This window comes from Aplidium turbinatum, chromosome 12 (assembly GCF_918807975.1).
Source record: "Aplidium turbinatum chromosome 12, kaAplTurb1.1, whole genome shotgun sequence".
Classification (NCBI taxonomy): Eukaryota; Metazoa; Chordata; class Ascidiacea; order Aplousobranchia; family Polyclinidae; genus Aplidium; species Aplidium turbinatum.
The window spans coordinates 5508027-5580115 of NC_137483.1; the positions used below are offsets into that span (position 1 = coordinate 5508027).

General features: G+C 35.8%; 1 protein-coding gene and 1 long non-coding RNA gene across 2 annotated transcripts; both read right to left on the reverse strand.

Annotated features, from left to right (window-relative positions):
- Positions 1-9874: 9874 nt before the first annotated feature.
- On the reverse strand, positions 9875-23626 carry LOC145781332 (uncharacterized). Its single transcript, XM_082593109.1, has 12 exons — positions 23476-23626; positions 23221-23369; positions 19536-19665; positions 18266-18565; positions 17498-17764; positions 16721-16843; positions 15055-15125; positions 14700-14855; positions 14447-14542; positions 12224-12275; positions 11906-11979; positions 9875-9988 (listed from the first exon to the last, which is right to left on the reverse strand). Exons 1-12 carry the CDS (start codon positions 23624-23626, stop codon positions 9875-9877), a joined length of 1683 nt encoding a protein of 560 aa, XP_082449235.1.
- A 16111-nt stretch (positions 23627-39737) lies between these two features.
- Positions 39738-46424, reverse strand: LOC145780864 (uncharacterized). The gene is made up of 4 exons (XR_014290677.1): positions 46380-46424; positions 45459-45510; positions 40417-40457; positions 39738-39996 (listed from the first exon to the last, which is right to left on the reverse strand). It is a non-coding gene; the product is annotated as an uncharacterized LOC145780864 (long non-coding RNA).
- Positions 46425-72089: the final 25665 nt, after the last annotated feature.

Genomic DNA, 72089 nt, shown 5'->3' on the forward strand with positions numbered 1-72089 from the left:
CATGTAAATTTTTTTTTTTTTAAAGTCACAATCAGGGTCTCATTTTATAAGTTATTTTGATAATTATGAATCCATTTATCGAATGTGGGCAACAATTTCTAACATCTTTTATGCCTTTAACTTTCTAAAGATTTAGACAACTACGCTATACTTTAGAAAATAGACTGTATACATAGGTGACGTCAGCCGAGTGGCTTTTAGAGCGAAGCATAACTTCCAGTTGTGGGCACTGGTTACTTTCAAAGTGATTGAGTTACAGTTACTTCGCTCAAAAAGTAACTTGTTTCAGTTACAGTTACCGTTTTGTTAAAAGTAACTTGTTACAGTTACTTTTCAAAGAAATGGATGTGTACTGACGTACAACTACTCTTCTTTGCATGAAGTACAAGTTGAAAAATACATGATAAAGGGCAAGACGATACTTTGTTCGTAGCTGTTGCCTAACTACAAAACAGCGACCACTCTGCTAGCTCTCCACATATTATAATGCTTCTAAAAATCCATAATCCAAGCCCAAAACGTACGCCTACCAAAAATAAAAAAATAAAAAATTGAAAAAACGACATGCCAAGGACACTCCGTACTTATAAGCAGAAGGCCGTGTCAATACTTTTATACCGGTATCTAAAATGAGCGAAGAAGCACAACATCAATTTCCTTTCAGAAACAACAGCATTTCAAAATGTTGATCGCTTAGCCCAGCTCGCTTTGGCTTCAAAATGTATTTTCCTTCCAAAGTCGCTATGTTCAATCTGCCGCGAGTCTCAAGCAGGATTTTATTTAGTCGTCATTGGGCAATTTCTTGCAATGCAAAATAAAACAGGCATACAATAGAAAATTTTAAATGCACAATATTATAAACTGCTTGTGCTGCATTGCAACACAAAATTTAATAATTCTCTGATCTTATTTTTGATTGAATAAATAATTGTGGCTGGACTATGAAATCGATGTAGTTGCAGTGACGTTGCCGTTTTTATGAGGATTTACCCAGCTACTAAAACGATGTATTTTTAGTACTGAGAAAAAAGTCTACAGACATTGAATCAATGCAAAATGCACAAATTTTTCTTGCCGGGTAGTGCTAGGCAAGTCGGCATGGACTTCAAAACTTATTTGAGGTTTATTCGTGCATTTTTTTAACTTCTGTGATGCTGCAAAAAATTCAACTGTTTTTTGCTATTACAATCTACTTTGTGACAAACGGTCCTACTCAATACAGTTTCTTTTACTAAGTTAAACAAAACTTGACAACACCATAGAATAAATCAAAAACAAATATTTTCATTCTGGTGAGTGGAACAAACTGCAAGACGTTTTTATAAAAAAAAAGTGTCCAGAGTGTCGTGAAGATTCGTTTGACTCGCACAGAACAAGATACTTCTCAACAATACAAAATTGTGTGAACCATAGGCTATAGACGAAACAGCTTGAATTGTTTCTGACTATCCTGAAAGACAACAGTGAAACCTTTTCAAGAAAAGCAATTCTACTATTGCGTTATTCAAAATCAGACTAACGTCTTCGGACGTTAAAATCCTTTAAAATGAACAGCTACATTGAGCGCTGACAAATACGTCGGCAAGAAAAACCGCAGACAGAAAAAATCTTAAAATCATTGTCAGCCTTCAGTCTCTCGAGAGAATGGAAACCGCAAACCGTGATGACGTCAAAGAGTGGGAAAAAACGAACATTTTTTCTTGATTGCAGTGTTTCTTTATTTTAAATGTGGTAAAAAAAGTACTGCTTGTGTATTGCTTTGAATCAAGAGTATTTTAAGCAATTGAATGACAATTTTACAATTTTCATAACCCCAGATAAATTTTCTATCTGTTGTCAAAAGATGGTAATGATGAGACTCGTAATAAAAGAGTTATAAGCGCTTAAACTGGGTGCTGAATCAGCACCACCTGGGGATTCGGTGGAACTCAGAACCTAGGGATAATAGGGTTAAGTTTAGCTATAGTTGGTTTTTAAAAAGTCTTTCTCAAGTTGTAAACCTATTGAATAAAACCATGTTATTTCTTCACTGAATATCTTTTACAAAAGTTTAAAAAATTAATCTGAAAATCAGCAACACAGACTGCAGTGGCTTTACACCAATAGTTTCCAACATGTTTGACAACATGTTTGGGCTAGATAAACAGCACTATAAATGAAAAAGTCTTTAAGAATGGGCCACATACATGCTTACGAGCAGTTTTCTTCCTTTAACAGCGGAAATTGTATAACTGATTTTATCACGATAAAGTGTGGGAAGCACATTTTAAGCCTTAAATGGACATTGTACATTGATTTGTGTTGCTTGTTCTATGGTGAATAGTCAGTCTTATGCTGACACCAAGAAGATCACTCCTTCTAAAACAGGTTTTTGTCGACCCACAACACTAAAATCGACCGCCATCACATTGCACCTGCAAACTAAGTCGTCTAATGTTGATCAAATTTTATTAAGTGGCAAAACAACAATAGCATAAAAACGTGGCGGCTAAATATACAGTTCAAAATAAAATTAATCCTGGCCTAACAACCACTTTGTCAATTTAAAAGCAAAAGGATGGCATTAAATGCCCAAAGCAAGGCAAATTTGATAGATTTAAACGCATAACAAAACAAAAAAGATACAGTAGCTACACACTGATTTGATACGGTCGATATATGGTTTTATGCTTCTGCACTCTGCAGGTCTTCATCAAAGTTAGTGTGAGCATGTCAGAACGTAAGTTAGGTGATTCGTTGTACTGTTTACTTCAACATTTTATAATGAGTATGTTAAGGTTGTTATATGCCACTGTTATTGGCTATCTATTCATCTTGTCTGGAACAAGACCGATATACAAACTAATGCTAGAAAAAGTAATACTACTGATAAGCATTCAAACTTTTCAGTACGGTATTCAAACAATACACAATAACGACATTAGTTCTTGTCCATTCTAATGACCTTTTGTTTATTGAAACTACACTATTTATGTGTGACTGAAAGAAATGAACTTTGCACAAAATCATTGTAAATGAGTACATCTTGTTTATAATGATACCTTTAGGAGTCCTAAAAGCAACGGAGATTGCAGTGTAGCAACCAAGCCAAATTTCAAACTTATAATTTTATATCGGATTCAACCACGTTTTCACGTTTTGTTGCTTTTACCTTTTTCTGTACTTTAAGCTATGTTTTAACATGGGTTGTTTTTCGACATGATGTTCAGAAGTAAAACCAAACTGAACAGTGTTTCCTTTCAAAAAAGGTAAACATTGTTGGCTAACCTACACCGATTACTTATACATACTTTGTCTATAACAACACAGCTAAGTGTTAGAGCCCCCCCCAAAAAAATTTTAGGAATGCACCCCTGTTTAGGACTACTTTATATTTTGCTTTTTTGTCTATCTTTATTCAATTATTTCGCTTTGGTCATCATTATGTCACAATCTGAAAATTTATTTACATCTGTTTTACAATGACAAACTTGTAGATACAAAAGTTACAAAAAACATTAGCTGCTTCATCTATTGCGGTACAGTACAATGGCTGAGAACGTATATTTACGAAAGAATGCCTCCAGTAATCTGATCGTCATGGTTGACTGAACAACCCGAGCATCGGGTGCAACACTCGCTAAAGAAATTTGGTTTTAAAATATAGTAATGGCCCAAAGCTATAATTTTTCCTGCATTTTTTAAATGGGTTTCTGCAATGCTAAGTCAAAAAAAACAAAAAACAATGCGGTTGCAGAAACACATAGGCGATAAAAATGTTACATTGGTTTGCGTACAAAGAACAAAGATTGTTGCGTTTCACCAAGATCATCTTATTTCATAACATCATTTCTTTTTAACTATAAAAAACATAACTTCGCAACATCACAACATAACAAACAAAATCAAAGAGAAAACGATTTCGCCTATACATATAGCCTTTACCAAGCCTAAAAAGAAGTTTTGTATTGTTTAGGAAACTGTTTGTAAGTATGAAATCTGTTGCAATACAGTATTTGAAGAAAACATTATTTCGTCGTTATCATGCTACAGCATGCTGTCGTATGCGCCATAATGTTTCAAGTTTTATCTTTGTTAACATGTGATCTAAATCGATTAATCAAAAGCCTCGATAGCTCAGTTGGTTAGCGCGTGACTTCGTGAAGCTTCAAGATCAAGCGACGCTGGTTCGACACTCTGGGTGTAGGCTTGAGAAACGCATTCTAAGGACTGCTCCCTATTCAGCGGCACCTAATGGATGGAATAATACTCCGGCAACAAGACTTCAACAATCGGAAAATTCACACTGTCAATCTCGGTAACCGGCCCTTTGTCAAAAGTCTCTACAAGTACGCGAAACTACCATGAATAACCTATCAAGGCTTTTTCAGTCCGAGGATAAAGATTCAAAACCAACCAATACATTACAACAACGAGTAAAAAATTATTAAACAGCTGTTTGATTTCAAGTTTTTTTGGAAACAAGCGGTAAAAGGCTTCATAGTCAGTGTGATAAAATAGTCACAATAATTAAAACAAACTTGTAGCAAAAACATTTTTTTGCTAATTGGTGGTTAAAATATCATCTTTACAAACACTTCAATCACACGTAAAAGAATTCTGCAGTCAGCACAAACATTCTGAATGACATTGAACTGTCATGATGACTTGCGATTCGGCTTTCAATCTTCGACTTCACGAAAGAATTCTATTGGTTTCTGCAACGAAACGCAATATATAAAAGACCATAACTAAACCTAAGAACTCAATTTTTTTACCGGATTAAAGTAGCTTATATTAAACTTCATAAATTACACAATGATAATTACATGGAAGCATGAGGCTAAAAAACTAAAATAACGAGGTAGGCAATATGACGTAAGAGAACAACTGCACGCCGAGCAAGATGGTGCTAGAGAAAAGTCCAAATATGAATCCACAGGATCCAAATTACACCAAACTATCGTGTTGCAGATCGTGGTTTCGAATATCAGGTTCTGGTGTATTTATCCTGGTTTTATTTCGAATTATTATTTTTTTATGCAAAAGTTATGAGGTATGCAATGTAACATATTAGAGAACAACTTCACGTCCAGCAAGCTGGTGCTAGAGAGAAGTCCAATCAGGAATTCACAGGATGCCATGCCTAGTAATTCAATATTCAAGGAAACTATTCGACAAGTCCCAATTACACCAAACTATCGTAATGCAGATCGCGATTTCGAATATCAGATTCTGGCATCTTTATCCTGTTTTTTCTTTCGAATTATTTTTTTTGTTTATGCAAAAGTTATGAGGTATATGCAATATAACATATTAGAGAACAACTGCACGTCCAGCAAGCTAGTGCTAGAGAGAAGTTTAATTATGAATCTACAGGATGCAATGCTTGGTAATTTTACCTGTATATTCAAGGAAAATGTACAAGTCCAATTTACACCAAATTATCGTGTTGCAAAAAAGTTACATGGCAGCATTGGGGCAAAAAAAACACTTTATTATTTTTTAACAAGGCTTTCAGTTTTGGATTACTTTAATCAACAATTTCAAATAAGTTTTATTAAACAATATTACTGCAATCTGAGTAAACATAAAAGGTGTCCAGACGTAGACATGATTTTTCTTTTGATTAATCAGCAATTTCTTGACGTATTGTATTTATTTAACTATTAAAATAAGCATTGAACAATTTGCAAATGTTTTAGATTTGTAAACGTATCTCAAGGGCAGACAATTTTACATTTTTGATATCCAGCTTGAGGCTTCATTGTCATGTACTCTCCCTCACTTTTTGCAGGGGTATCACTCTGTGAAGACAACAACACGCAGAAATAGATTAACACGGAAGTATGATTACAATCTACAATCAGATTTGTATGATGAAGATAAAAGCTGAGCTACAAACAAGGTAAATACTATTCTAACCTTACTTCTGGAATACCCGTTCACTCATTGACATAACTAGAGAGAACACATTGTAAGGAGGAAAAACAAAGTTATGCGGGGGCAAGTATTTGTAATGGCTAAAGCTAAGTTTATATGAAAACATGCGGAAACTACTGTATGGAAAATGGAGGCTGCTGTGTTTTTATTTTGGAAATTTTCATGACACAGTGTTTATACAGTGTAATTTCATATGATACAGTATAAATATAAACCTAGACGTAGGCGCTGCTTAATCAACATGATTAAGCTATGCAATCATATGCCGGATGCAACAAATCCATTCTTGGTAAAGAGCAAGCATTACAAAAGCACTACGTAACTAAACTAAACTAAGTCAGTGGTTTAAACGCTATAACTTTGTTTTTTCAGTTCAGCTTCCACTGTGCGCGAACGGGCTACTTGTTCACTTTTCTTTCTTCGGTCTCAGTTTTCAACGACTTGCAAAATGAAGAGAAACAATAATTGTGCACTTTTGTTTTATTAATTCAGTTTCTTCTCTCTCGTGATAAGCAAAAAATGAATAACCGTCCTGTAACTCAACCAACTTAAAACTCTGCATTTTTCTCAACCTAGTCAAAAAATGAAACGTGTAACTTACAAAAAATGTGAGATCATCTGAAGGCAAGCGCGAGACTAATTTAGTTTCTCGCGCGGGCTTGCGGTGATCGAAGCCAAACGTCACACCAGCCCTCCCCCAGATGAACCATGTGATATTCCAAACAAAAATGGTGAATCGACAAAACATATGTGATGTGCACAAATGAAATCACTGGATGAACAGAAGAGATGACCATGGTACTTTTGCACGAAAGAACAAAGTACTTCCATTACATATCACTTTTTTTTGCTACGGACAAATTGGTTTCTTGGGCGAATTACATAAATCACTTTTGAGAACGTTTTTTGTCCTGCGAATCAGCAAGAAATTGATGTTTAATTAACACATGCTAAAAGATACAGTATTTCTATCAAAACCCATGACTTTAAATAATCACTAAAAAGTAACAATCTCATATTACAAAAATAATGATGAACTACATGAGCTTTTGCCAAAAAACGCAAAAACCTTCAGACAACATAAGATTACACTAAGTCAACATGAAATCTAACTACACAATTCTTACTTTAGCTAACATGCTATGCGAAGGACGCAGAACACAATGTAAAACAAAAACCAACGCAATATATATAACTACTGTGACACAAAATAGCACTGACATCAAAAAGCATCTTCAATCATTGAAGTAAATCCTTTTTCAAAAAAAAAAACTATTTTCTCTGAACTTTACTTTGTTAAAATGTGTTTGTGTCAGTGCGTACATATAACAATGAATTTTTCAACAAAATCTAATCACAAAGCATCAGTTTTGATCAGCAACATGCAAGTTGGATGACATTGCTTTATGTAGAAGATTTCCATTTGAAACTAGCATAAATATTGCCATAACATCTCCAATTACAGTACAGTATGGTAAACATTTTAAAGCATAAATCTAAAATAAATCACATGCATATCCATCAAAACCATCAGGAATGGTTATAAAAGACATTTGAGGCCTGAACTCTTGAATTTTAAAGAAAAAACTAAACAAATTTATCAACTCTTGATTACCAATAGAATGAATAAAGATAGAATGTTTCGTTGTTATCGGGGTTTACCAGACAAATTGATCCACCAACTAAGAACGGCCATGCAACTTTCCTGCAGAAAGAGAAAACGAAATCAAAGAGACTGTCGAAGACAACCCTCGAATGTTTTTATTTGTCAGCTCAGATCTCATCGGCCACAAATCCATTCTTTCTGGATGTGCCACAGCGATCTGGAATTATAAATCTGACTGGTGTGATGCCGCCAGGATTGCTATTCCTTACTTCCTGCCAGTATATCGCAATCGATCGCAATTCTGTTATAAACTGAAATCACGTCGGGGTCACCAATGTGCGCGAGCTGGTCTACTGGTTCACCTTTCTTTCTTCGGTCTCAGTTTTCAACGACTTGCAAAATGAAGAGAAACAATAATTGTGCACTTTTGTTTTATTAATTCAGTTTCTTCTCTCTCGTGATAAGCAAAAAATGAATAACCGTCCTGTAACTCAACCAACTTAAAACTCTGCATTTTTCTCAACCTAGTCAAAAAATGAAACGTGTAACTTACAAAAAATGTGAGATCATCTGAAGGCAAGCGCGAGACTAATTTAGTTTCTCGCGCGGGCTTGCGGTGATCGAAGCCAAACGTCACACCACATCCTAAAAAGTTTTTTTCTTCAATCATGCCCTAAATAGTATGACTGATCCTTTTCATTGCAAGTTTAACGTGAAAGAATCATGCAATTAATAAAGGAATCACATTCGTTCTTACCTTAGGTATTTGACCAGTCATCGACGTGTAACATTGTTCATCTAAATCAAAATAATAATTGTTTGTGAAAATTTTGAAGTTTGAAACAATTATACTCCATACATATTGCGCAAGAGCAAAGAAAAAAGTTGCAAAAATTATTTTTGAATGCATTGTGGTCTTTCAAAAAAAAAATGCAATAAAACTTACCGTATGTTGTTTGTTTGGTTTACACTAGAATTCATGTTTGTAATCAACGACTCCCTTAACGTTGGACAGTTGCGCTACCTTTGCAGTCATTGAAGCTATAGACATTCGTCAAATAAAAACCTCTGTCTGGCGTTTGATCTATGGGCTTTGGATTCAAGCCACATTGTCACAATCACTGTGCGTAGTCCTGTGGTAGGCTACATGTTTGTTCTAGAATGTGTGAGCTATTTTATTGCGCAATTTTGTAGTAGTGTTTTGACGATTACGCAATCTTTTATTGTGAAATCTGCTTCTAGAATGTTTCTGTGTACATAACATTCTGGAAACTTCTTTGACTTGTTGACCAAAAGAATGAATTTTTGTGATGTAATATTACCCTTGCCCCTTGAAGCGTCTAGTCCAAGCAACTTGTGATAAATAGCGGCGTAGTTTGATTTTCATTATGATTAGAGTTGTGTTGAGAGTTGTATATTATGGTGATTAGAAGTTGTAATGATAGGTATATTGAAAAAGGTTGTGGAGTTGTATCCGCTAGTGAAGTAATTGTAGAAGTGGAAGTTATTGCCAATTGTAAAGTATATGTTGCAAGTAATAGTGTATAACTGTATATTGATTTTAAAACCAACGAAGATCTTTTGATGTTCAGAATTTGATTTCGTTATGTGCTGGAAGTGGTGAACTATTCGCAAGTACAAGCATTTTTGTTTATCATATTACAAATAGAACTATTTGATCATTTATTTGACTGTTTAACGTTTGATATCCCAATTAACTACGTCATCAATCTTTCCAAAGTCTCTTCAGGTAAAAAAAAACTAGAAAGAATTGTGACATCCATTATTCACTCCAAAGGTCGTGCCTTCCCACATGAATATTTCAGTCAAATTTAATAAAGACAGTAAAGCTGATCAAGGAATCCCTCTAGCTAGTGGGAAGAACCAATGTCGTAAACAAAATAGAGACGTATTAATACATCAAGATTCCACTGTTCACTGACGTTAACGAGTGCCTCAATATGCTGAGAACATCATTATTTCGTTGTAAACGTTCTTGAAATCTTGAAAAGAATTTAAGATTTTTGTTTTAACGAAGCATCAACGAAGAGTGACAATGGCAATATCCTTCTCGTACAGGAACGAGGAACGAATTGTAGACCATATCAATCAACGACTGCATTTATTTTATTCTTCAAACAAAGCAAAAAGTCTACATGACTAAATATGAGTAAGCTGCTCTCCAATAATATGTCTGTGTACTTCTGGCGACACCTGATAACCTGTGTTGTAAATAGATAAATTTTCCGGTTTCAAAGACGCAAAAAAAAAGAGACTAGAACGGTTTGTGTCTATCCACAAATTAATTCCGAACAAAATAACAGAAAGAGCAACTTGAAAAGAATATTAAAATGCTTTTCTTAAACGGGGGAGATATATCTTGCAAATTGAAAGCAGCAAATTCTTACTTTCAGGGTTTAGTTCAACATTGACGTAGTTGTTGCTGTTGCTTGGTTCAATCTAAAATAAGTAGCAAAATGTTTAGTGGCGATTTAGTAGTAACAGGTGGTTGGTAACGCATTGAACCAAGGAGACTAATCGCCGTGTTTTCACAGACGAAACAAAAAAAGCATATCGAAATTTAATGAATTTTGTCTTGCAAAAATGTTAATAAAAGCGTTTGTCAAGCACAAGCAGTAACCAACTGGTTGATAGCATAAAATTACGAACCAGTTCTATACCCACTATGGTTTACGTATTGGTAGTCTGTAGGGCGCTATAGCAGTTGAAGTGTTTTGACTTGGTAGAGTAGCTAATTTTAGCATAGTTTAAACATAGGACAATTTTTCGTATGAAAATTTTTCATCTTGTTTTGAACTTCGTTTAATAATAAAAGAAAAAAAAAGTATTGGCAAGGGTGGGAACCGAACACACGTGATCGAAGTTACTACCTCCATAACCCTAACTCTCAAACCGCTAGTATACGCTGCCGTTGGCAAAACTTTAACTTAATTTAGTTTTTATCAGAAATGTTTCGAGAATAACGCTCTCAACATCACGTGCATGAAACGGTAGCCACTTTAACAAGTCGAAATTCTGCCACTGAAATTGACTACAATGCAACCGCCAACCAATCAGAACGTGTTATAAGAGGCTACCGTCCAATTGTGATCCTTCTAGCACTCATCCAGAGAGTTAATGCTTGTTTTGAACTTTATTTGGTAATTACAGAAGAAAAAGAGCAATAGCAGTGGTGAGAATCGAACATGCGTCAATGAAATGACTACTTTCTAGCCCTAACCCCTAAGCCAACCAGCTGACAAAAAATCCATCACCTAATTTGCTTTCTATGATCTTCTTTTCGCCATTTTTACGTCACTTAAACCGTAGCTTATGATTGGTTGGCGGTTGCATTCTAGTCAATTTCAGTGGCAGAATTTCGACTTGTTAAAGTGTCTACCGCATGAAACACTCCATCTGCTGCAGCCACCTTACATACAGATTACAAATACGTCTACGCTATCTCTGCTCTGAACACGTTCACATGAACAAATATACAAGCTGATAAGACAAACGTATTGAAAAGGAACTAAACACATTTAATATACATTCAATTTCAAGACACTAATTCAAGACCGTTTCTCCAAATATCCTGGTAAAACTTAAGTTTATATTTGTGTTGACAATCGTTGTGTACGGGATTACGCCCGATAGTTGAAAATTTGCATTAAGTACGTGGGAAGACAAAGAGGCCAATCTTCATGACCACTTTCAGGCTCCTGTAAGTGTCTTGCCAAAGACACAATCGCTTGCTTTGCATTGAACCTACAAACTTTCGAGTGCCATACCAGGCTTCTCACAACTCGGCTATGTAGTTGGCAACAAGTTTATGCTAAACTGTGTTTATAGTGACTGATTAATACCGAATGTAGTAATTGGCACCTTTAGCTAACAACCTCCCAAGACTATCCATTGTCTTGGTTTATCGTGGAAGCATAAATCTACATTGAATGATGTAAGATCAGTGCATCCGTCGCAGAATCGGTATCTATGGGTTCGATGCCCTGTTAGGTCATACCAAAAGCTTTTGAAAGTTGTGCTAAATCTTCTGTTTGGTTGGAAAAAGTAATGATCTTCAGGATAATTCAGCTGCGCCTCTATACGGCATTACTAAGATTATTTGTTTGTAAAGCGCTGAGGAGCAATATGGGCATATCTGGAGTGGATATAGCGTAATATAAAAACACACATTATTAGTATTATTATACAGTATACTGTAGAAAATTATAAAAATGTTGAATGAATGGAATGAATATAAAGCCTTATGCATTCAAGCTGCGGCGAACTTGGATTGTTTTGCTGTACGTGGTTGAGTAAATTAGTTTTCTAAATTGAAAACCTACATAATTATGGAGGTGTTTACAAATTACGACTCACATCTGAAGCCATCAAATTTTGATGAGAGTTCTTTATTTTTTCTTGTAATTCGGTTTCCTCATAGTTTTCTTTATCTAAAAGTTGTATTTCTATCAATACAATGACGCCAGCTTAGGAAAAATTGGTTAAGATGAACAGTAAAGTTGTTTGCCGCCAACAAAAAGTTTGTTTATATGAAGCACTAAATTATTTTTTTAATAATATATGTTTAAGGCATTGAAGTAACATAGCTAAAGTCAAATTATAAATTAACTTATTAATTGTTTCGTGAACAAATCGCCTTATAACAATAGCACTATTTATAGTTATCAGCATCACCTGTTCCTTGTACTGGTGTTACATAACGAGAAGATGGAGCTTCTGTTGGAGGCTGCTAAAATTGATACAAACACAAGTTGTTAAAATTTCTTAATTTTTCTATTTTCGTATCGGTTGGAGGCGACGAGTATATCTACAAATTTTGTTACAGTAAGTTCGTCGTCATCGTCATGTGAGCCTCTGGGGCCTAGGTTTATGGTTTTACCACCCCAGATTCACGATGTTCTCGGAATAAGCTGGAAGGTTAATAGAGAGCAGCCAGGTTTTGTTTCATCATCCAAGACACGCAAACCTTCCACTCCATGAGGTAGTTTGAAGATGGTGCAATCGCTGATGATGGGATTTGCGATCTGTTCCTCAGTTTACAGTAGTTCACAAGTAGAGAAACAAACCATTCCCCATTGGTGCACAATTGATTAGAAAAGCCTGAAGCCTATGGAGACGGTTGAGGCGCACCCACGCCTGTTTTTGTAATGTCAGGCGTCGTTATCGGGAATGAACGAATAGAGGTTGGTGGTGTTTAACTTCTATAGGAGTTCCATTTGTGGTCGGCTCAATTAGCTGCAGAGATGTTTTTGTCCATCAGCTTCGTTGATCAGAAGTTGAACGGCTGGCACGAATTGATGAGTCTTGATTCTGGTCGACGGGGTTGCTCTCTTGGAGAAGCAGAGAACTTGGAATGGAGAAGACGGTTGAGCTCCAATGCCCATCGACGGAGAGACAGAGTGTCTTTTTTGCGACGAAGCTCAGCGGGTTGGATGCCAACAAGAATGAAAAGATTGTGTAAGTCGACGACAGTAAGTTGTTGAAACTTTTTACAATAACTTCACATTTGCTATTCGCTTTTTGTGATTATTGTGATAGTGCATTGAGAAGAGTGTTTATTTCTTATATCTTACAACTACAGGTTGAATTATAAGTAGCTTAGTGAACATTTTGCAGTGTTATTTTTTTCTTGTTTATAACTAAATACCAAGCATTGAGAACTCTTTCTTCCTGCAGGTAGTTTTGAAGATTTGATGAACTCAACGTAACCATTTTCATCTGAAACAAATCAACTGCTATAAATTAAATTTGATAAACAATTTGTTTTCACAATGTATTAGGTTATTTTTTTGCGGTGGTTGCAACTTGTTGGTTCGATGCATTGGATTACGATTGCCAAAAAGTCAAGTTATATATATATTTTTTGTAGTTTGGAATCTTTTGCTTGTAGTGGAATCTCACTTTATGAACGTATCTGCTTTAGAAAGAAGCTTCAGCTTTTGATCCAGGTAGCACAATTGCTGCCACGTCGCTGTTTTGTTTTGATCTTTTATTTGGTTTACAACAGTACAAACTTACAATTAGATTTAAACCGGAAAGTAAAAGGTAAAGGTTAGCTCTATACTTGATCCAAGCATCAGGAGATGAGAAAATAAAGTTCGCATTGTATTAAACCATCGGTACTAACGAAAGTTAGATGGCCAGTTGCTTTCTCTCGGCTGCCTTTCCTTCAGCAACTATGCCCACTCAATATTACGCCCTGAGTAGAGGTGAGCGGTATTTTTCAACAACCAGCTTGAGCCGGGAGTCGAACCAGGATTGTATATGATTAGAAAGCGAGCACCTTATTTTCTGCGCAATCTCTCTCACAAAAGTTGTAAGTAACGTAGCTTAAAGTTGCTGTGCATTTTAAAAAGCAAATTTTGCATTTTTGGAAGTATGATTACCTACGCATCATTGGCGCTGTTACAGTAGCCTACGCAATTGAGTGATTACAAGGGGCGTACGGGGTTCCATAACACAGTTAGGCTTGTCATTGTACTGCATTGTTATGGTTAAAGGTATGCCTCAAATACTCAAGTCTAATTAACTAAATTTGAACATTCAAGGAAACGAATCTTTCAGCACCCACGATTCTTTGAAGCAAGAAACTCTTTTTATTGTTTGTTTAGATTTATTGATTCCTTTATTAATCATGCACAAATGGTATTTATTCTTTTCAATTTTCCTAAAGATTTCTACTTTATGAACATCTCATATTGGAGTGCCCAGTAACCAGGCTTCAATGAGGACACTTCACAGCCCACTAATGCAGCAACGTCCTCTTGGATTGGCTAAATAAAAACCACTTAAACTTATAGCGTCATACGAAACAACAACAACTTTATAAACAATAATATTTGTTTACTATAGATCCACGTGATGTATTTACTGATTTTGTTTTATTTCGATACTTACCTGCCACATTGTAAGCAGCATTGTATGTTCCATTTCCTGAAATATTGCTAAGAATTTACTAATGACTTTTTGTATTGTTTCCTGGTCAATGCTATGCTGAAATTATTAACGAGTAACTTGTAAACGTAACCAAAACTTGTTTAAATCCATAATGAGTGCTAAAATAAGGAATGGTAAACATATTCTTCTTACCTTTTGGATTGTTGGTTATTCTTTTTTTGTAGCACAACACAGTAACAATAATCAACAATACCAATAACACAGCACCAGATCCTGCTACAGCAATTAGAAGAGTGTAGCTTGAAACATCAGGTGACTTTACAATGATATCAAACGTGATGGTGTGGTTATAAGACGAAAAGGAGGATTGCAAATATAATGTGTATGTCCCATTGTCTGTTTCTGTAACCTAAACAATTTTGTTATATACTGTATACTGTGAACATTAAAAAAGAATTGATGCAGACAATCAAGTAGGCATCATATCACAGAATAATTTATGAAGTTATCTTTTGATAGAATTGAATGTACAAGTCGTAGTTTTAACCAATCCTTTCAATAAAATAATATTGCTGTACAGCATGTTAAAAATAGCTACGTCAATGTACCTGCTCTTTCATGAATTGAAATGTTTGGAAATAGTTGGCAATCGTGATAGTTTTGTTTGCCACTTTTACATCTAAAATTTAAAAACTTTGCATCAATGCATAGCATCTTATCCAATAAAAATATAAGTTCTACATTAAGTTATAGGCTACATTTACAAACATACAGTAGTGTGCAAATTAATTGGGACAAAGAGAAATTTTCACATATTTTAGTCCCTTTCGTGTATTTGTCAATAACTGCCAATTATCTAGTCGTTTCCCGGCGAAATTTTCTTACAAGATCCCTTTATGTTGGTTCTTCAAATTTAAAAAGAAAACTGGAAACTCTGGCGGGATTTGGCAACCGCAGGAGTCAACATTGACTCATTAACAATAAGAAGAAGACTTCTTCAAGCAGGAAGGAAAGCCAGAAGACTTCAAAAGAAGCAGTTGCTAACAACTGCTATGAAGAAGAAGCGACTGGCATGGGTCAAAAAATATAAAAAAATGGGGGAAAGAAGAGTACCGCAAAGTTATTTTTTCAGATGAAAGCCATTTTGAAGTGCATAGTTACAGATCGTAATATGTGAGGCGAAGTGTAGATGTACCCTTAAATGCTTCACACATTGACCAAGCTCCGAAACACCCCCCAAAGAAGATGTTTTGGGGTTGTTTTACATTCAAAGGCACTGGAAGATTATGTCCGGTTGAAGGAATGATAAATTCTGTTAAATATGAAGAAATTTTAAAGAAGAACTTGCTTCCAACGATGAAAGAAGCATTCCCAGATGGAAGCGGTATTTTCCAACAGGATCTTGCACCTTGATACACGCCAAAAGCAATGCAAAATTTTTTTAAAACAACCAAAATGAATGTTTTAGGATGGTCCGGCAATTCACCAGACCTGAACCCGATTGAAAACTTGTGGGCTATCATTAAAAAACGTCTTCAAAAGTCTTATTGCTCCACCAAAACCAAACTGATAGATGCAATAATACGATTTTGGCGCCATGATGACGAAATCAACAACATTTGCTCAAACCTTGTTGATTCCATGTCAAAGCGGATTTCCATGCTCATTCAAGCTAAAGGAGGACATATTAGCTATTGAAACTATTGTTTGCAATATGAAATGTTTTTACATATTAAATTTCATTCTTTTTCGAAATGTGTGGTATTTCTCGGTTTGTCCCAATTAATTTGCACACTACTGTAGCTTGTAAATGTTTTGCGTTTTTTAATAAAATGACTTTATAAAAATGGATTTTTCACAGCTGGTATGTATTGCAGTAATGATTTTGACTCCAAATACTGCAGCTCTTATCGATCAAGGGCAAGTTGATGTGAAAATTGGACAACTGTGACTCAATGGGATGATTTATTATAAGCCACATACTGTAGCTAATACTGAACAGTAATGTACAATTGTACATGTAGCTATTTGCCCAACCCAAGTTCATAAAACATCAGAAAATGAGAATTTATTTTACCCTCTAGAAGTGAAAGGGTTAGGTGCAATGGATTACAGTACCACGTGTCAATAAAAAAGACTTGTTAACAACAGAAAGGAACCACGTCTAGGTAATTGTTTTTCAATGAGTTATCAATGGGTTTGATGTGTAATCATTATTAAAGAGTTTATAGCACAATCAAGATTTTTTAAAAACTATTGTGAACATAGGGTTACCTGAACTGTTCTTGATCAAAGCAAGAAATTCAGATTTAGGATTGGACATAAAATGAACGTTACATAATCCTGTTTGATTTAAAATCCACGAGCATGAAGTAGGATTGTCTTGGAAAGGTGCGTCTGAAATTTCATTGACAAGTTACATGCTAGAAACCTGTTTACATGTTTCCGAATGGTTTTCCTTTTTGTAAAGGTATGAGATAAAGGTTGTATTAACATTACATTTAAAACTCGTTACAATCCAGTATATTGTTAATTTCATTGATAATGAACAGTTTGTACAGGCCAAATGGCTTAATTTTAAAAGAAAGGTTGTACTAAAATTACCTTTAAAAAACGTTACATTATGCATATTTAAATATTAATGTCTTTTGGTTGTCCTTGATTTTATTCACAGGAAACACAGGCAATGAAACACTTTCAAAGTTATTAAATTTAACGCCTTGATTAGTCTTGTCACTGCTATCGAAACGGCAACACACTCATTTTAAACACCAATTCGAACATTTAATTATAAGTTATTCAAATATTTATATTCTTAATCAAAGAAGACTTAAGACTGATTTTGTCTTATAGAAGAGATATACATTGTTATATTCCTCACTTTAGTCTTGACATACTACAAACCAACGGTAGTGTGTTTATTGTCTTTCGTGTTTATTAGATACTTTATTTCCATTTTCAGACAACATTTGTATTTTCTTTTTTACATATAAAATAAAAATATTAGTATGTACTATCTTCCATTAATTTACTCAAATCAGTAAGACTTACAAACAACGTCTATGTAAATACTACTCATAAACGTTCCAAATGCATCATCCGTATTACAAGTATAATTTCCGGTGTCAAATGGACTCAATGAAGTAAGGTTCAATACTGAACTTGGATACTTTGTCATGTTTGGGTGAGTCCACGTGAAAGTAGTGCTCAGTTCATTGGCATAACTAATACTGCAGGTAAATGATAAAGCTTTCTCACGTCCAATAGCTATAGTTTCATTTTTGATAAGTCTTTCAGCATCAATCAAAATCACCTTTCCTGTTGATTCGAAAACAGTTGAAAAACTATGTAAAACAACAATCCACTGCAGTGTGGAAAGTGTCCCCACCAAAGAGCTGTGTCTAAACAAACTGGAGTAATAAGAGTATTAACATCACACACTTTTTGTGTCCTATTACGATATAGATTGATAGCAATGTCTTGGCTTCCGATTTTGGAGTTGCGTTAATACATATTGCGTACATTATTATCTTTTACTGATCAATACACAACAACGTATCGTGGTTAAAAAAATCAAACTTGTTGATTTCACTCTACTTGAAATTGAATTAGGTCCTTATAAACCCAAATAAAATCGAAGGCAGTTTGCGTACATCAGAACAAATTGCTAATTGCAAAAGGAAAAAAAAATTCTCAAAATGCGTTAATTAACTTGAAAAAGTCACATGGTGTGAAAAAAATTACTATTTTTAATAAGCAACGAGCAGTTGCGATGGATACAGCGCTTTATAAACGCACTTTATTTGTAGTTTTACTCACTCCTGGTTGGAACGATTGCAATGTTTCTTGCTGCACTTCTATACGATCCAAGACTGTTAACAGTCAAGCAAGACAAATAACCACCAACACTGAGAGGTTGACTTATGAAACATTCGTTGTTAATGTTGGTGATGTTTTCACATTCCCCAGAGCAAATGGTGAATACACATTGTGGTGTAAGATTGCCTTGACTTGAACAATTCATTGAAAGATTTTGATCAGATCTCAACAAATACCCACTGCTGATTTCAACCAGATAGTTTGATGCAAAGAGGTTGTGGACAACAAGTGGAGGAGTGTCTAAAAAATATCGGTATTACAGTCCCCTACGTCAGTCCTTTTCAAAAAAATTAAAATTTAACTAATGAATACGGTAAGATACTATATCTTAGTTAGTTCGTTAAAAATAAAGATTTATAAACTTTTACATACAATTATGACCTATCAATCAACTTTATTTTCAGTAAAGCCCCGTGTTCATTTCAATGTACAATGCCATAAAACATAACATATTACTTTTATTAAGCTAATCCAAGGAGGCATCAAAAAAACATGAGGGTAAGTATTTTTATAACAGTCCTGCTGGTTTCTAGAAATTATTCACATGTGTGATTCTGCTGTGCTTTAGAGAGCATTACATTTGTTCTATTAGTCAGACATCTAAACAATTGAACATGCACTATAACATCGTCCGATGTCATATCGTATACGCTTGAGCGTACGACTTGGTCAACAAAAATGCAGCAAGATTACGAAACGATGGCAGACTATTTCATCAGGGTGTGAGCTCAAGCAAACACTCCAAGAACATTTCCACATTCAGTGACACCTTGTGTATGAAATAATTTACAGAGAATCACACTTTAACAAGGAAGACTTTGATTTGTCAAGGTCGATGATGGGACCTGCATTATTGTTTCAATCAAAGCGTGCACAGACTACAAATATGCTTCTCTGTCTGAGGATTGATTTCCACGATCAATCAAACTTGAATCAATACTAACCGTCACAATGTACATCTTGCTTATACCAAACAGCAATGGTTGTAAAGTAAACATATTCTTTTTTTGACACCCAAACGCAGATCTAATATAAAAAAAAAAACACCTTTAAAGTTAACAATGAGCAACAATCTTGGAAAAAATCTCTGCTACATATAACAGCACAACAGCAGTGGGATGTATCGAATTCATGAAATTACAAATTCCTATTTTTTTTATGAAATTTTATTTTGCTGCCTTTTGTTGTACATCTGTTAGTGATAACTCACATTGAACATTGATTGTATAGCTTCGTGACTTTCCACTTTCCATAAATATTTCCGTATATGGAGTAACAGCTTGACATGATACATGCTTGTTGTTGTCTTCGGCTCGTAAAAACAATGTGAATGTTCGACTCTGAATAAGAGTGGCTTAGAAGTCTTTGAGATGGTACATTTATTTTGCAATATTTTTAAAAATAACATTTTTACCTATATTGAATCACATAAATAGATATGGTTCTAAAAAAAAAGATGAATTGGAAATAGATTGCATTTCGTATATTTGTCTAGTGTAAAAGTCACTAATAAACATTAAAATTTCCTGGAATTTTCACAACCTAAAAACATTCGGTTATTTATGGTAGCTGCTTTAAAATACCAATTTTATTTATTGTATGCATTATGTAAAAGTGCTTCCCATGTATTAACTCACTAACATAATCTTTAACAACAATGATGTAAGTACAGTATTGGAAGCTCAAAGTACAGTTGTTGAAACGAACGAAATACCATCCACTTGAAAATGCTTAACAGTAAACTTTGTCTTCTCGGCAATTTTACAGCAATAGAGTAGAATGTAAGGACTACAGCTAAAACCAACAAATAACACTGGCCGACACAATTTTTGGTGCCGGCGGTTTTTGAACTGATTTAGACTAACTTTGGGGAGCTGAATCCGAAAATGCAATCAGTTTTTCTCCATCAAGTCAACTTTTTAAGTTACAGTGATTCCATTGCATGAGTGAACTTGTGCATAAGGGCCATTCCGTGTCGATTCACACAGTCAAGAGATTCAACCTTTCGATTTTCTTTAAATTTTACGCACCTTTTTACTATTCTATATGATGAACACTTGCAAAATTTGAGTGAAATATATTGAGAAACACGAGAGTTATGAACCATTTAGTTTGGGTAGGGTCTGCTGAGGGGCACAATTTTTTTTTTGGCTATGTTTGAGGCCCTATTACTGCTAAACTAAACTAGGTAACAACCCAATTTTTTTACAGGTGATAGTACTTTTGCCAAATATTGAAAAAACAACATCGTTCACTTTGTCACTCTAAAAGGTCAAAGGTCATAGACTCCCAAAGTTGGCCGTTTCCAGCTCTCGGCTCAAATTTTCCAAAATTTGAAAAGCGCACCAAGACCCCATTTCTGATTGATTTTGGCTGAAATTTGGTGGAAGTGTTGTTTACAGGATTCTCTATGAACTACAAAAATTTTAGTACAAAATATTAAATAGGTTGGGAGATATTTTATATGAAACATGGGTCAAAATGGAAAAAAAGCTAAAAGTGGGGTCCTTTTAATATCCCGGTTACCCATGACCCCAGAGAAAATTTGCCCTGAAATTTTATCCACATATTCACTAAGATATGACAAGTCCACCATGAAAAATTGATCCATGGTTCTCAATGATTTATAGAAAGTATGCGTCAAATTAAATCCAATTGTGGCAACCCTTCAATAACAGGAACAGGAAGTTCTTCACGGTAGGCACTTTAACATCACCCACTCGTCGAAGAGTGCCTGCTTTTCAATGTGAAATTGCTTTGTGTTTTAGTCACAATTTTCCTTATAAACTTCATTGATTGCAGTCTTCTTGCACTCAGTTCAGTTGCAGAAGAAAAAATAGTATTAGCAGAGGGTGGGAATCGAACCCACGAAATTACTACTCCTCTGCCCTAACCATTAGGCAACGCTGGTTGTAGCGAAGCATTCAGTTAAATTTCTTTGTATAGAAATTTTTCGATCAGAATATCACGTGTCGAGTCACATGACTGAAATCAGCTGAATCGCGAGTACGCTTTTCGACGAGTGGTAATGCTAAAGTGCCTACCGTTCTTCACTGCGTACAAGTGTGTAGCACTGGCCTGATTGCTGAAGCTAGGTTTGGATATTGCAAGAAAGTCCTATTTTTCCTGTTTATGCCTTTTGTGTTTACTGCACAAAAACAGCAGTCGCTATTATGATATTTTGGCTCATGCCACACCATTAGACTTCTTTTGTTTCGTCCATTGACGTAAATGTTCTTAAGTTTTGCAAACAATGTGGGGAGCCCAAGACTTATCTTGATTCCCAACTTCACTTTACAGTAAAGTAAGCAAGAAAACTTTACAACACCTTCAGACTCCACACCTTTACTTTACTGTAAAGTGAAGTTGAGGATCAAGATAAGTCTTGGGCTCTCCACATTGTTTGCAAAACTTTGAAAGAACATTTACGTCAATGGACGAAACAAAAGAAGTCTAATGCTGTGGCATGAGCTAAAATATCATAATAGCGACTGCTGTTTTTGTGCAGTAAACACAAAAGGCATAAACAGGAAAATAGGACTTTCTTGCAATATCCAAACCTAGCTTCAGCAATCAGGCCAGTGCTACACACTTGTACACAGTGAAGAACTTCCTGTTCCTGTTTTTGAAGGGTTGCCACAATTGGATTTACTTTGACGCATACTTTCTATAAAACATTGAGAACCATGGATCAATTTTGCATGGTAGACTTGTCATGTCTTAGTGAATATGTGGATAAAGTTTCAGGGCAAATTTTCTCTGGGGTCATGGGTAACCGGGATATTAAAAGGACCCCACTTTTTGCTTTTTTTCCATTTTGACCCATGTTTCATATAAAATATCTCCCAACCTATTTAATATTTTGTACTAAAATTTTTTTAGTTCATAGAGAATCCTGTAAACAACACTTCCACCAAATTTCAGCCAAAATCAATCAGAAATGGGGTCTTGGTGCGCTTTTCAAATTTTGGAAAATTTGAGCCGAGAGCTGAAAACGACCAACTTTGGGAGTCTATGACCTTTGACCTTTTAGAGTGACAAAGTGAACGATGTTGTTTTTTCAATATTTGGCAGAAGTACTATCACCTGTAAAAAATTGGGTTGTTACCTAGTTTAGTTTAGCAGTAATAGGGCCTCAAACATGGCCAAAAATAAAAAAAATTGTGCCCCCTCAGCAGACCCCAAACTAAATGGTTCATAACTCTCGTGTTTCTCAATATACAGTAGAACTCGGTTAATCCGGATTCGGTTAATCCGGATCTTTGCCTAATCCGGATAAAACTGGAAGTACAAATGAACAAGTCTTGATAGAACTGTCATCGGTTAATCCGGATCTTCGCCTAATCCGGATGGAATCGCCGGTCAAATCGAATCCGGATTAACCGAGTTCTACTGTATTTCACTCAAATTTTGCAAGTGTTCATCATATAGAATAGTAAAAAGGTGCGTAAAATTTAAAGAAAATCGAAAGGTTGAATCTCTTGACTGTGTGAATCGACACGGAATGGCCCTTATGCACAAGTTCACTCATGCAATGGAATCACTGTAACTTAAAAAGTTGACCTGATGGAGAATAACTGATTGCATTTTCGGATTCAGCGCCCCAAAGTTAGTCTAAATCAGTTCAAAAACCGCCGGCACCACAAAATTTTTCTTTTTTTGTCGGCTAGTGTAATCATTTTATGCTTGTAAGAATTGGCCAATTTCTTACGCAAATGTATAATTTCATTCTTTGTGCAGTAATAATCTAACAAAAAATAGATCGGTTATAGAAGCACATTGAATAACAAGAATGAGCAGATCTAGATCCAGATTTTAAAACGACCAAAATAATATTCACTTGAAAATAACAAACTGTCAAAAATGACTTCTCTGCACGTCTCATGTGCAATTACCTGTTGTCGTCCGACTTCATTGCCATCTAAATAGAATGCAGTGTTGGTTCCAATAGGAGTGACGTCATCGTACTCGCAGATGACAGTGAAGTCATTATTTTCAGCTACAGTGAAGCTCCCAGTCATTACTGTTATTACGGGATTGGGAGCTGCAGAACATAGAATTTGATTTTAATGAAATTACTGTAGTGCAATATGCCGCTTTTGCCATATAGTTCATTCACCAAACCTTGGTAGTAAAAAGTCATAAATCACCGCATTGATCACCATGCATTCGATTTCTGTTATGATAAATTTTGTACACCTGTCCAACATTGTAGATTTTTCTGGCCACTCCATTCAATATATTGACATTTAGTTCGATTTGAAATAAGTTGGCTTCCGTTTGAATAGAACAATCGTCCATTGTTAGAACAAGTGAATGTTCCAACGTCATTGTATCCAGATGAATTGAATTGGATACTTACGTTGTTTTTAAGGGCATGTGGACAATCTAAGCAAAACATGTAAAGTGAAGATTTATTAGAAGGTAGAATTGTAGAATGAATTTTCTAAAGTATACGATTAAAAACAATGTGTGAGTTGTAATGGTTTTATCTCAGTTATTCGATAAACGCGCGTTTTATTTCATGTATAAAATAAGGAATCCATATATCGCTTAACGACTAAACGTAATGGAAGACATTAAGCAATTTTTTCCCTTTTTTTTAATTTAATGAATTTTGAATATTTTAGGTAATGTTTTAAACTGACTGATATTGAACTAATATTCAGTGTTGTACGTTAACACCGTCAATTTGACGGCGTCATTTAACGGCGTCAACTTTTTGTTGACGCTGAGGCTAGCGCCGTCAAATTATTTTTCAGTTGACGGAAGTGATAGCGTCGTCAACTATTTTGCCGATTTTAAGCGTCAAGCGCTAAGCGTCATTTTTTGTTTTCATGGAAAATCTCGTTTCACAATAAGAGTTTCACAATGTATTCTGGCCAGCGCGACTCATCCGAATTACCGGCTTTTGCGTTGGTTGGAATGGCTCCCTGGAATACATGCGGAAGAACTTCGCCAAATGGTGATCACCCATGTATTGAGAACGATGAGGGATCAGAGACAGAAAGCGAAAAATCTATGAATGGCATCGCGGACGTTGAATATAGCCTACTTTATTTCAAGAGCTCTATGCCCCTGAAAAGAGCGATGTTGGTGCAGTGGACCTCGTTAAAAGATTTATAGGCCTACATGCTAAACTATCACAGCACGCTTGGAACAGTGATACCTTTCCAACTAAACGTTTTCAACTTGTTTTTGAAATACAACACACCAATACCAACCAGCGCTGCTGTGGAACGCATGTTTTCACTTGGAAAGGACAATATGCGCAGGGGCGCCGGAAGCGGGGGGGAGCAGGGGGAGCGAATGCCCCTCTGCCCTCAAATTTCTTTGGATGGGGAGGGAAGAGGGGGCAATGGTGCCCTTTTAAGGTCATGTAAGCTACTGCACACTTTGCATTATAACAGTTTATGCTATTCGCTATTAGCCTAATTATAATGTTCTATTTTTGCCTCAAAATAATATTCACGACACAAAATTCTCCATCACAGTAAGTTATATTACATCATTATAAAATAGCATTATGCCCTTCCGTGCCATTGTTCTTTGTATAGCGGACACTTGTATCATTACTCGACAATGAGCGGATAGATGAGCATTATCGCTATATCTTATCTTAAAACTTACAAAAAAAATTGGCCTTTTAGCAACAAAAGTGCCCTTTTTTCATACTCCTGCCCATCCAGTCAAAAATCGCTCCGGCGCCCCTGAATATGCGTTCCAAACGCAGCAGATTGTCAGACAAACGTTTTAAAATGCTTGTTTTTCTGCAAGGAAATAACTAATAGGCTGAGCAGTTAATTACAATACAGTCTCAAAACATAATACCTGCTCTTTATTTATAGCTATTGTTAGGCTGAACTTGGTTGAAATATTTCCGTTTTATGAGACGCTGGCAAAAAATAGCGCTAGAAATTAGCGCTGACGCTGACGCTGTCAATTTCTTTAAGAGCTTACGCAGTCCTTTACGCCGTAAAGTTTTTAGGCAATTCGCGCTGACGCTGACGCGTCAAATTATTTCAATGACGCGTACAACACTGCGTAATATTACTAGTATAAATATATTAATATTAAACTGACTAATTATTTTTAAACTGAAACTGAGTATTAAACTGACTGGCAAATAGTATTGTATTGTTGTTTTTTTGTATGTGTTCTCTTAAAATGCATAAACTTTAAAAGACATCTGTCAGATAGGCTAACAAAACAACAGAAGGATCCGTAAAGGATACAAAGTGATTTAAATAAGTTCAACGTTCAACAATTAAAACAAAAAGATCAGCAACTTCTCAACAACATGTAGCTCCTTACAAAATAAAAATTACATGACTTTGGTACTTTCTTTTATGATTAGAAAAAAAAAAAAAAGACTAATAAGTAGGGCCCGCTCAAGTTAATTAAATCAAATTTTTTTAAGGATTTCGTTTATCCACGAATCAAAGAATAAAGTTGTTTTCAGCACCTAGGGACTGTTTCTAAGAAGTTTATACGTCAAAATAAAGTCAAATTTAGAATAAAGTCAAAATTTTTAATTAAGTCAAAATTTGTCAAATTATGGCTTTTGTCAAGCTTTTTGCGTTTCTTGAGAGTAGTTTTTGTCAAAATCCTCATAGAAACATTGCAAATCAGGAACTGCGACACAATTAAACCATATTAATATATCACAATGCCCACTTGGATAGCAGTAACTTTTATCGCAAATTGTCCATTGTTTATTCATTATTACGTATTTAAATAATTCTTATAAAACACTTTCTTTTCACAAGCGTGGTTTTTTCGAAGATCGACAGTTTGGAATTTGGATTTTAGGAATGGCTTACTGACATTCTGTAATACAAAAATGCCTAAGCAAGCTACATCGTCTTCAGCAAAAGTTAGATAGATTTGTCGAGATTTTCCTGGTGAATGTAATGCAACTCCCTGGAGTGATTTAAGGTGCGATTTTTGCGAGTTTATAGTGCAGTGCAAGAAAACCTATTTTGTTGATTTAAGCCACAGGAAAAGTAAGCACCATCAAGCTGGATTGGAGCGACAACAAGCATCGCAGTCAAGGCAAACTTTTATTGAACACGTTTGGGTCTGAAATCGACAAGGTATTATGTTTGAGTGACTGGTATCAATTCAAGGAAGAACTGTGGCCTCTACAAACAAGCAATTTCGTTAGGTCAAAACAAAGCAAAATTTGATAAAAATAAAGTAAATTTTTTTTAATTTTAGGTCAAAATCAAAATGGCCCTAGTAATAAGGCATTACTAAATAGAAATTTTCGACAGAGGCTAACTGTTTTGATCTCCTCAGAATAATGAAAAGAATTCGATTTTGAAGGTTTTAACTGAATTTTAACTGGTTTGAAGCTTTTAACAGTTTAGTTTCATTCGTTTATTTTGCTATGAGCAAAAAGCTGTGTATTTAAAAGTTGCAATCTAGAAGGTTTACTTTGTCTTAATTAGTTTACTTATGGATGAAATCTTGCATGAAGCAATTGCGACAGTGAGAAACAAAAACAAATTGCTCAACTTGACCAACCGCAGATGCGAAACTTGCAATTAAAGATGGTGACCTTCAAATACAACACGTGTGAAAAATCGATGTCATTCGTTTTTACTCTTTTTGAACATAATTTCAAGCTACATATCTTCTTGCAAAAATCTTGAGCAGAATGTTTTAGCCTATATTAGCCGTATATTAGCCTATTCAACAAACTACCGTACTCAATAAACAGATACCCAGTGTAGAGAAACCTATGGTAGTTTTTCAAAATAAATGCCGATGTTAATATAAAAAAAAAGTGAAAGTTAGGAATTACATTTTATGTGTCCATAAAACCAACACCTATTTATAAAAATGATTCTTAACAGATAGTTTGTACATGGATTCAACTTAATAACAGCAAGCCATGTGTATTGGACAAAACGTTGCTGTTGACAGAACTTTACTGATCTCGAAATTTTTCACAAATAACTTCTCAAAAGTTTTTTAAATGAAGTATATTAAAAATTCGATAGAACCCTGTTGCTTTCTACCTTCGCTTGTCATGTCAACGATTCTGTTGTACACAATTTGCAGCATCATCATATGGAGCGCTGAGATGGAAGTCCAGGAGGAACGTTTGGACAAAAAATAAGGATGCTTTTACGTGAGCGTAACCTTTCAAGGTTCGTAATTTTTTTCTTACCTGCCCGACATTGCAGATTATCTTGACCACTCCATTCAGCATTATATTGACACTTAGTTCGGTCAGAAGTTGGTTGGCTTCCGTTTAAATAGAACAATCGTCCATTGTTAGAACAAGTGAATGTTCCAACGTCATTGTAACCAGCTGAAGTGGCTTGGACAGTGACGTTGTCTTCAAGTGTTTCGTTGCAATCTTAAGCAAACAAACACCTTTGTACATTTTCATGAATCATCTTAGTTTAGATTTCTCTAAATAATTTTTTCTGCATTGTAATTTTTTTAACATGGATATCAATCCTTTAATAAAAGTGATAAAATTAACGTTATCTTCCGAGTTTACGTCAATTAAGTTTAGGTTGATTTCGAGTTTATTCCAAGTTAGCGTTATCTCCAAGAATAGGTACAGTAAGCAATCTAATGTAATAAATACAACTTAGTATTGTACAATAGGGTAGAGTGAAACATAGGTTAAAAATGAAAGTTGATAGAATCAATCTGTAATAGTTACTAAAAGTTGTGATGTGGTAAATGTATTCACATGCTGAAATATTTTTGATTTTGATCAACGTTTACGTCTGCCGCAAGTCCATTGAAGTTTTCACTGGTATTTTGGAGCTATGACGTCATCACAATTAGCAGATCGTCACTTTTATCTAACTTCTACCTTCGGTACTTCTATCTAACAATATCAGAGTTGTAAATTACACATAAATCGTTGCAATGCAGTGGAAAATACGTCTTTTAGAACGCTTGTTGCATGTATATGATCAACTGATAAGAAAAAACACGGATTTTAAGCTATTTTCTTCAAATTTCTGTTCCTTTCACAAGTTCATCACCACAGTTTAAGCAAGTATGTGCAATGAAGGTAAAGCAAACTACAGTAGAAAAGTGTTTTTCTTAATATGACATTATTGAGATTTCGGTTGCCTGTTTACTTTTGATCCCATATAAATATTGTAAACGCTTTTTAAATCATCAGCTTATACAGTACATGGGCGTTGGCAGAAATATTGCAGGGGGAGGGGGCAAACATCTTTTAAGCCAAATTTCATCTTGTGAGCTACAACGAGTGCAACGTAGCTAAGTGTATTGATGAAATGTAACGTAAATTTGGACGGCACGAGCGAAAACGTTACAATTAAAGATATTTCCAAGGCTTACTTAGCGATAGTTTCCGAAAGCGCGAAAAAATAGTCCTGGAAAAATGTTGGTTTACTTCGAAGAAAATTGGATGAAAAAGATATTATCGCCCAAAGGTAAGAAACATTTTTGAAAGTATCGTTTTCATAAGGAAAGAAACGTTTATAAAACCCAAATCCAGGGGGACAAGTGCCCCTCTCTGCCGACTCCCATGAGTTTAAATCTCATTAAGCACTCCATTTGCCAAAAACTCTCGTTTTGTATTGAATACAGTCATTTCTAATTTTGACTGCAGTCTACTTCGAATAAATCCCTCCCGTTGTTTCTGCCCACACTCCGCAGATGCTGCTTCAATAACGAGGGGCAAGGCCACCTTCCATGGCTTGCGTGTGACACGGATAGCTAGGAAATTCAAGCTCTGGAGCTGCAGCATCTTGAATGAAGGACATTAACTGACTGTCCGGTATGTCTCGAGTTAGTGGTGGTTCATATCTCTCTGTATGCTGCCAATCAATCAGTTCAAAGTATTCGTTTGCTTCAAAGATCAAGAGTGGAACTTTAAAGAGACGAATGGAATCTCCATGACCTTGTTTTCTGGAAAGTATCCTTCTCAGTGCTAATTTTCTGTTGTACAGACGTTCATCTACCAACATCCACAGCAATAGGTTCTCTTGGTGAGCAAAAAAGGCATTTCGGTTGATACCAGGGACAACTATTGCTTTTAGTTCAGCGCTAAGACAGCGCGACTTTTTAACTACGTGAAACAAAGTGTTTAGCTCCTTTACAGTAAGTAGTACAGGAAGGTTGCGTTTTCACTGCAAACCACGTTGGAGCGTATAACTTGGCAATGTAGGCTACTCCACCAAAAGTTTCCTTGCTTCAGTTGTCCCATTAGGTCATGACGATGTCGCCGCCAATGTGCGGGTTCAACTATGGCAGGAGAGACTGGCAGCCGGACCGACATTGGCCAATATGGAGCTCACACCCATGGAGAGCCTTCCTCCCAGAAAACGTGAACCGTGGAAGTATTGGCGATGCCTCAACCGCTTAAGAACTGGTATTGGCAGGTGTAAAACCTTGATGAGACACTGGGGGTATTCCATGGGGAGCACAAGTTGCAAATGCGGACAGGAGCAAACGATGCAACATCTACTCGAATGCCCTGACCTAAAAGCAAGGTGCTCTGCACAGGATTTGGCCGAGTTCAACGATAGAGCAAGAGCCTGCGTGATGCTCTGGGCTACGGCCGTGTGATACACGATGAAGAAGACCAACGCTCTCAGATTTTACAGGGATTGTTTCGTGAAACATAAAGCTTCAAAATGCGATTGGTTGTTGTCAGCCATCTGGAGTGATTCATCTTTCTTGGATTACAATAGGCAAGCTTGGCATCACAACGCCCTGAGCTAATTGCTTTACAGATGCCATACAAGTACAGTAGGCTACTGCTGGTCTGTGCTTAAGCTCACGTCAATTGAAGGCAGTTGAATATCAACAGCCTCAAACTCTGTGACTGGTAAACTGTCACAGTCTTCAAGTTTTTTACCAATGGAGCCAGAAAAACTTAGTGGACCAGATGTAACTCCATCAAGATAATGCATCAAGTGTCTCAGTGGTAATTCATTAAAATGCAACAGACATACAAACCGCTGCAATGGCTTTTTCAGGCCCTTTTTAAGAATTGCATATTTCCGATTATGTTGCTTAAATGGACTAATTGAATCGTAAGAAATATCCTCTATGACGTCACATGCGATGGTTTTGTTGCGGAAAAAAATCTGAAGCAAATTGTGATATTTAATCAGCACATCCCTTGTAATCTTGAACTTGCTTGCGGCAGACGAAAACTTTATTTTAAAACGCTGAAATTTTCAAAGCTTAATAGTCAAGCCACACTACAACTTTTAATTGCTATTACAGAGCAAAAATCAAAATTTTCTTTTTTCACTCCACCCTATTGTACAATTCTTTTTTGTTTTGTTTTTCATTCTGTATTTAGAGGTGTTACTTTGGAGTTTAGTGTGCTTCACAAAGATATACCTCAAAGACAAATTGGCGAAGTTCTTTATTTATAAGTCGGGCTAAAAGAAAATTCGTTATTTATCTTAAAAATAAACAAATAATTAATCTGAATGGAGTTGTTTTATTGACAAACCAAGCTAAGCTTCATTTGTCTTTGAGATTTATATTTAAATGACAAACTCAGCACTATTCAATTACATAAAATTTAATTTTTAATTATTTCATGTAATATTTTTTGAATAAACACACTTTAAGTGACCTATAATATAAAAGTTTGACGTATGGTGACACATGAGATCACAATTCCTTCAAACTATCAATAATGATATACTACAAAAAAAAACAAAAAAAAACGCACATTCTTCAAGGATTATCAATTCGAAAACATGCAACAGGCACATGCTGAAAGTAATAAAAAAACAGACCTTGAATAGTTAGAAGTGAAAGCTTGACCACGAATACTCCATCAGCCAATACGCCCGTTCGAACACTAAGATCCAGGTTAGTTGTCAGTGGATTAAGGAAAGTCCAGTTAGAAGTGACCACTCCATTGTTCTCAACACAAGATATTGTTTCATTGATTGATTCTCTTGGTACGCATCCGGCACCACTGACGTAAAACTGTGGGACGTTGCTGTTGTCTGCATATGTGTTGATCCATTGATAACTTGTAACCTCTTCTTTCTCGAACTGAGCTGTCACAACAAGACCAAGATAACCAGTCGCCAATGTATTGGTTGGTGATGGAAGATTTGTTTCAATAGTTGGAAGTGAAACCGTTCCTAAAATAAAGTAATGGTATTGTTTGGGTGATTGATTGTAATTATTATTTGCATTATTACTATTATTAATTAATTTTGTGATGATGCATGTTTTTGAGAAAAGCAGTAAAACTTTAGACGCCTTAATATATTAAATATCTTCTAGTTGGAAATAAAATATGTGCAAAACCATACCGCGCATGCATTAAGTACTGCTGAAAATTAATGCAGTAAATGTTAACTAAATTTGTTTGCAAATTTCAAATAACAACAGAATAATTGGATTGATCAGATTATTCAAAGAAATAACAAAAGTAACCAAACAACACTTTAAACGTTTTCGACGAAACTCTATGCCATCTTCAAAACAGTTTTTAGCTGCGTCCGTGGAAAACAACTGTTAATTACGATTAATATTAAACAATTATGAAAAAGATGCATCAAAATTTGAATCAAACTCCAACAAGTGAACAATCCACAAAGAAAGACATGTGGTCAAAGCTCAGAACATTCTGTTGCAAAAATATGGTATCAAAACAAGCATAACTACGAGAAGAATGAGACCGCTGAAATACTGTATATCGCAGGAAAGCGTGGCAGCTTTTCAGCTAACAAAATGCTGTCTACATGAAAACCAAGTTCATGATTGTGGTGAACAAACTATTTACATTTGCAATTTGTACTTCAAAAAACGTGATAGCTACATTGGTGGCTGTGCTGCATTGATGTGTTCAATTCAGGGTTGTACTTAGCACAAAATTTCGGAGGAAGGAAAATAAGTATTTTTGCACGTGTAATTAAGCCTGGCAACGAGCAACAAAGTGGAGCCTTCATGAGAGTATCCCCAGAATAATTTGAAAAAGATATCATAAAATTGGGTTATGGCATTCTGAATAGTAAGTATTCTGAAAGTAAAACTCTGTCAAATGATCCTGTAACAGAGTGTGAAATTCTTATTTGTAAAATTTTGAAGTGGGCAATTGCCTAACTTTGCCCAGCTCTGACTACGTCCTAGTTCAATTTAATTTGTTATTATTTCAGACGATCACAACGTAAACAATGTAATATTTTAAAGATAGGAGAGGTTTAGAAAAAAGTAGAAACAACAAAAATCAAAATTGGTAAAGTGCTTGAAGCCAAAATAAGACAGCCAGTTTTAAATTTGGCACAGCCTCAACAGAATCAGATGTGGGCTTAACATTAACGTGACATTTACATGACAGTTACGTTCCAAAACTCATTTTGTTGCTACGATGGAGCTTAAATAACCAAGCAGCGTCTATCTTTGAAAATGCAATAAAACGTTGTTAAAGTCCAACTTTATTTTTTGTTTGTAAAGCATTAACAAGTCTGAAATGAATTTCCATATTTTCATTTTCAATTTTTGTATTTTCACACTCGAAATTGCTAATTTTTAATTTATTACTTTTTGCTGTAGGCAGTAGTGTAAACTTTCAAAACAAAGGGATGCCTGACAATTTTTCTTGACGAAAATGTTTCGTCTTTGTCCACCATTCCTTTTGAAAAAAAGTATTTTTGAAGTTCAATTATTTTGATCAAATTTACGTTTCTGTTAAGCTATGCTTCAACATTTTAAAAACGTCCATGGTTTTCCTTGTGGGGCTTGTACACACAGGCTGTGCCAACATATCAGCTCTAAACTTGATTGAAGTCAGATCTGCTACGCTTGTCGGCTGTCAAAATCTTTAGTATAATAGTCTTATATAAATCATAATTAAGATAAAAAAAACTGATAATGAGATCAGTAGTTGATAAATATAGTCCATATTTACAGTACATTTTGTGGGATATTAAGCTACATTTGATCTACTGCTATCATGCATATATTGGACTAGTAACACTAACAACGGGAAAGGATTGTAATTTTCTAAGCTGTAATCAGAACTTTTGCTGTGATTTCAGATTCAATGATCACACATTGACTGTTTAGTGTGTCGCAGAGAGATGTAAAGTAAATTCTGTTTAGTGTTTAAAATTAAAATTTTATCGGTTTTCAGTAAATAGGCCTACGAGAGGCCTGCACTTTGGCAAGACCTGTGTAAATGGGTCGATAAGGTCACCCTCCTTGAATACTGATTTTTGGAATTGTATGCTAGTGATAGCGCGGACAGAGTTAGACTTATTATGTAGCCTAATCAGCATTTCAAGCAGAAGTAGTAGTGAAAGTAGGGCAATCGTTTTTTTTTACGAATTTATCTCAATGTTTGGTGAGTTAGCCAGTTACGTTTAAGAAGTTGAAATTTATTGCATTCCTTACAAATATCTTCAATTTTCTAATTAGGGCTTAAGTTAACCTAAAAACGTTCGACTGTTAAAACTATTTCTAAATACATAAGGTACTGTATAGTCTTATTGACCTAAGGTTGGAAGTTATCCCACAATCATCTACGTAGTTTTACCCATTGCATGTTCACTAGATTATGTCCGTACCATGCCAAAAATAAAACTGATGATAGAGTGATAATCTTACATGAGGTAAAAAATTACAAAAACGAAAAAATATCAAAATGGCATTTTTTTGGCCACTCAGCAATCTATTATTTTAACGGCAAACCAGTACAAATAAACTAATGTTAGGTTTTTAAATAGACTTACCTTTCAATGCTGCTATGAAAAACAAAGTAAAAATCATAAACTTTGTTTTGTTTCCACAAAAGTAACACCTATTTTTAAAGACTGATAACTGATACATATTGTTTCACTGATTAAACCTATTAAACAGAAAGTCATGTGTATTGGAGGAAATATTGCTGTTTAAAAATTCTACTTATCCCTAACAGTTTTAAAATTCGGAAATTTTGTGATAAGTTAGAATAGCCTCACATTAGATGAAACTTTCTTGTTTGTTTGACTATAATTTGTCGTCCTGTCTTATTAATTCTGTTCTACTTACTATGCAAAGTCATTGATTTTCTAAATACATATCATTCTGTAGGCTACAACAGAGAAATAACGCCATCGGGATGTCTACAAGGAAGGTATTGTGATAGATAAACAACGTATAAAAGCATAACACTAAAACAACAGAGGTGTCGAAATTAACGCTTTTTTATTTTCAGCTTCTGAATTTTGTATTTATTTGTTTTCCTATCGCCATAAGCCTAACCTACTTTTACCAACAAACGAACAAAACCAACACCAACATACACCTAAAACAAATAACAAAAACCGTGCATCTTGGAAACTGTTTATACAAGAGGCAGTCAATGCTTGGATCAGGTAGTACATTAAAAAAAAAGATCGCCATAAGAGCTTCAGCAGCTTCGTGTAATTGCACTAGCTTAACTTTTAAAGTATGTTGATAAACATTGTTATTGTATAAGATATAGTTCTAACAACGGAGGTGTAAAAATCGACACCAACTGTATTTTAGTAACATTACTGGGACTCAGATTGTGTTTTGATGACATCACAAAAGAATGACAACAGATGAATAGAAAATAGATCGATTTGGAGTAATTTTTTGGTTGCAAGGCGTTTTATAAGCAGAGAAATTTAAACAGGCACTTCACAAAATATGTACACTGCGAACGTTCAACACTTGAAAAATATGTAGACTCTTGTCAAAATAAGTTGGAGGTAGCTTACATCACAAGATAACTGATACATGTTTTTTTCACTTATTCAACCTATTGAACAGAAAGACATGAGTATTGGATGCAACATATTTAGGAAACTATACTTATCTCGACCATTTTTAAAATTCGGAAATTTTGTAATAAATTAGGGTAGCCTACACATTAAATGAAACTTTGTGAAATAAAATGATAAAATGGTGAAGAAAAACCATAACAACCTAACGAGTCAAGCTCGTCTGATGAAGATGAAGGAACGTATAAAGGTTCAGTGCAATGTTCAAAAACAAAGAAAGTTCCCGAATCTCGTCCAGATTTGTACCTGATCTAATAAAGATCTGGACCGGATAAAATTGTTATCTGGGTTGGATTATTCTGTGGTCTGCCAGAGTCATCCGCCCTAACCAACCTAACATTTGCATGTAAATCCTTGGATCAACCATCTCTGCTCTTCAATTTAGGATTGCTAAAGCTCCTTTCTTAGAAAAGCTGGGAATTGTTCGATGATCATGCAATGCTAAAAATATACATCAACAAACCACAAGAGAAACCAAGGTAATCTAGAACTTTATTGTCTTAGGAAAAAACTAGAAGCATTCATAGCTTTGCAATATGTAATACGTCAAAAATTATCCGGTTGAGTTTTTGTGGAAGAAGAAATATGGTTTAAAATACCTATGACACAATGCCAAGGGATTTTTTTGTGGAAATAAAATAAATTTCTGAAACTTGACAACAAAGTTAGAGATTGGCAACAAACAAGTTTGTGAATATTCGAAAGACTTTTCAAGTCTTTCTTTCTAACACCCTTTGCAACTACACACTGGGATGAAGCCAAACCATTGATGAACAGTTAGTTGTTTTCAACGAAAAATATATGCGCATTTATTCGCTTTATGCCAAATGAACCAGACAAATCTGGCATGCAATTTGAATTTTAGAAAAAGTCTGATCTACGTACGTTTGCAGTTGCTTGCCTTTGGCAGCAAAATTAACCATCAAGAGTTTATCTTGCAACTTGACAAAAGTGCAAAAATTAGACATAACAAAGCATAATTATGAAAAACTTCCCAGATCTTCCAGAAGGCGACAGAAATATGATGGGCAACAATAACACTGATGATGATGTTATGGTTTTATTTATTGTCGCTCTACAACAGCTAAGGTCTTTTAGCCACAGGGCTCATTTTCAATTTAATATCAGGTTTAGGATGTCATTACATCATTACCCGACTCATTCTCACTGCGTTATGCAAGAAAGAACACAATCGGTACTGCTTTTAAAGTCTTCGGTTTGACTCGACATGGAATCGATCTCAGATCTACCAGCACCGAAGTCCAAGGCGAAACCACTGGGCCACTGAGCTGGTAACAATAACACTGTAACCATTTTCCAGCACTTCTGGAAGCCAACCTGCCGAAAACGTGGTAGCCTACTGGTGATGAGAAACTTACTGAATGTAAGCAACGCGCAGCGCAGCAATAATCACTGTCAAGATTCTATCAACAAAACTGCATGTTTAGTTTTAAAAACTCATACTTTGTTGTCCTGGCTTAGTTTAAAACTCACTAAACTATCTCCTCAAATAAGCGTTTTAAACGTGACTTCTAGTAAGAGTGTCGATTTTGACACCTTCCGTCGTTAACAATATACTGTAGGCTATGGACCGTTTTCTCGTCGTTCTAGTGTTAAATAACTGCCACGTTACTGTAGTTTCGTTTTAGTCTAACCTGATAGATTTCATATCACAAACCGGCTATATCTGCTATGATATATAGCTTTCGGTATATATGTGCTAAGAAGTTCAAGGAAATTAAAAAAATACTCTAGGTGGCATGGTTTGAAGTTTGTTTTTATTTAGGATTTACAAAAACTCCAGTTTCTTCCAACCATTCAAATTACTACTAGGCTTATACTGCAGTAGGTAATTTTAAAACTGTGGTTTCTAGTTTGTTTGACGCGACAACCTTTTATAGAGTGATGTTTGCTCTGTTCAGGCACTCTATTTCCTCATAGAGTTTATTCTTGGATGATGATGCATGCGTTTATTGTATCGTAGTGTTTACGCACCAGGTAAACCAAACCAATGCCAATTTTTAATTTTGTTTTGTTTATGCCATGTTTATGCCATACACAATACTCATCTCTTGTACAGCAAAGCCAGTCAGTTTCGGTTTGGGTTGTAGTTCTCACTCATTGGACTTGCTTAAATCGTTTTGGTTTAAAATCATTCATATTAATTAATGATGTTGCTCTAAAAAATTATCAACAAAAAATCCGATGCAAATCAACAATGTAAATTTTGAAACACAAAAAAACTGACAAGCCATTTGCTTTACAGAATCTTTTGGCATTTCTTAACTTATTTTCGTCCCTTTTGGTGCTTTTTTTGCTTAAAATGCCCACTTTGAATTTGGACGAATTCATCCAATCAACACTTAGACTTTTTTCTTAGAATAACATTGTACTTTTTTCATTATTAGTTCCACGAAAAATAGTAGTCTGCGATATAAATAGAATAAACAAACTATTTAAAACAGTTGTTTCAACCAGCAAATGTTTATTGAAGTATATAGGACGTTGCAATACGAAATATTAGTCTAACTTTGAGTAAAGACATGAAAAAGTAGTTACAAAATAAATACATTATGGAAATGGTCTTGTTCATGTTTTGAAAATAACTTGCACATTAGGAGATATATTACAACTACAAATGTTGTTGGGAGGCCCGGGAGATATTGCAGTTTTTCATTCTTGTGTCATTCAATTCAATTTATTTTTCTTTGTCGGAAAACAACAGCAATGATGAAGTTACCAATAGTTTACGGGAATAAAACCAACAGAAGTAAACGGCGGCAAAACCAAAGAAGTTTAAAACGTGCATGCGATGTAAATTTAAAGGATACGTTGATGAAAGTAAATTTAAGCACGGCCACCAAACCTAAGAGTTTAAAATAGATAAATTAGTTGAAAGAATCAGTTGCATCTACATACATAAAGCAACTGGAGGTCTGGCAGTTGATGAAGCCATGCGGGGACAACTGAACCTTACAACCAATACAAAAAAAATAAAAATAAAAAACACGAGCATTTAAGAATAAATGTACGGTGAGCTTATTATACAAAAAAACTATGTACAGTGTTTTGTTTTTAAGTAAAATGAAGTGTAGTGTTCGCACGCAGTAATGACAGTGCTGCATTTTTATAATAGGAATCGATAACGGATGGGTTCAGAAATATACACTAAGTTAATTATTATTTGGACATCATAAGTCATAAAGAACAACAGAAAAGTTATGACGAAGGTTCTGCTTCTGTCAACAACGCAAGGAGCAGCTGACTTGATGATTACTTTGCCTTTGCTGCTTTAGCTACCTAGCTACCCGTTCTGTAGCACTGCATCTTTGATTCTGTTTGCATGTATATTGCATGTTTTGTGTGTTGTCGCAAATTTCGTCATCTTAATAGTTTTGTTAAGTAACAAAACGATATTGATCAATAAAATGATAATTTACAACATTGAGTAATATCAAATGTATACAATGGCTTTGTAGGCCTATTATATAAGCTTGTATCAATCAGTAACGTCTTCATAACAAGTGTAATACATGATAACATAATATACTCATGCTAATCAGAGTAACTTAGTAACAAAATTGTTATGGTTGCTAAAAAGTGATTAAAACATTATCTTGAAAAACACTGCCATCATAACTGAAGTGATCACTCTTTCAATGCAAAGCCTCCTCATCAGCATTGAATCATCACTATGACATTAATTAGAATTTTCTTTTTCAACTACACGAAAGAGTTGTAATGGTTTCTACAACATAATGTAAACGTAAACAGCGAAAGACCACAACTACACAAGGGATCCTGAATTCTCGGTACTACGACAGTTTATCGAACGACAGTTTATCGAACGACTCTTGATCGAACGACAGTTTATCGAAACGACAGTTTATCGAACGACAATTAAACGAACGACTGTTTATCGAAACGACAGTTTATCGAAATGACTGTTCATCGAACGACAATTTATCGAACGACAGTTTATCGAAAACCTAACCCCTAACCTAAACCCTAACTCTGACTAACCACTAACCCCTAACCCTAACCCCTAACCCCTAACCCTAACCCCTAACCTTAACTCCTAACCCTAACCCCTAACCCTAACCTCTAACCCTAACCCTAACCTTAACCCCTAACCCTAACCCTAACCCTAACCCCTAACCCCTAACCTTAACCCCTAACCTTAATCCTAACCCTAGCCCTAACCCCTAACCACAACCCCTAACCCTAATCGTAACCATAACAACTAACCCTAGCCCTAACCCTAACCCTTAACCCCTAACCCCTAGCCCCTAGCCCCTAACCCCTAATCCTTAACCCCTAACCCTTGAGTATTCCATTGCATATGTGCTTCGTCGTTCGATAAACTGTTGTTTCGATAAACTGTCGTTCGATGAACTGTCGTTTCGATAAACAGTCGTTTCGATGAACTGTCGTTTCGATAAATTGTCGTTCGATAAACTGTCACGTCACGGAATTCTCTTATCAACAACTTTAGCATCTTTGATTTAAAGTTGCTTACATTCCATTCAAAAAATTGCAAGATGAAACTTGTAGGTAGGCATTTTACTACAAGAAAGAGTAAAAAAGGAAAAAAAACAACTATTTTTACAAGGATTTCGGTTATTAAGTAACTGACACGAACCGTTCAAGCATCTCCAAGAACAAAAATATATACTTTAACTTGAAATAAAATTGAACAAGTTCAAACTTAGGTTTTTTTTTGGTTTACGCAGCAATTTTCTTAAAGTGATTAATATATCAATGACTACCATTCCGGAGGCAATTACTTTTGATTTGTAAACATCATTCTTGAGATTGGGAACTTTTAATGTTTTGGCATCCGGGTTGAGGCGTCATTGTTTCATACTTTGTCTCTATTTTCACAGGTGGAGCATTCTGTAAAAACACCGCAGCAAAGCAAAAAAATTATAATATGTTGAAGACCTTAAACAGATAATTACGAGTGACAAAGCCCGGTTACGTGCAATAACACCCTATAGCTGGGTTATCGGTTGATGATCAGTCTAGATGATCGGTCTAGTCAGATGAAACATGTTAGGGAGACAGAACAAATTGTTGCGGAGCACATAGTTTTAATGGATAAAACAAAGTATAGTTTGACAAATGAGTAGGCTACTTCATGCACTACGAAAGTTAAGGTAGTGACATTTCCTCAATTTACTCATATGATATTGAAATAAACGTAAGTTGCCATTAACAAATAGGCTATAATAAGATATGCAACTCCGTGTACCAACCAAATAAACAAAGCTCAGAAATTAAATATTATGACAAAGGCAGAACATTCGTCTTTACCTTAGCTTTGTGAGCATCCATTGACATGTAACCATGTTCATCTAAATAAAAATTAATTTATCTTTATAAAGAATTAAGCCGAAATAGACTTTAAACTTTACAATACTAGGTCTACACAAATAGAAGTTAAAAAAAACACAGTTATTGCTTCACCTTGCAATTGATATACTTATACTTGCCCTTATTTTAGTTTCTTCAAACAAATGATGAAAAACTTATGTTGTTCTTTGGTTTAAACAGTCTAACTCTGAACGATGATACAACTAAGCTCCACCATGGCCCACTCTAGTGTCTGGCCTGATTTATCACTTTTTTTTAATCATTAACAGTCTGAGTTGCTGGCAAAATGTGGCAGGATACTTGAACAGATACCGATTGCTAAAAAAAAATTAAAAGCAGTTGATTGATAAAAATCTCATGCATTATTGTTATTTTAACTTTGAGTTAACTAAACATGATTTATTTGCCACTCCCGCATACTCAACTGGCTATTTGCCAAGTCCAGCAGTTCAAAACACTAGTAATGGGTCTGTTTTCTTTTTGAAGCTGCTTAGTTGATAGTTGAAATTGAAAAGTACCTGGGAAGTTCAACGGGTATATCAGAATAGGTTAGGTATTCACCAATTTAATCTTTGGGTATGATTAGCAGATACGGTAACACCTTGCAGCTGTTAGAGTGCCTTGTCTACTGCTTTAGCTAACATGGCCCAATGATATGTCAAACAAGTAGGAATGTTTTATCTTGACTGCAGTCATTCATGATTGCAGTCATTTTTGTGGTTGCTATTATGACTTGGTTTATTCAAAATTAGAATTGTCTCTTATCTAGTACGTTTTGTTAGCCAGTGTTTTTGTGAAAATGATAAAAATTGAAAGAATCAAATCAAGGCCCCAGATCTTTTTATGCCCATTTTTTTTAAATTGCTGCACGCCAAGTGTTTAACACTGCACTGTAATAAAAAATAACAAGTACTTTAGTTTTGTTCCAAGTATATTTAGACACTGGATCTTTTCAAGTTTTCGCAAGTCAAATACTTTGTAATATCTATGAAAAATTGTGGTAACTTGACTGCATTTGGATGAAGTTTTTGCAGTGTGCTACACTTTATAAAAAAATGGAGTAGGCAATTTAACCTATAGTATTTTCTCAAAATTGTGAAGAATTCTATGTTTGGCAACCCTTGTATGGGAATAATAGCCACAGTCATTTTTGTTTAACATTTTTCTAAACTGAACAACTACATTAACTGAACTGCTGCAAATTTTAATGTGCTGATTAATGATTATAGAGTTGTACTGAAGAGGAGTTTTATATATACGAAATGATTATTTAGAATTGGACTTTGTCTTACATTTACCGTGAATATAAAATTTCCAGACATTGCTACAGTATAGTTAGACTTATTCATAGTTCAGAAATGTATTTGAACTCATTGGTAACAGCCTATAGTGACATCCTTTCAATCGTTAAAGATATATCAATATGATTTTTGCATCAGTAAAGATCGCTAAGCTTAATAACACGGTATCATTAAGGAGATTGGTTATCTATCAGTTATATCCTATCATTATGAAAAGTCGAGCAAAGAAAATAATTGAGAATAAAAGACTTTTTAAACAATTATACAAAGCTTTCATCATTATTTAATTTTTTTTAATCTACTAGCAATAAATAGGCTTGAAGGAGTTAGAAATGCTTTCAAATCGACAATGGGTCAAAGACTGCTAAATCAAGTCAATCTTAACATTATATTAACATTGAAACAAATCTAACAAATTTACCAGTGACAACACTTTTGCGTCAAAAATTGCTAAACAAGGTACCACTGTGTCATATTAACCATAAACAGCTTCTTGACAATCAGAAGCTATGTTTTTAAAAACAAAAATGCATGATAAAAATGTTAAAAAGTGGGTCTATTGAAAAAAAACAGTTTTAAATGTCATCGCTTTTTTTAATTAAACGCGTTTTCGAACATCGTGAAGCAACAAATTTATTTTTTGCTGGTAAGTGTAAGACTGAAACATAGTTTCGAAAGTGGGGTAGCCTACTTATAGAATCCTCCTTATAACAAGGTGCTTAGCGAATACTTTTATCTAGTTTTATCCATGTAATTCATAGCAATCACCATTTAGCTACAGAATTTTTGCTGTTACAGTTAATCAGGGTCATTAAAACAATTTTGAAAGTTATAATTTTGTATTTAATTGACTGTGTCCTTTCTTGGAAATTTCATTCATCGAAAAAAGGAAAAACAAGAAAATAGAAGCGAAGTTCAGTTGTGTGATGTTGAACAAATGAATGAAGATGCTTTTAAGCATATTCATGGTGACGGACTACTTTCTGGTGGCAAAAAGGCATTCAAACTAAGTTATAAAATATTAGTTGTTTGCAAATGGCTCAGCATTTGACCAGGTTTGACTTCATTAAGCTTTGATACATACAAAAGCAAGAAGAAAAAACACAAATAGTTCAAGAACAACTTCAAAACAAGAGACAAAGTTGAAATACTACAAAAGTATTTAAGTGACAAGTATTAACATAAAAGTAATTAGAAAGTTTTTGTCTAACACCTCTCTCATTATCCGTTGGTAGAGTGACTAGTAGACCTGGTATTGTTGGCATGTACAGATTTCAGTAGACCTTGGTGTCAAACGTAAGTGCCATGTTGAGTATGTGGCTTACTGCATTAGGAATGAATATACTTTTGTTATAAAAATGCTGTAAGAACTAGAAGTGCTGAACATCGCGATGAACAATGATGAATTATTTATAGTCCGGGGCTGAAAGTGGGTTTTTAAAGTCAACCTATACTGGAATACTGAGTGGAACTTTTTTGTAGAAATAATTAGAGGGGTCCTATTGGAACAATATTAGAGATGTTGCCACCTTCCAAACCTTGGGCAACATCCCGATTTCGTTCGGTTTCCAAAGTCAGTAAAATCGGGAAAATCCGCCAAGGCAAAATTTTGAAAAAACCTCAATTGGTCCAAACATAGGCATGCTATATGTCATTTTAAAAGATTTTTTGTCCAGATTAATAATATTGAGGTCTTAAAAGTTCTAATCACTTTGAATTTAAGTTATTTAAATTAACAATTCTCGATTTTTTTTTTTTTTATAAAAAATCGTAAGAAGAAGAGGGATTTGGAGAAGCGTTATGTTGAAAATCTGCTGAACTCTTCTTTTTATTTAACAAAATACATAGTTATTCTTTAGCAGATAAAAGTTCTTCGTCGCTGTCACTCTCACTCAGACTATTGCCAACATTCCATTCATTTTCGCAATAGCTGCATATACAAAAATCAGTACAGCCAATTTTCGATTTCGAACAGGAACATGCTTTTGTGTTACATTTCGAAGCTGAAAAAAGAAAAGAGTTTGTCTTAGAGTTTTTCATGTTCATGATAATCCTTGTCTTTTTACCACTAAACATAAACATTTATCATTACAATTCAACGGTCTTTCTTTCGGCTGCTACATTGGCAATTACTTTCGTATAGTCGTGTTGTATGTATGCTAAAGATGTATGTTATTTTTGCACCAAGTATTCAGGGTCTTTTCTAAAGTTTGCCATTTCTACAGGCAAACGTATAACGATTAGTATTTTTATGATCTTTAAAAATTTGATTATTATTTTTACCACGTACTGTACTATTTGTGAGGACATATGTAAAAGATAATAGTTAGCACTAATTATGCAGAACTTAAAGTAAACTTGTGAAAAAGAAATTCAGGTTTTACGTATATTTATTAGTGCATTGGCAATTGAAACTTTTAGGGGGACCGGAGTTTGGCTTGGTAGCGGGCCCCAATTATGCACTCAACGGCCCTCCCAAGACTATTTTTTTCATAATGTGCATACTACATAGAGTAAAGATTAGAAACAATCTACTGCATAGTAGAAAATGTGTATTTCCTCCGTTTACGTTAATGTTGGTAGTTTGGAGAAAACTACTGCCGATAGAGGTTTCATTTCGTATTATAACTGGCATTCATGACGATTAATAACTCCCAATCAACCCAGAGAAAGCGCACGATTATTGTACAAAGCTTTAAATACTTATTATCAATAAAGGAAATTTTTGTCTACCTCTTACAATATTTTCTGAAAGAACTTTAGTTGTAGAACCTCCATTGTTTTGATAATTTCAGTCAGCCTGTTAATAAAATGCTGCAAAATGTGACAAATCTGGCCTCATCTGTAGTTCGCCATGACTCCACTTTTTCACTGACGGCAACAGCTGCGTCATCAACTTAGACTGTGTCTACTTTTTCTTCAATCATGTCTTCTAAATTTTGTTGATACACCATAGATCGACACATTCTTTTGCGACGGAGTTGTATACTGAAAGATCCCACTTGCTGTACTGGGTAGTAAGTAGGGAACACATAAGAAAATGGTCCGCTGTTTGCGGCTTGGTATCACAAATACATGCAACTGGGCCCGTGTGGTAGCCCCATTGCAGAGTTAGTACGACCAACACCGATTCGGAGTCAATTCAAGGTATTTCACTTTTGCCAAAGAGGCGTTTGCTCCTGGGAGAAGGAACTTTGATTCTAGAACCTTCATGATGGGTCACTTTCGAATTGTTGTTTCTTTTGCCTTGTTTCTTTTTTTTTGTTGAAACGGATGTCTACTGAGAAAAGCGTGATTGCGTCACAAAGATTTCTCCACTTGTCTTGAGAACTTCGACCAAACACCATTGGAAGTAGTATCTTCGTTTTCTAGCTAATATAACGCTAAACCCAGATCACCGACTTTGACCAACCAATCAACGACTACACCATGTTTGCTCAGTAAATAGTGAAAGCAGTCTGCATGTCTGAATGATGAGTTGGTTGCTCTCATAACTTGGCTATGTAGTTTGGCCAACGCCTGGCCAACAACCAGACTGATTTGGCATTGGCACAAAGCTTAACCAGAACTAAATAGTATAAAAGGCAACATAAAATACATATCAAAATATTTGTCATTAAAAGCAATATTCTACTGACATAAATCGTAAGCTTATGATTGATTTAAGCAACACATTGTTACCTTGAGTATTTTTGGAATCATTGGCGTAGTTGGGGTCGTTATTTGATCCTTTCTAAAAATACATGCGTTAACAAGCGGTTAAAGTTAAGTAAATGTTTTTGTTTAGTCATGCACAGCCACCCTTTAGCCTGCGAAAAATAGTCGCAGTTCATTTAGGTTAGGGACTAAATAAACTTAGTATTGCATAATTATACTATATATAAATAAAGTTTGTGAGATAAATACTAGGAGTATCTCATACTAATTTATGTAATACTTTAGATAAATGGACAAATTTAAAATGCTAATACACAAATAAATATATTTTAAAAGACTGACTACGTTAAAACACATTCAATTTTTGGATATTATTTCAAGATTTTCAATCTATAGCTACAAAAACAGGGTAAAATGGTAAATGGTAGACCTGTAGAATATGTAGTGCCTACAACTTCCTCAGCCCATTACCTATCACGGCCATATCATGGTGACATAGATTCACAATAAAATACGTGACGTGTGTTATTAAAAGTTAATAATCATTCGCTATCTCTGCTTGCAGCAGATTGCACATCAACATGGGTTACTTGACAGGGTCCTATGTGATTTTATGAGCCGTACTGCTTCCATGCCGGCTCAAGTCAAATTGGAAGAGGGTGATATGTCACCAGATTATTACCCGACTTATCTTTACTGCGTTATGCAAGAAAGAACACAATCGGTACCCTTTTTAAAGTCTTTGGTATGACTCGACGTGGAATCGAACTCAGGGCTACCTATTAAAAGTTACTAAAATTAATAAACGAAATCATTGATCATAAAAACTTTTGTACATTCAATCTGTCTCGGATATGTTTTTGTGTAATGTACAAATAAGTTAAACCACTGCATAATCAAGACTGAAATAGTGGTTTGTGAAAATATTTTATAATAACAACTCACATCTGAAGTCATCACGTTTTGATAAGGATCTTCTATTCGTTTTTGTTGCAATTTGATGTCTTCATAACCATGTTCACCTAGAAGCGATGTTTTTAAATAACGCAATGATTGTAGCTGACTAAGATATGAATAAGATGAACGTTAAGTTTGTGTGAAGCCCATACAAAGTTTATTTTGCCTAACATACAGCACAAAACATGTGTTTCTCTGCAGTAGAGTGTAACAAGAATTGACAGCGATAGGCACGTGTTTCACCCATGGGGCTGGGCTCATCAGTATCGCATATTGCAGACACACATGTTGAAACATGCAGAGACATGTGTTTTTGGAAAAGTCTTGATGGTAGGTGTGGAGGCTACACCGGTATTGTTTGCGAAAGGCAATGCTCGCTGTTCTATAGTGAGTAATCGAGTAGTGCTGACGACAGGAAGATCGCTCCTCAACAATACAGCACAAAGCTTAAAAAAATAGTTTATTACATTATAAATCCAGTACATGCATTAGACAAAAATAAGTTATAATAAAATAAAAAATAAATTAATTAGTATTTGTTTAATTAATTGAGTTAAGACAACAATTTTTGTTTTTGTTAAATATCACCTGTTCCTTGTATGGATTTTACATAACGAGAAAACGTAGATACGGCTGGAGGCTGTAAGAGTTTATTCAAATATTGTTAATTCTCTGACATTACACTTTTTAAAATTACTACTTTAGTTTTTTATTTGCTAATTATGTTATTTTATTAAAAGAATAAGCAAAGTTTATGACTTATAACTACAATTCGTTTTTTTTTTCTCGCGCAACGCTCAGAGTTCAAGATGGATACAACTGCACCTTGGAGGTTTACAATTTTCCATATAAAATGGATTTGTTTCCTGACTCATCATTAATGCGTCCGCTCCGGGAGCCGTTCAAACACCCAAACACTCAGCAGACACACCATACTTACATGGAGGATACCTACTAAGGAGACGAGGGACTTACTCTAACCGAAGGGACCCACCGTGGTAGATGATAAGCTATGGGTACAATTCGACTTACTACCAGATCAGTGAACATTTTATTTTATAAATAACATACCACGCATTGAGAACTCTTTCTTGCTGAACCCAGTTTTGAAGATTTGAAGAACTCAACGTAACCATTTTCATCTGAAACAAAGAAGACCGGTGTGAAGTTAAACTTTACGAATAAATTGTTTTAATAAAATGTTTGATTGTCTTAGCTTTTTGATGCTTTGGTTAGCAGGATACATTGGAATCAAGTTAGACAGCCAGCTTGTCGTAGTTTGGAATCTTGTATCTTGTAGCAGATCTTCAACATTGTTGACGTGTCGATTTGAAATAATTACCTTCAACTTTAACGGTTTTAATGCAACTCAACCATGTCCAAGTAACACAAACACAGCAGCAACATTTTTTGTTTCTGTTTTATGGACTTTACACTCATACAAATTTGTAATTAGTTTTAAACTTTTACGCAAAATAACTTTATTTTGCGTTTTGATAAAAGCGATTTCTGCATTGTCATTACGTATGTCAACATACAGCGCCTACGCGTCATCAAATCAATAGCTTTTTTGCAGTAGTATGAACAGATCTATAACCTATTTCCATTATCTACAGTAATGCATTATGGATCTAGAAAAGATTAATTACGACTATTCTTTGAAATATATTGCAATAACAAGTAAAGATCGGTATGATATTAGGTAACGTTTAATATCTTTTCAGGTATTGCCAATTTAATGTCTATGCTTATTTTTCAAGACCTTCCGATGATTGCCTTTTAGTGTGAAACAGGCTGTAAAGGTTTTAAAAAGAAATAACTGTATTTGATGTAATTTGCTCTGGTTGGCTTTTTTGCTTGGCATTGAGCACTTTTTGTAATATTAATATTATTTATTGTTTGTATGAGTAAAAACGTGTTACAAGCATTAATCCTACGTAACTACGTTTAAACGCGTATGGAAGCAAAGTGTCCACTCTACGTCATTCTTTAAAACAAAAAACGGTTTCTTAATAGATGCATTGATTTAATTTGAAGTCACATAAGGTTGTAGTCCTTCTATTCCATTACTATTTTACTCTACACAGGAGCGTAGTCAGGAGGGAACAAAGGAGGCATTTCCCCCATCCCCCGAAACATTTCAAATAAAAATTTTACACTCATCATCATATGACAAAACACTGTTATAGATTTAGTCTAAAAGATGTCTTCTAAACGCTTAATTTTAATTTATCTTTTTCTTTGGTGATGCCTGTAGGTGCTCCGCCTTCCGCGATTTGTATCCAGGCTTACTTACATGTGCAAAGTACTTGTTTGGCCCCCTTGCCAAAATGTTGTGATAGTTACGCCGTGACTCCAAACCAACACACCATATTACGTCTTTGTGATGCTTTTACTAAAGCTTCTCAATATAATGCTTACCTTCCACGTTGTAAGCAACGTTACCCGTTCCATTTTCTGAAACATTATTTAGCAAATTATTATTGATGACTTATTGTATGATTTTTAATAAATATTATTTAAAAATTATTTATGAATGACTTAGATTAGATATAAGAACATTACTACACATAACAAGGGAATTGAAAAACAAATATTGACCAATGCAATCTCGTTACCTTTCGTTTGGTTGGTAGGGTTTCTTTTGCAGTACAACGCAGCAACAGTAATCAAGAATACTAGTATCACAGCACCAGTCACTGATAGAGCAACCACAAGAGTGTAGCTTGTTGGACCATCAGGTGAATTCACAATGATATCGAACGTGATGGTATGGTTATATGGTGAGAGGGAAGATTTTAAATATAAAGTGTAAGTTCCATTGTCAAGATCACTCACCTAAATGCATTTTATAGATGGGAAGGTACAACCATGGCCACCTAAAGATACGGCCTCATTTGTCACATTTTGCAGAAATTTCCAGGTTTTTCTAACTTTGGGCGAACGTTTAAATAAATTTTTCTAAAAATTAGATTTTTACGCTTTCTTTATTCTTTCCCCAGATGACACAATAGGTTTTAACATTCTCACATGTTGAAAAACAAAGAAAATTCGATTTCGAAGATTTTAGTCAGACTATTAATTTTCCATAACAGTCTGGTTTTGCGTTTTTCAACTTACTTTTTCTCATTTGCTACTACTTTCCCAAGGGAACAAAAAAGTTTTATATCATTAGGAAACCGCAAAAAGTAAAAACATCTCAAAAAATGTCAGTCAAGCACTAGCAGTAGCTGTAATCAAAATCTGCAAAATGTGACAAATCAGGCCGCATCTCCAGGTGGCCATGGTACAACATAATCAATGCGAAAAATAAAGTACACTTATGACATTTAAGATTCATTGACTTACCCTAAATGGCAGATTATAGCCTGTAAATTCAAAGTACAAATCTCTATTCACTTTACCTTTCAAAAAAAAGTATCAGCATCAATGTGCTATACAAAAATTAGCTACGCCAGTGTACCTGATCTCTCATGAATTGAAATATTTGATCATAATTGACAATTGCGATCTTTCTGTCTTTCATTTTCACTTCTAAAATTTGAAAATATTCATTAAACAATTTTGGTAGAGAGGTGACTTTCTTTAACCATAGACAGATAAAACCAAGCAACCACACGGCATTCAACATCATACATTAGATTAGAGTGAACATAAAACTATAAACTACGAACGTTTTCAGCCATATTCAAGTTAGTCCTTCTCAAGTAACGAAAATAACTGATTTTACAATAACATCTACATTAAAAATAACTGATCTACACAATGAATTGAAAAACGAAATGCATAAGAATGAAACTGCAAAGCAGAGGAGAAAGGCACATCACATGGCGTGACATGGTAGATCAGTTATTTTCAATTTAGATGTAATTGTAAAATCAGTTATTTTCGTTACTTGAGTATGGCCGAAAACGTTCGTAGTTTTTAGTTTTATGTTCACTGTAATGTATGATGTTAAATGCCGTGTGGTTGCTTGGTTTTATCTGTCTATTCCATAAACACGTCAACAAGTCATTCACAAAATCGAAAAACTATGAGTTTGTACCAGCCATAGGCTACATCCGCTCAAATGATTTTTATAGTTGGTACAACATTTTCTTAAATTACTTAATACAAACTGATAAACCAAGCATTTAGCATAAAACAGCAAAGTGAAAATATAGTATAAGTTCCGAGCGTTTTGCCCATTTATAATTTACTCTTACTTTTACTGAATGTATTATGTAATATACTGTGTCGTTGCTAGGTTTTCTTTGTATATGGTTCAAGAAAATTCCCTCTTTACTAAAATTGTATTATAACAAACTTTTAAAAATTTGGCTATAACAACTTGGAATCTAACTTACAGTATGTATGCTACCGCTCTTGTCAATCAACGGTAAGTTTTGTAAACATAAGCTGAGCTGTTTTATGCCGGAAATACTGAATATTAATTAACTTATTTTCCAAATTCGACGTCAGACAAGGAATATGACGAACGTTCCATTACCATTGAAGGATATGGTTTACAATGATAGGCCTACAACAGATGCAAGTTTAATACTCAACTATCCAAAAGGCATAGCAACAAAAAAGGGATCCATTCACAGTATATGTAACTGAATTTTCAGTGAAAGATGGATAAGTAAATTATTTCTAGAGCTCATGATTTGAAATAGATCAAGACTTTTTTCTATATTTTGTGGACACAAACTTACCAGAAGCGTTTTTGATCAAAGCAAGAAATTCAGCCTGAGGATTTGATATAAATGTAACATTACATGATCCGCTTTGACCAAAAAGCCATGAGCACGAAGTAGGATTGTCTTGGAAAGGTGCATCTGAAATTTTATTGATCAATTGTATGTTAGAAATATTTTTCCAATATTCTACATTGTATCTAATAAACGTTTATTTAGTATTAACTTCTCCCTTTGAAATAAATCGTACTTGAATGTTTTTTCAACATTACTATACGCTCAGGAGCAATCTGAACTTTAATTAAAGGTCCAATGGCTTAATTTATAGAAATTGAATTATTAAGCATTTTTTTTCTATACTTGTCGATAATGTCAGACGTAAAAATCATAACAAAATGCAAATTTTTCGAAGCTATTGAATACAGCTGCATGATTTGGTATTTTAACTGCTATCAAAACGCCACAATACTTTTTAAACACCGATTTAAACAATTTTTTGAATGAATTACAATTTTAATAAAGAATAAAGTATGATTTTTACTTGCACGTAAAAGATAGGATGTTACATTTCCCAGTTTAGTTCAGAGTACTCGACATCAGTGAATATATTTACGTAAGTGAAAAACATACTTAAATTACAATTAACGTTTTTATTCCTGTTTTTAAAAGTTTTTACAGGTTGTTAAAAACAAACATACTTAAAACTAATGTGCAGGATAGATGTTATTTATTCAAGAAAAGAAGACTTACAAACAACGTCTATGTAAACACTGCTCATAAATGCCCCAAATGCATCATCCGAATTACAAGTATAATTTCCAGTGTCAAATGGACTCAATAATGAAAGGTTCAAAACCGAACTCGTATATGTTGTCATGTTTGGATGAGTCCACGTATACTTAGAACCCAGTTCAATGGCATAATCAATAGTGCAGGTAAATGTTAAGGCTTCACCTCGTCCAAAAGCGATAGTTTTATTTTCAATAACGCTTTCAGCAACAGTCAAAATCACTTTTCCTGTTGATTTAAAAACAATTTAAAGTTGCTATGATGGTCAGTGAATCAAGGGTGTAGAAAAAGGAGGGCTCTTAACCAACGACTATATTCAGAAATGGTGGCAAAATTTGATTATTCAATACAACACCATTGATAAAGATACCAGGCAGTGGTTAACTGACTTGTATCAAAATATTTTATGCAACAATGAGATAGAAGCAATAGAATCACACTGGAACCATAGTTTTAAAAGTTTGAATTTGATTGTTGAAATTTTGCCAGTGTAAAATAAACCAATCGAAAAAGTAGGCCTAGGTTGTTTTTTTCTAAGTTATTTTTTAGTAATTTATAAGTATGTTTTACTATTTTTCACCAAATAATGATAGGAAACAGAAATCTTTCTTTTGAAAACATTTCTCAATAAAACTGAATTAACGCTAGAAATATCGAATGGTCATTTTCAAGATGATGGCATTTAGTTCATTTTGAAGTTCGCAATAGAGTCAGTAACGTTTATGTTTAATAAGTTTACGCAATCGAAACACTATTACATATTGTACACATAAACAAAATGGAAGCCACTTTAAGATGAAAAAATTCTGCTAGATCCCGATGATACCGCCAACCAATCAGAACATGTTATAAGAAGCTACCGTTTATTTCTGGTGTCCGGTCGTTTGGTCGACAGACATTTGGTCGACAGTCACTTGGTCGACAGACATTCGGTCGACCGGACATTTCGTCGACACACATTTGGTCGACAGGACGTTAGATCGACAGAACGATTCATTTTAGGGTTAGGGTTAGAGTTAGGGTTAGGTTAGGGTTAGGGTAAGGGTTAGGGTTAGGGTTAGGTTAGGGTTAGGGTTAGGGTTAGGGTTAGGGTTAGGGTTAGGTTAGGTTAGGGTTAGGTTAGGGTTAGGGTTAGGTTAGGGTTAGGTTAGGGTTAGGGTTAGGTTAGGGTTAGGGTTAGGGTTAGGGTTAGGTTAGGGTTAGGTTAGGGTTAGGTTAGGGTTAGGTTAGGGTTAGGTTAGGGTTAGGTTAGGGTTAGGTTAGGGTTAGGTTAGGGTTAGGTTAGGGTTAGGTTAGGGTTAGGTTAGGGTTAGGTTAGGGTTAGGTTAGGGTTAGGTTAGGGTTAGGTTAGGGTTAGGTTAGGGTTAGGTTAGGGTTAGGTTAGAGTTAGGTTAGGGTTAGGTTAGGGTTAGGTTAGGGTTAGGTTAGGATTAGGTTAGGTTAGGTTAGGGTTTGGTTAGGGTTAGGTTAGGGTTAGGTTAGGGTTAGGTTAGGGTTAGGTTAGGGTTAGGTTAGGGTTAGGTTAGGGTTAGGTTAGGGTTAGGTTAGGGTTAGGTTAGGGTTAGGTTAGGGTTAGGTTAGGGTTAGGTTAGGGTTAGGTTAGGGTTAGGTTAGGGTTAGGTTAGGGTTAGGTTAGGGTTAGGTTAGGGTTAGGTTAGGGTTAGGTTAGGGTTAGGTTAGGGTTAGGTTAGGGTTAGGTTAGGGTTAGGTTAGGGTTAGGTTAGGGTTAGGTTAGGGTTAGGTTAGGGTTAGGTTAGGGTTAGGTTAGGGTTAGGTTAGGGTTAGGTTAGGGTTAGGTTAGGGTTAGGTTAGGGTTAGGTTAGGGTTAGGTTAGGGTTAGGTTAGGGTTAGGTTAGGGTTAGGTTAGGGTTAGGTTAGGGTTAGGTTAGGGTTAGGTTAGGGTTAGGTTAGGGTTAGGTTAGGGTTAGGTTAGGGTTAGGTTAGGGTTAGGTTAGGGTTAGGTTAGGGTTAGGTTAGGGTTAGGTTAGGGTTAGGTTAGGGTTAGGTTAGGGTTAGGTTAGGGTTAGGTTAGGGTTAGGTTAGGGTTAGGTTAGGGTTAGGTTAGGGTTAGGTTAGGGTTAGGTTAGGGTTAGGTTAGGGGTAGGTTAGGGTTAGGTTAGGGTTAGGTTAGGGTTAGGTTAGGGTTAGGTTAGGGTTAGGTTAGGGTTAGGTTAGGGTTAGGTTAGGGTTAGGTTAGGGTTAGGTTAGGGTTAGGTTAGGGTTAGGTTAGGGTTAGGTTAGGGTTAGGTTAGGGTTAGGTTAGGGTTAGGTTAGGGTTAGGTTAGGGTTAGGTTAGGGTTAGGTTAGGGTTAGGTTAGGGTTAGGTTAGGGTTAGGTTAGGGTTAGGTTGGGGTTAGGTTGGGGTTAGGTTGGGGTTAGGTTAGGGTTAGGTTAGGGTTAGGTTAGGGTTAGGTTAGGGTTAGGTTAGGGTTAGGTTAGGGTTAGGTTAGGGTTAGGTTAGGGTTAGGTTAGGGTTAGGTTAGGGTTAGGGTTAGGGTTAGGGTTAGGGTTAAGTTAGAGTTAGGTTAGGGTTAAGTTAGGTTAGGTTAGATTGGGTTAGGTTAGGGTTAGGAAAGTGGAAAAACTGCTCGAGAATTACGTCACAAGCGACTCCAGTAGCATTATCAAAAGTGTTTTCCCGCGTTGGGTTGGAAAGTTCAAACGTGTTGCGTTCCAAGAATTTTCACATTGATTCAAGGCCTGGAAACGTTGAATCCATGTAAAAGATGCTGATTACTCCACGCCTTCTGAATTGCCTAACTGAAATTGTTTCACATGCATTTGTGGAATTTGCCTTCAAAAATTTGTTTTTTTACATTTTCATTTTACATTGATTGAAGGCCTGAATACGTTGAATCTATGTAAAAGAAGCTGATTTACTGTTTGAAGAACAAGATCTGCAATTTGAAAGTCACGCAGTAAAAACTCTTGCCCGATCAGCTGATTTCTAGTCGCTTGTGATGTAGACTGTATGATCGCACGCTTCGCTGCTCAAGCCCATTCCGGTTTTGAAACCTCTGACAAAAGCACGCGCGCAATGGTGATCAGACCGCAATGGGGCCAAATTGTTTTCAAAATCGTTTTATGGTAGCATGTTAAACACAAAGAATGTGGAAAATCGCGAAGTCAGGTTTTTCCTTTAGTATGACTTTAAAAAGCAGATTAACCCAAGAGCACTTGAACTATAGGATGAACAGTTGAACACATTCACAAAAACTTGATCGATCAGGTTGATCTCATCTCAATTTGCCCAACAATTTATTGCTTTCAATGATCGTATTATTAACTTTTTTAGGAAAAAATTTCAAGTGTAATAAAGTAGGCTATGTTAAACCAGCTAAGGTTACTATGTTTTATTTCTCTATGGTTTAACAAAGCAAACTCTCTTCCAAAGCTTTATCACTATAAAGCAATTTACCTAATTTGTAAATGCTTTGGCCAAATTGGGCCCCAAAATGGAAACCTTTCGCTTGTTGGTAGGAAAGGCAATCATGAAAACTCAATGTGTAAATGATATAAAGTATTAGGAATGCAACAATGCCAAAAGGGGTCTGGGGGGCATCGCCCCCAAGAAGTTGGATTGACTTTGACTCCTGCGCCTTTAGGCCCACCTACTTTTAAAATGGTTCCTCCATCCCTGGTGCTAGGTTGTGAAAATTTTGGTAGTTGTAGTGTTAATAGGAGTAAAATAGCTTGGTCTACTCCTTGTGCTGTTACTACTGGCAGGTCAATAGCGATTCTCAGCGTTTAATTTTGGAAAATGCGTATTGCTTATATATCATTAGGGTACCACATAATTACCTCGATTTACTGTATTATTACAGATCAATGCAAGAACAGCACAATCAGAACTACCATGTGTAAAGTTTTCGTTATCACACGGTTTGGTGTCAAACCAGAGGTTAACAAACCCAAAGATAAATACGAACGTTTTACTGAGTTGATAGGATTTACAATAATGTATTTTTGATATAGCCTATTGTAAATTCTTAACTCACTCAAAGCTGGAATGACTACAATGTTCCTTGTCGAACTTCTATGTGATCCAACACTGTTATAAACCAAGCAAGACAACCAACCACCAGCACTGAAAGGTTGACTGATCAAGCATTCGTTGTTAATGTTAGTGATATTTACACATTTATAAGAACAAAAAGTGAATGCACATTGAGGTGTAGGATTGCCTTGACGTGTGCAATTCATAGAAAGATTTTGATCAGATCTCAACAAATATCCACTGCTAATTTCAATCAGATAGTTTGATGCAAAGAGGTTGTTGACAACAAATGGAGAAATATCTGAAGAATAATGTCACAGTGAATGTTAATTATTTATTGTGTACTTTAGTTGGTTAGTTTAAAAGTATAAATTGAAACTTTATTTTTGATCTTGATAAACGATATTTACTTGAATATTTCATAATCATCTTATTGGTATTCATTTTTATTTTATTACTTTACCCATCATTCTTGAGCATTTTGAAGCAATGCATTTGTTTTTTGGACAGACATATAAGCCAATCAAACTGAAAGTTTGAGCAATAGAATGATTACACTGGTCTACACAAAATTTCAGGTTTGGGTTTTGACAACTCATTTTAGCTAATTTTGGGGAGCTGAATCCGAAAATGAACTCAGATTTTCTCTATCACATCACGTTTTTGAGATAAGAAATATCCCTAATTTTTGAAAAAAATTAACTTTTGCCCCCCTCTGTTGTCAAAACAAGGAATTCTGATGCAATAAACACTGTTTTACCTGCAATAATCTAGCTTTAATTAGCAAACAAGCATTCTATATTATATTCACACAAATTTGCGTTGTCTTTATTAAAATTTCATGCCTTGGAGTAAAAAATAGGCATGCAAAAGAGCAACCATTATAACATCAAACGCTACATTATGCTGACGAACATGTCGATAGGACAGCGACAAGGTATTATCTGAATTATAGCCTACAGTTCACACAATATGCACATTGACATTCCAATGGAGTGCAGAAATTCTGAAGACACACACAGAAATAGCAAAGTACCAAAATAAAGATTGACTCAAAGGGACTTGAGCAGGGCGAGTTCAGAAACAGTCAAAAAAGAGCTTTCATAAAATATGAACTCTTCACTTGTAAGCTTAAAAATGCTCTTTTGAGGGACTTTCTTTTATGAGCAGCATCTGGAATTTCTCTTTTAAAACTCCAGCAATAGTCGGCCATCATATGACAATCCCACCGACCTTGATAACGTTCCTCCATAATTTTAATATCCTGGTGGAAACGTTCACCCTGTTCTTCACTAACTTTCCCAAGGTTTTCTGGAAACTCATCCGCATGGCTCTTCAAATAGTGAACTTTGATGCTCATCCTGCATCCTAAATCTTCAAAACTAAGCAGTAGCTCCCTTAAGAGATCTTTATAATTTTCTGCTTTTCTGTTTCCCAAAAAATTTCTCACAACAGCACCGAAAGCATTCCAAGCTTTAGCCTCGAATGGCAACATTGATTTTACAAAATTTTCATCCTTTAACAATTGCCTGATTTGTGGTCCATTGAAAATCCCAGCTATTTTTTTCTCTTCACTGAGACCAGGAAAAGCATAACATATATACTTAAAACACTCTCCTTCATGATCCAAAGCTTTTACATATTGTTTCATGAGACCAAGTTTGATGTGAAGAGGAGGCAAGAGGATCTTTTTGATATCAACTAACTGATCACGTATGATATTTTTGTCTCCAGGTGTCAAGGTGAGCCTTGGAGGCCACTCTTCTTTGTTCCAGTGCTGATCCTTGGCCCTGCTGTCCCAGTAGAATAGGAAACATGGGTATTTGGTGTAGCCACTTAGTTGCCCCAGCAAAAAGTTCACCATTTTTAAATCTACACAGATGAGCCAACCATGCTCATTGCTCATGGTACTTTAACTTTTCAAGAACGGTTTTGATGTTCTGATACTCTTCTTTCATTGTCACCGAATGTCCTATCGGAATAGAACCGTACACGTTACCATTGTGAAGTAGAACACACTTCAAACTTCGTTTGGAGCTATCAATGAAAAGTCTCCATTCGTCTGCATCATACTGTGGTAATCCCATTTCTAGAAGAAGCCCTTCTATATTGTTGCAATAAACGAAATCATTGTGGGAAGCAAAATATGGAAGCAGCTCTTCTCGTTTGCGATAAAACGTCACGCTTGTACCAGCTTTGAGGAGTTTCCTTTCCTGTAGCCTTGATGCCAATAACTCCGCAGATTGCTTAGGAAAATACAAATCTCTCACTAAATCATTTAATTCCATCTGATTAAACTGGGAAGGCTTGTCTGACAGATCCTCGGGTGCTGGTTGAAAAAGTTCACTTTCTCCTTCACTAAACGATGCTTCTGAAGAAGAAATAGCCTCTTCGTGTAGTTCTGGAAGTGATGTAAATACTGGCAGTGGCTTTTCATCACTGTGAGGAACTGGCCGCAATGCCGAATCCAGATTTGGATATTTCGAACGATGTTTACTCTTTTTGTTATACCCTTTCACACTAACAAGACAAAAATAACAACCGTCAACATGATTTCGTTGCTCTCGCCAAATCATGGGTATTCCAAATTTCATTTGTGAACCTTTTCCTTGCGACCAACTTCTCAGACATTCAACGCAGGTCTTGCACACTTTATGAGGAGCCCAGCTTTTGTCCTGGTCCCCCAACTTGACTTCAAAGTAAGCAAGATATGCCTTTTTTACAAACGTGGTAATATTGCATTGTTGAGACTTCAAGATGAAGCATCCACAAATGCAACAAAATATATTCGGATCATTACAACATTTTCTTTTGCTGGAAGCAGACATAGCTTGAGATCAAGTATAACCTTTCTTTGTTAGTACTTTTCTAAGAGCAAGTTTTTCCACAGAAACACCACTATACCAAAAACTCTAACCGACTTAAACTCAAACTTATAAAGTATGAAAATACCTTTTCCTTCTACAAACCACTTTTCAGCTTGAACTCTGATGTTGGTCTGTACAATGTACATGTGCTTTATGAAACTTCTAAATAAATCTTCCTTACTAAGCAAGAATTTATTACTACGTCAAATCTACTCCCACCAGCTATCTTCCTACGATATTCCATCTGCACAGTGCACAGAGATAGCAGCTGACCCACAGATAACGCCTGAGAAGCCAAGACAGGGAGTTCAAGCCAGCATGGAAAAATTCAACGTTGCCAATCTCCACTATGTCCTATTACGATTATCATAACAGGAATTTTTTTTATTTTAGAGGAAATCTGAACCAATTCATGAATTTAGTGTAAAAATATCTCTATGTTTGAAAGTTTATAGCTGTCAGAAAATAATTATATTTGACATTTTACTGCACTAAAAAGGGTAAAAATTGGTCAATTTCATAAAATAATGGCAACGATAGAAAAAAAACTTGATGTGCTAGAGAAAATCTGAGTTTATTTTCGGATTCAGCGCCCCAAAATTAGCCAAAATCAATTGTCAAAACCCAAACCTGAAAAAAAAAGTTGAAATTTGTAGACCAGTGTTATCAACAACAATACCACACATCAAACTTATACGTACCGAATCCTATAACGTCCAAGCGTACATGTGTGATATTTCATCAGCAACAGAATATACAATGTTTATTGGAAATACAAAACTTGTTTTTATAACTTTTATGCCAAACAAATTGCTTTTGTTGCATGTTTGTTAATAAAAACTCACATTGAACATTGATGGGATAGTTTGGTGACCTTCCACTTTCCATAAATATTTCCGTGTATGGAGTCACAGCTAGACATGATACTTGCTTGTTGTTGTCCTCGGCTCGCAAGGAAAATGTAAATGAGCGTTCCTGAAAATGCAGAGAGGCTCAAAATTAACTAAAGCGGGTATTCTACGATCATTTTTGTTACTATATTTTTATTTAGAGTGTATTAATCTGCTTATGGATCTAAAAATTTCTGAAATAATTAAAATTAGGTTGCATGTGGTATTTTCTTGTAATCTCAAAGAAATCGAGGAGAGTTCGTTTTGTTGTAACACATTCAATGGGTTTACTATTTTATATGTTTGCTCAAGCTCTCAAAAAAAAAGGAAATAATAAATAAAAAAAAATTCAAACGTTTCTAATAGAACATTGTTTTCTCATCAGGAATAGCCTGATTTAAACCTTCAATTTGCATATAAAAAAGAAAGTGACAGTTAGAAGTTTAGTTTAAGGTTTGACTAAGCACTATTAACAACAAACCATAAATCTGAACCCAGCAGCAGAAACTCAACAACTGACACAAGCATACTAATACTGCGAGAAATAGATCACAAGAGGAGGGAGATACCAGTACTTGACACAAATTAGAAAACACACAGAAGAAACGACGAGCCACAGACAAGCAACTGTCTTAAAGATGGATTATTGCGCTTAATATTCAAAACTTTCTGGATTTTGTCAGGATCTGAACACTAAATTGCTGTTTGTTTTGCTAGATGTTTGCGTATTTTGTGCTAGAATATTCTGTATTTTGTTAAAGACTCACATTTTTTATTGACCAAATTCATCCAATTAAAACTAGATTTTGGTAGAAGTTGGAATCACAAGGTTTGAATAAAATTAAGGTTAAGTTTCAATTTTTTTTTTTTTGTGGCCACATACGTAGATACAATATTGTTTGACGAAGTTTTCCTTGTCTTGTACTGTATAGTGTTACCATGGTTATCTGAATACGCGGTATGAGTTTTCACATTTTGATTACCACTACTGCTAGTGCCTGACTAAAGTTTTTTTTATTTTTTGCTGACACGTAATAATATAAAAGCTTTTGTTATTTTGGAAAAGCAGTAAAAAATAAGAAAAAAAGTAATCTAAGTAAGCGGCTAACAATTTCACTGAAATTTTGTGAATTATTATGTCTTGTTTTTGAAAGCCAGGTGATGTGAAAGCCCAAATTGTCACCTGAAATCCATGAAAATGAAAATCACAATGACACAAAGGAAGTCATGTATAGACGGACAACACCAGAGTACGTCTAACAAATAACAATATAAAATCGCTATGATCGTGCATCAAAGTGAAGTATTGCCAGTCATTAAAACCTGTTGTCGTCCGACTTTATTGCCATCTAAATAGAATGCAATGTTGGTTCCTAAGGGAATGACGTCATCGTATTCGCAAGTGACAGTAAAGTCATTTCCTTCAATTGCAGTGAAGTCTCCGCTCATTGTGGTTATCTTTGGATTAGGAGCTGTAGAACAATAAGCTTGGTTAACATGGCAACTAATTAAGAGAAAAAAGACAATTAACAGAAAAAAGTAACAATCTAAATACAGTACTTCCTCATAGGACAACCTTTGGCTCAAATCTATATTCACCACAAAAGTAAAGCCTAAAGTAGATGAATGTAAATTTTTAAGGCTTTGCTACAACATCGATATTTATTGATATGTTATAGGCTCGGCATGTTTGAGCCTGTCAATGCACTATGAACTATGTAAGTATCAGCTTACCATGGTGTGAGATGGGTAATGCATGTTTACGTGGTAGTGCGCTTAGTTAGGAGTTAAATCTTTTTGCAGGAGATTCAGTGGGACACGTATGTAATATCGGTGTCCGGTCGTTTGGTCGACAGACATTTGGTCGACAGTCATTTGGTCGACAGACATTTGGTCGACAGACATTTGGTCGACAGGACGTTTGGTCCACAGACATTTGGTCGACAAGACATTTGGTCAACAGGACATTTGGTCGACAGACATTTGGTCGACAGGACGTTAGATCGACAGAACGATTCATTTTAGGGTTAGGGTTAGAGTTAGAGTTAGGGTTAGGGCTAGAGTTAGAGTTAGGGTTAGGGTTAGGGTTAGGGTTAGGTCTAGGTTAGGGCTAGGTTAGGTTAGGTTAGGTTAGGTTAGGTTAGGTTAGGTTAGGTTAGGGTTAAGTTAGGTTAGGGTTAGGTTAGGGTTAAGTTAGGGTTAGGTTAGGGTTAGGTTAGGGTTAGGTTAGGGTTAGGTTAGGGTTAGGTTAGGGTTAGGTTAGGGTTAGGTTAGGGTTAGGTTAGGGTTAGGTTAGGGTTAGGTTAGGGTTACGTTAGGGTTAGGTTAGGGTTAGGTTAGGGTTAGGTTAGGGTTAGGTTAGGGTTAGGTTAGGGTTAGGTTAGGGTTAGGTTAGGGTTAGGTTAGGGTTAGGTTAGGGTTAGGTTAGGGTTAGGTTAGGGTTAGGTTAGGGTTAGGTTAGGGTTAGGTTAGGGTTAGGTTAGGGTTAGGTTAGGGTTAGGTTAGGGTTAGGTTAGGGTTAGGTTAGGGTTAGGTTAGGGTTAGGTTAGGGTTAGGTTAGGGTTAGGTTAGGGTTAGGTTAGGGTTAGGTTAGGGTTAGGTTAGGGTTAGGTTAGGGTTAGGTTAGGGTTAGGTTAGGGTTAGGTTAGGGTTAGGTTAGGGTTAGGTTAGGGTTAGGTTAGGGTTAGGTTAGGGTTAGGTTAGGGTTAGGTTAGGGTTAGGTTAGGGTTAGGTTAGGGTTAGGTTAGGGTTAGGTTAGGGTTAGGTTAGGGTTAGGTTAGGGTTAGGTTAGGGTTAGGTTAGGGTTAGGTTAGGGTTAGGTTAGGGTTAGGTTAGGGTTAGGTTAGGGTTAGGTTAGGGTTAGGTTAGGGTTAGGTTAGGGTTAGGTTAGGGTTAGGTTAGGGTTAGGTTAGGGTTAGGTTAGGGTTAGGTTAGGGTTAGGTTAGGGTTAGGTTAGGGTTAGGTTAGGGTTAGGTTAGGGTTAGGTTAGGGTTAGGTTAGGGTTAGGTTAGGGTTAGGTTAGGGTTAGGTTAGGGTTAGGTTAGGGTTAGGTTAGGGTTAGGTTAGGGTTAGGTTAGGGTTAGGTTAGGGTTAGGTTAGGGTTAGGTTAGGGTTAGGTTAGGGTTAGGTTAGGGTTAGGTTAGGGTTAGGTTAGGGTTAGGTTAGGGTTAGGTTAGGGTTAGGTTAGGGTTAGGTTAGGGTTAGGTTAGGGTTAGGTTAGGGTTAGGTTAGGGTTAGGTTAGGGTTAGGTTAGGGTTAGGTTAGGGTTAGGTTAGGGTTAGGTTAGGGTTAGGTTAGGGTTAGGTTAGGGTTAGGTTAGGGTTAGGTTAGGGTTAGGTTAGGGTTAGGTTAGGGTTAGGTTAGGGTTAGGTTAGGGTTAGGTTAGGGTTAGGTTAGGGTTAGGTTAGGGTTAGGTTAGGGTTAGGTTAGGGTTAGGTTAGGGTTAGGTTAGGGTTAGGTTAGGGTTAGGTTAGGGTTAGGTTAGGGTTAGGTTAGGGTTAGGTTAGGGTTAGGTTAGGGTTAGGTTAGGGTTAGGTTAGGGTTAGGTTAGGGTTAGGTTAGGGTTAGGTTAGGGTTAGGTTAGGGTTAGGTTAGGGTTAGGTTAGGGTTAGGTTAGGGTTAGGTTAGGGTTAGGTTAGGGTTAGGTTAGGGTTAGGTTAGGGTTAGGTTAGGGTTAGGTTAGGGTTAGGTTAGGGTTAGGTTAGGGTTAGGTTAGGGTTAGGTTAGGGTTAGGTTAGGGTTAGGTTAGGGTTAGGTTAGGGTTAGGTTAGGGTTAGGTTAGGGTTAGGTTAGGGTTAGGTTAGGGTTAGGTTAGGGTTAGGTTAGGGTTAGGTTAGGGTTAGGTTAGGGTTAGGTTAGGGTTAGGTTAGGGTTAGGTTAGGGTTAGGTTAGGGTTAGGTTAGGGTTAGGTTAGGGTTAGGTTAGGGTTAGGTTAGGGTTAGGTTAGGGTTAGGTTAGGGTTAGGTTAGGGTTAGGTTAGGGTTAGGTTAGGGTTAGGTTAGGGTTAGGTTAGGGTTAGGTTAGGTTAGGGTTAGGTTAGGGTTAGGTTAGGGTTAGGTTAGGGTTAGGTTAGGGTTAGGTTAGGGTTAGGTTAGGGTTAGGTTAGGGTTAGGTTAGGGTTAGGTTAGGGTTAGGTTAGGGTTAGGTTAGGGTTAGGTTAGGTTAGGGTTAGGTTAGGGTTAGGTTAGGGTTAGGTTAGGGTTAGGTTAGGGTTAGGTTAGGGTTAGGTTAGGGTTAGGTTAGGGTTAGGTTAGGGTTAGGTTAGGGTTAGGTTAGGGTTAGGTTAGGGTTAGGTTAGGGTTAGGTTAGGGTTAGGTTAGGGTTAGGTTAGGGTTAGGTTAGGGTTAGGTTAGGGTTAGGTTAGGGTTAGGTTAGGGTTAGGTTAGGGTTAGGTTAGGGTTAGGTTAGGGTTAGGTTAGGGTTAGGTTAGGGTTAGGTTAGGGTTAGGTTAGGGTTAGGTTAGGGTTAGGTTAGGGTTAGGTTAGGGTTAGGTTAGGGTTAGGTTAGGGTTAGGTTAGGGTTAGGTTAGGGTTAGGTTAGGGTTAGGTTAGGGTTAGGTTAGGGTTAGGTTAGGGTTAGGTTAGGGTTAGGTTAGGGTTAGGTTAGGGTTAGGTTAGGGTTAGGTTAGGGTTAGGTTAGGGTTAGGTTAGGGTTAGGTTAGGGTTAGGTTAGGGTTAGGTTAGGGTTAGGTTAGGGTTAGGTTAGGGTTAGGTTAGGGTTAGGTTAGGGTTAGGTTAGGGTTAGGTTAGGGTTAGGTTAGGGTTAGGTTAGGGTTAGGTTAGGGTTAGGTTAGGGTTAGGTTAGGGTTAGGTTAGGGTTAGGTTAGGGTTAGGTTAGGGTTAGGTTAGGGTTAGGTTAGGGTTAGGTTAGGGTTAGGTTAGGGTTAGGTTAGGGTTAGGTTAGGGTTAGGTTAGGGTTAGGTTAGGGTTAGGTTAGGGTTAGGTTAGGGTTAGGTTAGGGTTAGGTTAGGGTTAGGTTAGGGTTAGGTTAGGGTTAGGTTAGGGTTAGGTTAGGGTTAGGTTAGGGTTAGGTTAGGGTTAGGTTAGGGTTAGGTTAGGGTTAGGTTAGGGTTAGGTTAGGGTTAGGTTAGGGTTAGGTTAGGGTTAGGTTAGGGTTAGGTTAGGGTTAGGTTAGGGTTAGGTTAGGGTTAGGTTAGGGTTAGGTTAGGGTTAGGTTAGGGTTAGGTTAGGGTTAGGTTAGGGTTAGGTTAGGGTTAGGTTAGGGTTAGGTTAGGGTTAGGTTAGGGTTAGGTTAGGGTTAGGTTAGGGTTAGGGTTAGGTTTTAGTTAGAGTTAGGGTTAAGGTTAGTTAACTAAGATCCGTTTAACAAAGGTCACATACACAGCTGTGTAGGCCTACCCCAAGCCTTTGGGGAAAAAAAGTGTTTTCACGAAAAGACTGTGGCTTCCCTTTCCACTTTGAAAAAGATACTCGATTTTGTAGTGATGGCACTATCATTTTTGTGAAGCTCATCACTGACTGGTTCTACATGATAAATGTCAAGGATAGCTATTCTGCTATGAACAGGCAGGAGGAGTGTCGTCAGCCTTGGATAAAGGACTAAGTTATACTACTGTAGTTTCAAGAAGCTTTGTAAAAAATTTGACATGGTGTCCCCTTGAGCCTGGACAGGTGGTTATGATCGAATGAAAAGACACGAAAACAACTGCAGATACATTTGTTGTGTCAACAAGAACCAACATTCAGGCTGCACAGTTATAGCTGAGGGAGTATAATTCCAGTCATGTCCTACCTAGGGTGTGTTTGCTGATGAAGCGCTTGAAAAGTTCTTTGGTCAAGCCAGACAACGTAGTGGCGGTAATTTCTATATTAACACTGTAGACATCAAGGCAGCTGCTGCTGAAACCAAGAACCTTCTTGCTCTTTTGAATGATTCTACCCCAAACTGTCTGGATGATGTTGAATGCGAATCTAACATTCATATTGACGATGATTTTCTGAACATTGTTCACACTGAAGAGCTCATTGCTTATAATGGCTCTATCAAACACAAGATTGTTTTTCTGGTTGGATATTTAGAACACAAAATTTGATCTTATTTGTCGGGAATTGAAAATGAAAATTTCTGCGATGCTTCAATTTGATTCACCATTTCTTCAGAATTTGAACCGGGTGGACTGATGATACACAAACTTTCAACAGTTCATTTTGTTTATTCAGTACATCACATGTTTGAGAAGTTGAACTTTCACTGCTGTCGAATTCACGTAAGCCAAATTTTAGCACATATCAATAGCCCAATGGCTAGAATTAAAGCAGCTTGCATGACGGATGTCCAATATTCTTTTGAAAGGATTTGTTCTGGACACATGCGACTTACTTGTGCAAGAGAGAGAAACTTTCTACTTAAGTAGGCCAGTAATATGCAGTTACACTGTTTTTTAAGAAAAATATGGCATTAAATTAGCTTACAGCTGACGGATAACTTTATTGAATATAGGCTACTCATCTTCTCTGATATAGCCTAGGCCAGTGGTTTTCAACCAGGGTTCCGTGGAACCCAAAGGTTCCGCCAGTAAGCCTAAGGGCTCCGAAAGTTTACATTCAAATCCGAGAATCTATTTTTTAATTATTATATGGATGCATTCTGCTTGTTGGTTGAAAAGGAATATCCTACAATTGCTCAGAAAGCGCTGCGACTTCTTATGCTGTGTTCAACCTCCTACTTGTGTGAGTTTGGATTTTCAGCTCTGACAACTATCAAGTACAAGAGGTGAGCACAATTGCTGTCTGTGGAAGATGAACTTCGTGTGTGTCTGTTAAACACACGACCCAATATTAAAGACTTGTGAAAGAAACACCAGGCTCAAGTTTCTCATTGAATTTTTTATGAGAATAAATGTAATTTTTTACAGTTTGTATTTTTATTGCACATAAATAAATCTGAACATGAGTATTTTAATTTTATTTTATTAATTAAACGATGATTTTTGCATAAGGCAATTAAATCATGGAACAAGGGTTCCTCGAGCTTGTGGAATGTTTCATTGGGTTCCGTTCCACCAATTAGGTTGAAAACCACTGAACTAGGCTGATGTCATTGATGTACCTGAGGTCCTTGTGTACCTCGAACAAGTTTGCAGTTTTAAATATTATACGTTTTAAACGTATACTGAATGTTAATTCAAATTCTTGTTCCATTGACTTAAGTAAAAAAAAACACCCAAAACAAGTGTGAAAAATGGAATCCTTGCCCCCCAAAACCCTGTAACAGACATTAAAAGCAAAGTTTTATGAATAATTTATACCACATTTTAGATGGACCCAAGTTTGGATTTGGGACCCAAATTCCAAATACCGAGCATAGCAGATACTAGTCCTTCTATTTAAGGTGTCTATGTGACGACCAAATGTCTTGTCGACCAAATGTCTGTCGACCAAATGACCGGGTACCTGTAATACCTGCAGTAATTATCTGCCGGCATTGCAAATTATCTTGGCCACTCCATTCAGCATTATTGACAAGTAGTTATGTCAGAAAGTAGGTTGGCTTCCGTTGGAATAGAACAACAATAGTTCATTGCTAGAACAAACACATTTATAGTCAGTGTTGTACGTTGACGGCGTCAACTTTTTGTTGACGCTGAGGCTAGCGCCGTCAGTTTATTTTATAGTTGACGGAAGTGATAGTGCCGTCAATTATTTTGCCGATTTTAAGCATCACGCGCTATGCGTCATTTTTTGTTTTCATGGAAAATCTTGTTTCACAAGAAGAGTTTCACAATGTATTCTGGCCAGCGCGACTTATCCTAATTACCGGCTTTCGCGTTGGTTGGATTAGTTACCGGTACCTGGAATACAAGCGGAAGAAGTTTACCAAATGGTGATCCCTCATATGGTGAGCAGTATCGAGAACGAGTTATCAGAGAGAAAGCGAAAAATCAATGAATGTCATCGCGGTGGTTGAAGGTACTTTATTTCAAGAGCTCTACGCCCCTGAAAAGAGCGATGTCGGTGCAGTGGACCTCGCTAAAAGATTTATATATGCTAAGCCATCACAGCATGCTTGGAACAGTGATACCTTTCCGAGTATATGCTTTCAAGACTTGTTTCTGAAATACAACTCACCAATACCATTCAGCGCTGTTGTGGAACGCATGTTTTCACTTGGAAAGGACGTTATGCGTCCCAAACGCAACAGATTGTCAGACAAACGTTTTGAAATGCTTGTGTTGCTACAAGGAAATAACTAATAAGCTAAAGCAGCTAGTTACAATACAGTCTCAAAACATAAAACCTGCTCATTATTTATAGTTATTGTTGGCCTAAACTTGGTTGAAATACTTCCGTTTTGTAAAACCCTGGCTAAAATAGCGCTAGAAATTAGCGCTGACGCTGACGCTGACGCCGTCAATTTCTTTAAGAGCTTACGCAGTACTTTACGCCGTAAAGTGTTTAGGCAATTCACGCTGACACTGACGCCGTCAATTTATTTCATTGACGCGTACATTCCGTACAACACTATTTATAGTACTTTATAGTATTTACCTGTCCAACATTGTAGATTATCTTGACCACTCCATTCAGCATTATATTGACAAGTAGTTTGGTTAGAAGTAGGTTGGCTTCCGTTTGAATAGAACAACAATAGTTCATTGTTAGAACAAGTGAATGTTCCAACGTCATTGTATTCTGCTGAGCTGAATTGAATAGTGACGTTGTCTTCAAGTGTTTGGTTGCAATCTATTGTAGAAAACACAAATTGCATATTTTAAATGTTAATGCGAACGTAGTAGCCAGTAGGCTATTGTTTCCAGCGTAGTTGTTTTAAACAAACAAGTTGTCTGAGTGTCTTAAAGTAGTAGTCGCTTTGCAAGTGAAATTCTAACTGCAATAAAACGTAACTATGCTGTAATCGCCTTCGCTATTCTAGTGTCTGCCAATAATTTTTATCGAACAATTTAAAACGTTTTGTTGACAAACCAACTTTGGCCAACAATGCTTCAACATAGGCTTGATTCTCAGCAAAGCAGGTAATATTTTTTTATATCAATTTAATTAAGGAATGCTTTTAAAATTATTGCTTAAAGCTTTTATCAAAAGCAATTGTATATGGATAATGCGTATTTCAATCGAAAAATTGACTTTAAACGATATTTGTAGTCCTGTGGTTGATCACAAGCATCTGTGTCTACGATACTCGGCCTTAGGTACTAACAAGACTGGCTACAGTTTTTTTCGGTCACTTTTCAAGTACAACAACCCTGGATAATTATGAGCGGTGTTTTTTAACAACCTGCTTAAGGTGAGAGTCGAACCAGGAATGTTGACTGGAAATCGAGCGCCTTATCCGCTGTCACGATTTCTTTCTATCTCTTACCAGGAAAGGGACTTGGAAAGGTTCAATGACGTAGTTTAATGGGTTATAACCGAAAAGCAGTCAATCAAATGGTCGAATAATTCTACTAGTGCAATGATAATGAAAATTCTTGAAAAACTTTAACGAATGGTTCAGCACTTCTAGCAACTAATCAATGTAATAGTAACAGTGAACAGCAATAGATTCCAACGCTTACAACTATTAATCGAGTTTAACGTAATCCACTCACAGCTTCTCATACGATTCTAATTTCAATCAGAAATTATATTATCATCAACTATGCTTTAATCGTATTCAATAACTTCAACTCTCGATCAACAATAATCTTTGCATCTATTGCCAACTACCACTACTACAATAATGATCTCTAATAATAATTACGCAAATTACACCACTATTTATAGAAGGTTGTTTGGTCTAGTAACTTCGAGAAGGTTACGTTATGTTAGAGAACTCATTGTTCTGTCTAGTTGCATTACACGTAAACATCTTTGTGGCGTCATCAACTCTGCACCTGGAAAAACATGAGAAGCAAGCAAAAGAAGCTTCCAGATTTTCACGTAGGGTAGAATGTTCTAGAAATACGTCACGTAATAAAGATTTCGCAATCAGAGGTCACTACAGGACAGTAACCGATAATAACATATCACATAAGAATTTTACAATCAAAACAGCACGTTCGGTCAAGATACAAAGCAGCCCGTCGCGAGGCCTTGCACATTGATTGTGACATCCGCTATGCCAAAAAAACATGCTGATGTCAACAATATATTAAAATTGCATATTACAAATAATGCAAGGTAAAATTTTGTGGGATGGTGACATCTTCTGAGGAAAAGCATTTTTCTTCTTAAATTTGAAAGCAACATGCCATTTTTAAGCGACGTTATGAAACAATTCGAACAGCCCGGCCACTTGGTACTACACCGTTTCGAACAATGAAATCCAGGTCGGCGGTTGAAGCAAATCAAGTTAGATGTAATTATTCTATCAGTCTCAACAAAATGTACTGTATTGCAAACAAAAGAAGAGCAATAGCTTGCTTCAATTTATCTCTCAGAATATGTTAACTTTGATAAAAATCTAAGACAAATCACCTTGAACAGTTATAAATGGAAGGGCAACTATGATTGGTAAAAGCAGAATACCGGAATTGTCACCTGCTGCACCGCTTCGAACACTAACATTCAGGTTACTTGTCGGTGGTCTAAGATAAGTCAAGCTAGAAGTGATCAGTCCTCTGTTCTCGACACAAGATTGTGTTTCATTGATTGATTCTCTTGGAACGCATCCGATACCAACCACGTAAAACTGTGTAGCACCGCCAAAGTAGTTTCGGTATGTGTTTATCCATTGATAACTTTCAGAACCTTTTTTTTCAAACTGAGCTGTTACAACAAGACCAAGATAACCAGTCGCTAATGTATTGGTTGGTGATGGCAGGTTTGTTTCAATGGTTGGAAGTGAGACTGTTCCTGAACAACGACAAAGTAAACACAATTATAAAAAAAATCGAAATCAAAAGCAACACCACAACATTTAACATTATAACAGAACAAAATAATTTAATTAGCTAACGTTTTCAACTGTTTACATAGACCTTTCCAAGCCTTTAACCCTATCTGTAGCGACACGGGCTTTATGAGGACGCCCCACTCTAGTAGTGAAATATTTCACAGAAGGATTTATGCTAAAAATGTGAAACTTCTTGACTTTTAGTTTTTATTTTTTGCGAATTTTCTAAACCTAAACTGGCCATTTTTCTACTTTCCTGCCCTTCACAATAAGCATTTCGTCTCAGTTGGTTAAACATTTTCGTGCAATGCTAGTTGTAGCCTATATAATTTAATGTTAGTGCAATATAAATGTTACTGCAATTACTTTGAAAAGTAAAAACGCGTAAAAATGGTCTTATATTTATACAAAAAGTAATTTTTAGTTTTGTTTAGTATTACTTTATGTTATAATTCAAAAATTTCAATTTTGAAGCTATTTTCGGGAAATTAGAATAAAAACCGACTTTCTGATGTTTTTTCATCTCAAACAATTAATTTCAATAAATATGCTGGTTAAAATTTAATTTCTATACGCACAATACACATGGCTATTATCTTGTAAAATATTTTGACTCTGTGATTTTCATAGCTCCCGTTATTAGCGATAAATTAGCACGTGGTCAAGATTGCCCATGACGTGTTTTCCGCGTACGAAAACAGCTCGTATTAAGATAGGGTTAAAAAAATACATGATTGTATAAAAAATATTAGAGAAATATAAAATATTAAAACAACAATAATATCGTCCTAATATGAATTGAGAAACTGGTAGATGTTGAATTCTTGGTGTGAAGGGTAAAAGGAAACAAGCAAGCGCCATTTTTCGTGAAACATTTTTGTATACTGAAGACAGTTTTGTATGTTCGGTGGAGTCTTTCAAGATTGTTCATAATCGTTTGTCCGAGTTCGACATGAAGATTCACGGGACACCAACCTTTAAATCTTCAAACTCAGGACTACAGGCAATTGTTTGCCGGCGGAACCTCCTATCTCTCAACCGTCTCTGAATAAATAATGACGTGTTTTTCTTTACATATTTTGCTTTAGTTTGTACGATTATCTAGTGTTGTGCTTCCATTTATCTTGCTCAATCTGTTTAGCACTTCTTTTCTAAAGTTCATTTTCCTCTCTCATATACTTAACCCATTGTGCAAAAACATTTGCTATTTTAATGGTTTTTGTTTTGTTATTATGATAATGTTGTGGTGTTGCTAAGCATTGTTTATTTATGGTAAAAAACAACCCCTCTAACCGAATTGTAATTATCCTTTATTTCTATTTTTAAGTAAAAGTGTAGTAGACATTTTAGTTTCATTATTTCAGCAAGATAGACGATAAATCTTGAACCAAAAATAAGGTCACTTTTAATAATTTGTTTAAAAATAATAGTAGGATCATACGTATTAGTAATGTAAACATGATCCAATCATAATCAATCTCCCTTTGACTATGCGGCTTAAATAGTATGTTCTTGCTTAGTTATAACCACATATTGTCTGAGATACCAACAATATTAAAGTGACAATGTTATTTGAGGGTTGCAATGTTATTACCAATGATGGTTGGGTGACAATGTTATTT

What these genes read in the sequence shown, in the direction of transcription:
- LOC145781332 (XM_082593109.1), bottom strand. Translation starts at nt 23,626, where the DNA reads ATGGACGATTGTTCTATTCAAACGGAAGCCAACTTATTTCAAATCGAA. An exon ending in TGCAATCGTTCCAACCAGGA is followed by an intron (nt 17,765 to 18,265) that starts GTGAGTAAAACT and finishes TCGAATCAACAG; the next exon opens with GAAAGGTGATTTTGATTGAT. An exon ending in TTTGATCAAGAACAGTTCAG is followed by an intron (nt 15,126 to 16,720) that starts GTAACCCTATGT and finishes TTTAAATTTTAG; the next exon opens with ATGTAAAAGTGGCAAACAAA.